Raw genomic sequence first — 72089 nt, 5'->3', positions numbered from 1 at the left:
TCACACCCTTTCCAGCATTTGTTATTTGTGGACTTATTAATGATGGCCATTCTGACTGGTGTGAAGGGGTACCTCATAGTAGTTTTGATTTGCGTTTCTCTAATAATCAGGGATGTTGAGCATTTTTTTCATGTGCTTGTTGGCCATCTGATTATCTTCTTTGGAGAAATGTCCATTCAGGTCTTTTGCCCATTTTTCAAAATAGCTTTTTTGCTGTTGAGTTGTATAAGTCGTTTGTGTATTTTAGAGATTAAGCCCTTGTCAGTTGCATCATTTGAAACTATTTTCTCCCACTCTGTAAGTTGTCTTTTTGGTTTCTTTATGGTTTCCTTTGCTGTGCAGAAGCTTGTCAGTTTCGCTAGGTCCCATTGGTTTATTTTTGCTTTTATTTCTGTTGTCCTGGGAGACTGACCTGAGAAAACATTGGTAAGGTTGATGTCAGAGAATGTTTTACCTATGTTCTCTTCTAGGAGTTTGATGGAGTCTTGTCTTCCATTTAAGTCTTTCATCCACTTTGAGGGGTTTTTTTTGTGCGTGGTGTGAGGGTGTGTTCCAGTTTCATTGATTTGCATGTGGCTGGCCCGTTTACCCAGCATCACATGCTGAAAAGACTGTCTTTTTCCCACTTTATGTTCTTGCCTCCTTTGTCAAAGATTAATTGACGGTAGGTGTCTGGGTATACTTCTGGGTTCTCTATTCTGTTCCATTGGTCTGTCTGTCTGTTTTGGTACCAGTACCCACTGTCTTGATGACCGTGGCTTTGTAATATTGGCTGACGTCTGGGAGAGTGATGCCTCCTGCTTGGTTTTTGTTCCTCAGGATTGCTTTGGCAGTTTTGGGTCTTTTATGGTTCCATATAAATCTTTGGATTGTTTGTTCTAGTTCTGTGAAAAATGTCATGAGTAACTTGATAGGGATTGCATGGAATCTATAGATTGCTTTGGGTAGTATGGCCATTTTTACAATACTAATTTTTCCAACCCAGGAACATGGACTATCTTGACAAGGTGCCCAGAGCATTTGGCAGTGGCAGCAGCAGTGTGTGTGAGTTCCCAGGGGAGTGAGAGCAGCAACAGGTAATGTTTGGTTGCAATGCCCTCCTCTGAGGTGATTGGAGCCACAAGTGTTGCCTGTTCAGGGACCCCTGGTGGTAGCAGGCCAGGGCCACCTCTAGAGTCAGTGATAACTACAGTGGTTTGCCCCCATTACCTGCAGATCACGCAAGAAGCACCCTGTCTCACTTAGCCCACACAGGAGGTGCTACACAGGCTGCTCCTAGTTGCAGGATCCTGGGAAGTGACAGAGATCAAGTGGGTGGGCACTGCCCAGAGCGTTCAGCAGTGGCAGCACCTGGGCCGGTGTGCTTCCAGGGGTGTGAGAGCAACAACAGGTGGTGTTAGATCATAATACCCTCCTCTGTGGTGCCCTTGAGGTAATGGGAGCCGCAGGTGGTGCCTGTTCATGGACTCCTACTGTTGCCGAGCCACGTCCACCTCTTGGAGTCAGTGATAACGGAGGTGATTTACTCCCTCCACCTGTAGACCATCCTGCCTAGCCCCCAGAGGAGGTGCTGCACCAGCTGCTCCTCATTGCAGGTTCCTGGGAAGGGACAGTGATCAAGCGTCTGGGCACTGCCCAGAGCATTTAGCAGTGGCAACAGCTGGGCGGGTTGCTCCCAGGGGAGCGAGAGCAACAACCGGTGGTGTTCCGTCGCTGTGTCCTTTGTGGTGCCCTCTGAGGTGGTTGGGGCTGCAGGTGGTTCTTGTTCAGGGATCCCCGGTGCCGGTGGGCCACACTCACCTCTGTAGTCAGTGATAACTGTAGTGGTTTGCCCCTGCCACCTGCAGACCATGCAGGAAGCACCCTGTCCCACTTAGCCCACACAGGAGGTGCTGCACCAACTGCTCCTAGTTGTAGGGTCTTGGGAAGGGGACAGTGATGAAGCATCTGGGCGCCACCCAGAGTGTTTGGCAGTGGCAGCTGCAGGGCAGGTGTGTTCCCAGGAGTGTGAGAGCAACAACATGTGGGGCTTGGTTGCAGTGCCCTCTTTTTTATTTTTTGCCAACCCCTGCTGGTGACTGGGACCATCGGTGGAGCCCACTCACAGGCCCCCAGGAATGCAAGCCACACCTCCAGGAAGACCACCGCAGTCTGTCCCTGCCGCCTCTAGATCACCTAAGAGGGACCAGGTCACTCAGCTCTCTGCTGCCCCCCAGCCCACCCAAGAAGTGCCCAGTCTCCTGCAGCCCGAGCAAAAGGCTTCTCGCCACCCGTGGCCTGCGTCAGAGCCGCCCCGCCCTCTGAGAGGCCCTGCGCTGCGTGCGCATGCGCAGGCAGATTCCTATGGCGTCCGCCCCTCCTCCTCTCGCCGCCTCCAACCGGGGCGCCTTGCTTCTCCCGGGGGCCCAGACTTTCTCCCGGTTCCCCCGCTGTTGCACTTTTCTCAGTGACATTGAGGTTCCTCCCTCTCGGCTGATCTCGCCAATGGTTAGGCGGCTTCCCAGGAGGTGGGTTCCTTTTCTCCTTCACAGCTGCCTCTCGGAAATGCTAGTCCCGGCCTGATTCCTTTTCTTTGTCTCTCTCTCTCTTTTTTCTTTTGTTCTACCCAGTTATGTCAGGAGTTTCTTGCCCACTTTGGAGGTTTACCTTCTTCTGCCAGCATTCAGTAGATGTTCTGTGCGAGTCGTTTTACACGGAGATGTGTTTTTTAGGGGAACGCGAGCGGGGCCTCTTCCTCCTCCGCCATCTTGATCTGCCTCCCCGAGTTTTCCGATTCTAGATGAACTTACTCTGTGTGTGCGAATGAGGGTGGAGACTTGTGTATAGAAGAAAGTATCTTATAGAACAGGGGTTCTCAAGGTGGACCAGAGGTATCAGCATTATCACTTGGAAGCTTGCTAGAAGGTAATTTTTTTTTTTTTTTTTAAATGGCCATCCCAGGCTAGGAGTGGAGTCAGAGCTGCAGCTGCTGGCCTGCACCACAGCTCCAGCAACTCTGGATCCAAGCAGTGTCTGTGACCTACACCACAGCTCACAGCAATGCGGGATCCTTTAACCCACTGAGCGAGCCCAGGGATTGAACCCGCATCCTCATGGATACTACTCAGGCTTATTACCGCTGAGCCACAGCAGGAACTCCTAGCATGTAAATTCTTAGATCCTACTCATTCCCTACTGGATCAGAAATGCTGCTACCTACCTCCCACCATTACATAGATACAGATAAAGATATATTTTCAGTAGCCAAGATATGAAAGCAAATTAAATTTCTGTTGACAGATGAATGGACAGTGAAAATATGGCATACAATCCACTGCAACATTATTCAGCCTCTAAAAAGAAGGATGTTCTATCACATTCAAGAACACGGATGGAACTTGAAGCCATGAAAGTGAGGTAAGCCAGTCCCTGCATGAAGTATTCAAAGCAGTCAAGCCATTGCTTAATGGGTATAGTTTCCACTCTGCAAGATGAAAAAGTTGTGTAGATCTGATGACAAAACTGTGCTGATAGTTAACCGTACTTGATGGTACACGCAAAGGCGTGGTCCGAAGTGTTTGATCTCATGGTCCATTCAGGTTTTTGTGTTTTTTTTTTTTTCCCTTTTACCACCATTTTTAATGGAGAAATGGAAGAGAATTAGTAATGCCGTTTTCAGCAGAGCAGTTACTTCTGAGGAGTGAGGTAGGACTTGCAATCAAGCTGGGCAGAGAACCGAAGTTGTCTTGCCGTCTAAACAGGGAGGTGGAACACGGAGGTTCCGTTTATTTGTATTATTTGCACTTCACACATGTTCCAGCCACTCGTTTGCATATAGGACATATTTCACTAAAAAACACATTTAAGATTTCAATGATATATGATATACAAAGAATTCAGTAGAGTCCCTAGAATGCACTAAGCTATATGGTAGGCATTCAACAACCACTTGCTATTAATTTTTATTTCTTTGTATTTCTATATATGATACATAGAGTTTACACATAGCTTATACTATATGGTAATAGATATGTTATATATAAACTAATATATATTATATGTTATACGTGTATATTATGCATAATATAGTATAAACCACGTGTAGGTATATAATATGTGCGTATGTTTAAATATGTATATATCTAAAGTAACATATATAAAGTAGGTTCCTACTGTATAGGACTCTTTTTAATTGTATAGAACTTTATATCCTGCCTTTGTTTACTTCACAATCAAGAGCACGTGAAAAGGAAAATTTAATATTCTTACAAAACATGATGTTGAGTGGCCACAGAGTGCTCACTTCTGCAGATATGGGGCACGCAGTAATTCCCCCTTGTTGGATATGTCCTTCACCAAAACCACTGCAATGCACTGCAATTATCTGACTATTATTAGACTATGACAGCCTCAAGGGGAGAGACCGTGGGTCCAAGCCCCAGGGCACAGCCAGAAGCTCATGATGTGCAGACCGTGGGCACAGACAACTTCCTTCTGCTCCCCCTGCACCCACCAGACACAGACTTGAGAGTTTCATTTCTTTGAAGAATTGGAATAGGGCGTCTTTCCCACATTGGGGCTGGGTTGTTCCCTCTGACAGTTGGACCACAATGGAAAGAATGCTAAGGTATTTTGAGACCAGAAATAGAAAAAGAACAGTAATTGCCTACTCTGGCAGCTTACACGCAGAATGAAAAGACCCAGTTGTGCAGGTTTCTTGGAACAAATAACATTTGCCTTCAGTAACTGTCTAAACGCTCAATACCTTTCTGCAAAGGTTATTATTACTCTTGTGTATTTATCTAAGACTCAGAATTAGTAGGAGGCTTTTTTATATCTACCAATTAATAGAGGGATGATATCATGGGTTTTGTCTACCTTTTAAAAATAACATAAGCTGAAAGTAACTCTTCCATTTCGGAAGAAATTCTGGTCTGCTTCCCAGATGGTTAGATAATAAACTCTTGCTTATGGGGCGCATGATTTAGCCACTTGGTGGATTTTCTAAATTGCATTTTTAAGGCTGTCTGTTGGAGGGACTATTTGGGTTTAATTGACCAATTATGATAAAATTTATAGAATGTTCTAGCTGGGAAGAGCCCTTGTTTGATACAAGGGGTTGGAAGCCAGGGACACACAGCCAGCTTGTCAGAGTGGGTGGATTGGGAGGGAAGCTGAACTTCTGGCTCAGGACTTCTGTGACTAGTATTGGTGCTCAGCTAGTCATGGTTAAGGAGCCACGATAGTCACCCCCAGGTCTTAGAGGCAGGCCACTGTCATACTGAGACTCTTTAATTGCAAGTGACACATAATCACCTAAAGAAAGAAAAGGGGCTGCAGTTGTGAGAACACCACAGCCGTTCTCCCCAGCGCCCCCCCTTCCTTTCTGTGCCCAGTTGTCCCCACTGGCAGCCCTGCTGAGGTCTCTTCTTATAGCCGCTGCTGTGGCCACCACATAAATGGTAGCCTGATGGGCACAGCCCCGAGGCAGCCCAATCCTGAGACCAGGGAAGGGCTCTTGCCGAAGCCCATAGCCCTACAGTATCTTTCATTGGATCCCTTCTGAGCTTGGGTGCAGGTTGACTCTAAGAGAATTGATATGGGTATCACTGTGTCCTCCATGCGTCATAGACATGCAGGTGTCCCCCCAGTACCACAGAATGTGACCTGATTTGGAAATAAGGTCTTGACGGAAGCTGTGAAGTTTAAACGGGGTCATTGGTGTGGATTGTCATCCAGTATGACTGGTGTCCTTACAAAAGGGGGATATTTGGACACAGAGAAAGGCACACATAAGTGGAGATGATGTGAAGACAGAGAGGGTGTCTTCCATAAGCTAGGGAACTTCTGAGGCTGCAGAAGCAGGGAGAGAGTCCCGGACCAGCTCTCCCTCCCAGCCCTCAGAAGGAATCAATCCTGCCGACACCTTGATTTTAGGCTTCCAGCCTCCAGGACTCTGAGGCCATAAATATCTGTTGTTTGAGCCACTATGTGGTACTTCGTTATAGCATTCCCCGCCCCTCAGGAGACTGATAACAGAGCATCCTTCTACCCCACTGCTTCCCACTGTCAAACTTGTCCTACCAACAGTCCTTTTTGACCCCTCCTTCACACTTCAGAGTGTTTACAGAAAGACTCTATTTGGCCTGGTTCTTTTTCTCAGATCAGATGAGACAGTAACTTGGCTACTCTTAAGTTAGGGCCTCACGCATGGTTCCATTAGCTGTGATCCAAAACAGATTGTGTCTCTGCAGCTGAGGGCAAGTTTGGGGCAATGCCTATGACTCTGGAGGAGGGTGTCGTCTTTAAGCAGTAGATTGACACATCTTGTACCATTGCAAGGAAAACCACACAGGAAGGGATGTGTCAGTGATTTGCAAAGCCACACCAGAGGGCAGAGAACATCCAAACCAAAAGAGTAAGAAAAAGCGCTGAAATTAAATATGAGGGCAGAACAACAACAAAAATGTCGTCTAACCAATGACAGTAAAACATTTGACGAAAAAAATAGATTTCTACAGAGGGAAGGTATCAAGAAAAGTCTAGTAAAACAAGAGCAATGAGCAAAATGTGACAAAGCATATTCAGTTATGTTTAAAGAAGAGAGGCAATGAATAGTCCCATCACACATGAAAGGAAGCCAAGAACAAGTCATCCATGGGTTGTGTGTAGGATTCTTCAAAGCTGCCTCCCAGCGACTCTGGTTCTGATTTTATACTTGCCAAGCAGCCTCCTGGTTAGTAAACAAACCAACCTATCAGTCTTATGGGAAGAGGATGCCCTAGAAAATGGACATGAAAATTCTGGACATTCCCTTACCAGGGAACAGACTGTAATTCAGACTTATACATCAGTCTCTTGTGAGTTTAGTCCACATGAATCACATATCCTGAGACTTACATATCCCACCATGACCTGAAACAACTAGGCAGCAGAACCAAAGCTAAGAACTAGACTCTAAACAGCAGTAACCCCAGCAAACACTATTGTAGGTCAGACCCTTCTGATTATGTTCTGACACTCATGTCCCCATCTTGTAGGGCTGCCCGGAATCTAAGAGAATATTAGAACTGGAAGCAGACCCATTTAGGAGAAAGAGAACTATACTTGGGACTCAGGCAGATATGGCTGAAGTTTTTTTTTGCTTTTGTTTTTGTCTTTTTAATAGCTAGTTTACAGTGTTCTATCAATTTTCTAGTATATGGCATGGTGACCCAGTTACGCATGCATGTACAGATTCTTTTTTCTCACATTATCATGCTCTGTCATAGGTGACTAGATATAGTTCCCAGTGCTACACAGCAGGATCTCATTGCTTATCCATTCCAAAGGCAATAGTCTGCATCTGTTAACCCCAAGTTCCCAGTCCATCCTGCTCCCTCCCCCTCCTCCTTGGAAACCACAAATCTATTCTCCAAGTCCATGATTTTCTTTTCGGTGGAAAGGTTCATTTGTGCTATATATTAGATTCCATGTATAAGGGATATCATATGGTATTTGTCTTTCTCTTTCTGACTTACTTCACTTAGTTTGACCCTAGTTCCATCCATGTTGCTGCAAATGGCATTATGTCATTCTTTTTTATGACTGAGTAGTATTCCATTGTGTATATATACCAAATATATGCCTAATCCAATCATCTGTCAATGGACATTTAGGTTGTTTCCATGTCTTGGCTATTGTGATACAATGAACATGTGGATTCATGTGTCTTTTTCAAGGAAAGTTTTGTCCAGATAGATGTGCAAGAGTGGAATTGCTGGGTCTACATATAGTTTTCTAAGGTACTTCCATACTGTTTTCTTTTTCATTTCTTTCTTTCTTTCTTTCTTTTTTTGGCTTTTCAGGGCCGCACCTGCGCCACATGGAGGTTCCCAGGCTAGGGGTCCAATCGGAGCTGTAGCCGCTGGCCTAGGCCACAGCCACAGCAACGCTGCATCCACACCCATGACCTACACCACAGCTCACGGCAATGCGGGATCCTTAACCCCACTGAGTGAGGCCAGGGATCGAACCCGCCACCGCATGGTTCCTAGTTGGATTCGTTTCCACTGTGCCATGACAGGAACTCCATCCATACTGTTTTCCATAGTGGTTGTACCAATTTACATTCCCACGAACAGTGCAGGAGGGTTCTCTTTTCTCCACACCCCCTCCAGCATTTGTTGTTTGTGGACTTACTATGGCCATTCTGACTGGTGTGAAGGGGTACCTCATAGTAGTTTTGATTTGCGTTTCTCTAATAATCAGGGATGTTGAGCATTTTTTTCATGTGCTTGTTGGCCATCTGTATATCTTTGGAGAAATGTCCATTCAGGTCTTTTGCCCATTTTTCAAAATGGCTTTTTTGCTGTTGAGTTGTAAGTTGTCTGCGTATTTTAGAGATTAAGCCCTTGTCAGTTGCATCATTTGAAACTATCTTCTCCCACTCTGTAAATTGTCTTTTTGGCTTCTTATATAAGTTTCCTTTGCTGTGCAGAAGCTTGTCAGTTTCGCTAGGTCCCATTGGTTTATTTTTGCTTTTATTTCTGTTGTCCTGGGAGACTGACCTGAGAAAACATTGGTAAGGTTGATGTCAGAGAATGTTTTACCTATGTTCTCTTCTAGGAGTTTGATGGAGTCTTGTCTTCCATTTAAGGGTTTAAGCCATTTTGAGTTTATTTTTGTGGATGGTGTGAGGGTGTGTTCCAGTTTCATTGATTTGCATGTGGCTGGCCCGTTTACCCAGCATCACATGCTGAAAAGACTGTCTTTTTCCCACTTTATGTTCTTGCCTCCTTTGTCAAAGATTAATTGACGGTAGGTGTCTGGGTATATTTCTGGGTTCTCTATTCTGTTCCATTGGTCTGTCTGTCTGTCTGTTTTGGTACCAGTACCACACTGTCTTGATGACCGTGGCTTTGTAATATTGGCTGACGTCTGGGAGAGTGATGCCTCCTGCTTGGTTTTTGTTCCTCAGGATTGCTTTGGCAGTTTTGGGTCTTTTATGGTTCCATATAAATCTTTGGATTGTTTGTTCTAGTTCTGTGAAAAATGTCATGGGTAACTTGATAGGGATTGCATGGAATCTATAGATTGCTTTGGGTAGTATGGCCATTTTTACAATACTAATTTCTTCAACTCTGGAGCATGGACTATCTTTCCATTTCTTTACATCTTCTTTAATTTCCTTGATTAATGTTTTATAGTTCTCAGCATATGTCTTTCACCTCCTTGGTCAGGTGTATTCCCAGATATTTGATTTGGGTGCAATTTTAAAAGGTATCGTATTTTTGTATTCCTATTCTAACATATTGTTATTACGCAGAAATGCAACTGATTTCTCAATGTTAACCTTATATCCTGCTACTTTGCTGAATTTGTTGATCAGATCAAGTAGTTTTTGGGTTGAGTCCTTAGGGTTTTCTATATATTAGTATCATGTCATCTGCATATAGTGACAGTTTTACCCCTTCTCTTCCAATTTGGGTACTTTTTATTTCTTTTGTTTGTCTGATTGCTGTGACTAGGACTTCCAGTACTATGTTGAATAACAGTGGTGAGAGTGGGCATCCTTGTCTTGTTCCAGATTTTAGTGGGAAGGCTTTCAGCTTTTCTCCATTGAATATTATATGGCTATTGGTTTGTCATAAATGGCTTTTACTATGTTAAGGTATGTTCCCTCTGTAGCCACTTTGGTAAGAGTTTTTATCATGAATGGATGTTGGACTTTGTCAAATGCTTTTTCTGCGTCTATTGAGATGATCATGTGGTTTTTGAGTTTTCTTTTGTTAATGTGTATGATGTTGATTGAAGTTGCATATGTCAAACCATCCTTGTGAATCTGGGATGTACCCCACCTGGTCATGGTGTATGATCTTTCTTACATGTTGTTGGATTTGGTTGGCTAAAATTTTGTTGAGAATTTTTGCTTCTGTATTCATCAAAGATATTGGCTTATAGTTTTATTTTTTGGTGGTCTTTGTCTAGTTTTGGAATTAGGGTGATGGTGGTGTCATCAAATGTCTTTGGGAGTGTTCCTTCTTCTTCAACATTTTGAAATAGTTTAAGGAGGATGCGTATAAATTCCTCTTTGTATGTTTGGTAGAATTTGCCTGTGAAGCGGTCTAGTCCTGGACTTTTATTTGTAGGGAGTGTTTTTATGACATATTCAATTTTATTTCTAGTGATTGGTCTGTTCATTTGATCTATTTCTTCTTGATTCAGTTTTGGCAGGCTGAGAGTCTCTAGAAAGTTGTCCATTTCTTTCTAGGTTGTCAAATTTGTTGGCATATAATTGTTCCTAGTATTCTTTTATGGTTTTTTGTATTTCTGTAGTATCCATTGTGACTTCTCCTTTTTTATTTCTTATTTTGTTTATTTGGGTTTTTTCTCTCTTAGTGAGTCTGGCCAGAGGTTTGTCAATTTTGTTTATCTTTTCAAAGAACCAGCTCTTGGTTTTATTGATTTTTTTTTCTATTGTTTTTTGAATCTCTATTTTATTGATTTCCTCTCTGATCTTTATGATTTCCTTCTTTCTGCTGACTTGAGGTTTTGTTTGTTCTTCTTTTTCTAATTCACTTAGGTGGTGGGTTGTTGTTGATTTGAGATTTTTCTTTATTGAGGAAAGCCCGTATTGCTATGAACTTCCCTCTAAGCACTGCTTTTGTGGCATCCCATAAATTTTGAGGGGTTGTGTCTTCATTATCATTTATCTTGAGGTATTTTTTAATTTCCTTCTTGATCTCCTCATTGACGCATTGGTTATTTAGTAGCATGTTGTTTAGTCTCCGTTTAGTCAGTTCTCATTTCTTTTCCTGTGGTTGATTTCCAGTTTCATGCCATTGTGGTCAGAGAAGATACCTTGAGAATGTTCCATGTGCACTTGAGAAGAATGTATATTCTGATTTTTTGGGATATAATATCCTAAAAATGTCGATTAAGTCTAACTTTTCTATTGTGTCCTTTAGGACCTCTGTTATCTTACTGATTTTCTGTCTGTAGGATCTGTCCATTGATGTGAGTGGGGTGTTAAAGTCTCCTACTATGATTGTATTCCCATCATTTCTCCTTTTATGTCTGTTAGTATTTGTTGGAGGTATCTGGGTGCTCCTATATTAGGGGCATATATATTGACAATTGTAATATCTTCTTCTTGAATGTATCATTTAACCATTAAATAGTGTCCTTTGTCTTTCTTTATGGCCTAATTTTAAAGTCTATTTTGTCTGATATGAGTATTGCAATTCCTGCTTTCCTGTTTTGCCCATTGGCGTGAAGTATCTTTTCCCATCCCCTCACTTTCAACCTCTATGTGTCATTTACCCTAAGGTGAGTTTCTTGTGGACAGGAGATTGAAGGTTTTTGCTTTTTTATCCAATCTGCCACTCTGTGTCTTTTGATTGGAGCATTCAGTCCATTGACATTTAAGGTGATTATTGATAGATACGTATTTATTGCCATTTTAAACTTTGTTTTCCAGTTGATTCTGTGTTTCTCTTATCTTCCTTTCTTTTTTTGGTTGGATAATTTCCATTTATTTTATGATTGAGTACTTTTCAGTTTTTGTGAATGTAATGTTTGGTTTTGATTTGTGGTTGCCCCGTTTTTTAAGTATGTTAACCCCTTCCTGTATCTGCTAGCTTTAGCCTGATAGTCATATAGGCTCAAACACATCATTAAAATTAAAAAAGATCTATATTTTCTTACTTTCCTTCCCCACATTGTATGATTTTGAAGTCTTTTTTTTTTTTTTTTAACATCTTCATGTTTAGATCTCTATGCTGGCTTATTTAAGGGACTGCTTTCCAATTGTGGTTTCCTCCATCCTATTTCTTCTTACTTTTTTTTTTTTAATTTATAGCAGCCCTTTCAATATTTCTTTTATAATGGGTTTACTCTTGCTATACTCCTTTAGATTTTGTTTGTTGGAGAAATTCTTTATTTCCCCTTCTAGTTTAGGTGATATTCTTGCTGGACAGACTATTCTAGGTTGCACATTTTTTTCCTTCAGCTCTTTAAATACATCTTGCCACTCCCTTCTGGCCTGTAGTGTTTCTGTAGAGAAATCAGCTGATAGCCTTATGGGGGTTCCCTTATAATTAACGCTTTGCTTTTCTCTTGCTGCCTTTAAAATCCTGTCTTTGTCTTTAACTTTTACCATTTTTATTATAATATGTCTTTTTGTGGTACTATTTTGGTTCAACTTGTTTGGGGCTCTCTCTTATTCCTGTGTCTTGTCTTTTTTTTTTTTTTTGGTCTTTTCTAGGGCTGCACCCATGACATATGGAGGTTCCCAGGCTAGGGGTCTAATCGGAGCTGTAGCTGGCCTACGCCAGAGCCACACTAACACGGGATCCGAGTAGTGTCTGCAACCTACACCATAGCTCACAGCAACGCCAGATCCTTAACCCACTGAGCAAGGCCAGGGATCGAAGCTACAACCTCATCATTCCTAGTCGGATCTGTTAAACACTGAGCCGTGACGGGAACCCCCTTCTTCCTATATCTTGATATCAGTTTCCTTTATATTTGGAATGTTTTTAGACATAATTTCTTCAAATATATTTTCAATCCTCTTTTCTTTGTATTCTCTTTCTGGAATTCCTATCATACATAGATTGGCCCGCATTATATCATCCCATAGATCTCATATTGCTTTCGTGTTTGCTCCTTTGGTTTTCTGTCTGCTGTCCTGATTGGGTGATTTCCATTATCCCATCTTCCACGTCACTGATTCATTCCTCTGCATCATTCATTCTGCTCTTTAGTGCCTTTAGCTCAGTTCGTGTCTCTGCCAAGGAATTTTCTAATTTTTCTTGGCTCCTCCTATATTTTCTAGTTCCTTCCTAAAGGAATCTGAGACCAAAAAAAAAATACCATGAGGTTGTGGGTTCTCTCCCTGACTTTGGTCAGTGGGTTGAGGATCTGGCGTTGCCATGAGCTGTGGTATAGGTCACAGATATGGCTCGGACCTGGCATTGCTGTGGCTCTGGCAAAGGCCAGTAGCAACAGCTCTGATTAGACCCCTAGCCTGGGAACCTACATGTGCTGTGGGTGTGGCCCTAAAAGGACAAAAGACAAAAAAAAAAAGAAAAAAAAAAGAAAAAAGAAATCTGCATTACTGTTCATATCCTCTCTTAATTCCTTGATATTCAGCCTTAATTCCTTCAGTGTTTTCACTGTCTCCCTTTTGAACTCAATGTCTGTCAGACTGCAGAGGTCTGTTTCATTGTTGACTGCTTTAGGTGAATTCTCCTGTTCCTTTAACTGGGATTGGTTTCTGAGCTTCTTCGTCTTGCTTATGTTTTTTTCTGTGAGTTTAGGGAGGCCAAACTATAGTCTTGTAAGGCTACTTCTATGCAAGAGCACCCCTTTGTAATTTTTGGGGGGGGGGCCGTTGCTATTTATTTTTGCTGTGGGAATTTGAATATTTGCTGTCTCTTTCTTTGGTGTGAGCAGGCTGTTATCCCCAGGATGCTCAGTGTGTCTTCAGGGAGAAGGAGGCAGTGGGTAGGGCCAGCAGTCAGTGCCTGGTCGTTGGGCTCTCAACAGCAGCAAGAACCTGCAGGAAGGTGGTACAGGCTACTCCTAGTTGCAGGGCCCTGGGAAGTGGTCATGAGCTCTAGGCAGATCTACAAGGTGCCCAGAGCATTTGGCAGCAGCAGGATGCTTGAGATCCCAGGAGAATGAGAGCAACAACAGCTAGTGTTCAATTGCACTGCCCTCCTCTGAGGCAATTGGAACCACAGGTGGTGCCTGTGGAGGGTCGCCTAGTGGTAGCGGGCCACGCCTACCTCTGGAGTCCGTCATAACTGCAGTGGTTTGCCCCCGCCACCTGTAGACCATGTATGAAGCACCCCGTCTTACTTAGCCCACATAGGAGGTGCTGCACAGGCTGCTCCGAGTTGTAGGATCTTGAAAAGTGACAGAGATCAGGCATGTGGGTACTGCCCAGAGCATTCAGCCGTGGCAGCAGCAGGGTCAGTGTGTTCCCAAGGGTGTGAGAGCGCCAACAGGTGGTGTTCAGTCACAACACCCTCCTCTGTGGTGCCCTTAAGGTGACTGGGGCTGCAAGTGGTGCCTGTTCATGGACCTCTGGTGGTGGCGAGCCACTCCCACCTCTGGAGCCAGGCATAACTACAGTGGTTTGCTCCCGCCTTCTGTAGACCATGCAAGAAGCACCTCATCCTGCTTAGCCCCCAGAGGAGGTGCTGCACCAGCTGCTCCTCATTGCAGGTTCCTGGGAAGGGACAGTGATCAAGCATCTGGGCACTGCCCAGAGCATTTAGCAGTGGCAACAGCTGCGCGGGTTGCTCCCAGGGGAGCGAGAGCAACAACCGGTGGTGTTCCGTCGCTGTGTCCTCCTTTGTGGTGCCTTCTGAGGTGGTTGGGGCCGCAGGTGGTTCTTGTTCAGGGATCCCCGGTGGCGGTGGGCCACACCTACCTCTAGAGTCAGATAATCCCGCCACTTGCAGACCATGCAAGAAGCACCCTATCCCACTTAGCCCCGGCAGGAGGTGCTGTACCAGCTGCTCCTAGTTGTAGGGTCTTGGGAAGGGACAGTGACCAAGTGTCTGGGCATCGCCCAGAGTGTTTGGCAGTGGCAGCTGCAGGGTGGGTGTGTTCCCAGGGGAGTGAGAACAATAGCATATGGTGCTTGGTTGCAGTGCCTCTTTTTTTTTTTTTTTTTTTTTGCCAACCCCTGAAGTGACTGGAGCTGCAGATGGACCCACCCATAGGCCCCCAGTGGTGGCAGGCCATGCCTCCCTCTGGCCTCTGAGAGGACTGCCATGGTCTGTCCCTGCCGCCTGTAGATCATGCAAGAGGCACCACGTCGCACTTAGCTCCCTGATGCCCTTGGTGCCTGGCCACCGGCAGTGTGCACGAGAAGTGCCCAGTCTCTTCTAAACAAGCAAGAGGCTTCTTGCCATCTGCAGCCTGTGCCAGAGCCACTGCGCCCTCGGGCACGCACACCCTCGGTGCTAGGAGTTTCCTATGGCACCCGCCCCTCCCCCTCTCCCCCCCAGGACCCCTTCCCTTGCTGCGGGCCTGGACCTTCTCTTGGGGTCCCTCTGCCGTGGCATACTGTTCCCCCGCCCGTGGTGCACTGCTCCTTAGCCCATCAGGCTGTCCCCACACAGCCAGCCCCAGGACTGACCTCCGTCCACAGCCTGAGTCTCAGCGCCCAGCCCGAGCGTCTCAGGCTGTGTGTCGGGGCCGGTGGTTCAGATGGTCTGTGCGGCTCTCACTCTACTCTGCCCTCCTCTGTCCAGCTGCTGCGCTTTTCTCTGTGACTTTGAGGTCCGTCTGTCTCGGCTGATCTCCCCGATGGTTAGGTGGCTTCCCAGGAGGTGGGTTCCTTTTCTCCTTCACAGCTGCCTCTCGGGAATGCCAGTCCTGTCCTGATTCCTTTTCTCTCTCTCTCTCTCTCTCTTTTTGTTCTCTCCAGTTATGTCAAGAGTTTCTTGCCCTTTTTGGAGGTTTAAGTTCTTCTGCCAGCATTCAGTAGATGTTCTGTGCAAGTTGTTTTACATGGAAATGTGGTTTTTTTAATGTGTTTGTGGGAGAAGGTGAGTGCGGCCTCTTGCTCCTCCGTCATCTTGCTCCACCTCCCGGCTTAAGTCTGTCTTGCCACTTACTTCACGTGTAATTCTGAGCAAGTTGCTTAAGCTCTGGGGCCTCCATTGCCGCAACTTTATTTTTTATTCTTTTATTTTATCTTTTTAATTGTTTTGCTTGTTAGGGCCACACCCGCGGCATATGGAAGTTCTCAGGCTGGGGTCGTATCAGAGCTGCAGCTGCTGGCCTACACCACAGCCACAGCAATGCGGGATCCAAGCTGCATCTGCCACCTACACCACAGCTCATGGCAACACCAGATCCTTAACCCACTGAGCAAGGCCAGGGATCAGGCCCGCGTCCTCATGGATACTAGTCGGGTTTGTAACCGATGAGCCACAACAGGAACTCTCATTGTCTCAACTTTAAAATGGGAGTGTGAAGAGCTACGTCACAGGGTCAGGAGGAAGAAGGCATCGTGCACAGAGCACAGCAGAGACTATGCGAGTAACAGATGACAGCGTCCGGCCCAGCTTGTGGACAGTCCTGGGACAGGAGGAATTTACTGCGTACTCTCCTCACTTAGCTCCTGTCACCGGTAGCTGATAGTTGTTCAGGGAATGAGAATTAATTTTTACATTATCCCAAGCAAAACATAATTAGGAAGTCAAATCTGTTGCTGTAGCAGCCGTGACAGTTAAAAAAAAAAAAAAAAAAAAAGGAATGTGCTTCCTAGATAATGGTGTATTTAGCAGCCCGGAATGGCCATGGGTCACGTCCCTCACACAGACGGCTAAATTGATGGGGATCTCATGGCACAAAGCAAAGAGCCCTGGACGTGGAATTTTAAAACCTTCCTTTTGTCCCTCCTCTGTCGTCTTGTGGGAAACCTTGGGTATATGGTCTCTTTCTGTGTGCTTCTGTCTCTTCATGTCAGTGTGGCTGCTCCATCTGCAGATGTGCTTTTCCTAGGAGTCAGGAAAGCTGAATGTCAACCACTCCAGGGAAGCCTTCCAGGATGCTCTGATCATGAGCTTCACAGCATGACTTACATTTATGGCTAAATAGGCACTTGAGAAATTTTTGCTTCCCGTGTCTCACCCCTACAAGACGGGTACATAGTAGATGCTCAGAAGTAAACAAATGACTGCATGGATAGCTGGATGGAGGGAGGGACAGACATCTCACTGTCTGGGCAGTCCCCACCCTAACTCTGCCTTTTTTTTTTTTTTTTTTTTTGGCTGCACCAAAAGCATGCAGAAGTTCAGAGGTCAGGGATCAAATTGGAGCCACACTATGCCCTGAGCCACTGCAGTGACAGTGCCATGCCAGCTCTTTAACCTATTAAGCCACCAGGGAGCTCTTCTAACTCTGCTTTTTTAAAGACAAGGTTTTACTCGGAAGTATCATGCCCTTGACAGTGAATGAACGGGAGATACAGAAGCTACAGTACTGTCCAAGGAAATGTCCCAGGACCCTTCTTCCCTCCTTGTCAGTTCTTTTCTGCTCCCTTCCTTTCACCAGTTGATTTCCTCATGGCAGGCTCTCAGAGAGTCCATCACAGACTGGCAGATAGTCCCCTGCCCACCGTGACTGATGTCCCTATGCTGTCGCTCTTTCCTTTTAACCCTAGCAGTGCAGAAGGAATTGGACCAGGACCTCCTCCCCCTGCCAAGACCCATATCTGAGATATTGGCTCTTTCAGACTAAACTCCTAGCCTCTAGCCATTTGACCAGTACCCAAAACTACCTTCCCAGGCCCCAGTCCCCACCTCTGAGCGCACACAGCACAGACTCAGCACCTTCCTGCTTGTCTGCAGGTCCAGCTCGAAGTGTGTGACATCACGGACGGCCCCTGACATTTTCACAGAGGCAGGAGCACTTGCCTGGCATATAACAGGCATTTGGTTCTTCCTTATTGAATGAATGAATGAATGAATGAATGCATGCCTCCAGGTGAAGAAGGGGGAAGGAGTGATAGTTATTTTAGCTGGGGAGACGACGGCCAGCAGAGCCTGCTGTCCCCAAGTGCTTTCAATATCTAGAGGACTGAAGATAATTAAATGGAAACCATCTATTCGACTGTTCACCATGACAACTGCCCTTGATTGATGAGCCCTGAGGAATAGCCTGGAAAGATTTCAATCTATCTAAGAGGATCACTACCAACCAGGGATTTTTCTGGGCTGATTTTTCTAAGATCTGCAGATAATGTTGTCAGTAAGTTTGACGGAATGACAATTTTCAATTCATCCCGCTAGTACTTCAGAGTTTTATCTGGCAGCCCGCACGCTGGCTAAATGGCATTTTAGTGTGAATGCAAAGGCATGGCAATCCTGTGTATCTCCTTCTCATCTGCCTTAAGGACATCTCTTTAAAGGAACAAAGAATAAGAAAGCCTCCACTCCCCCCATGATAATATTTGTGATTGAGAATGGATTAATGGCACAGAGGAGTTATGAAAAATACAGTAACACCTTTGAAGAACAGGCATCTTAGGAAACATTTGTTGCATGCCATCCACATACTGTATTTTATTCAGTTGGTGTACTGGCCGTGCTTGGTCACAAGATGGATAAAGACAGAAGGACTTCATGTCCTAACTCTGAGCATAGCTTAACCTCTGAGCACATCTCCATGGGCCGGGGTCTCTGGGAATTATTGCTCTTCTTCATCTTTCTCAAGTTCAGGGTTCAAACCCTGGAAGTCCCTCTTGGATGCAGCTCCAGGAACCAGCCCACAGTTTATTTCCGGAGGATGCCTGACTTTTAAGCAGAGCCAGGCACTTGTAATTGAGCCATTTGTATTTACTCTCCTACAGTCCTAGAACATTCAGGGCAAATGGAGAGAGCCCAGGGTCTTAAGAATCCTACCAGTAAGAGCCTCCATCTCTGGGTGGTGAAGTATGCCTGTGCCCATGTGGAAAATGAGGACCTCGGGGTACACCAGACTTTTCACCAGGACCCAGCATCTTGACACGTCTGCCTTGACATCCCTGCCCTCTATCCTGACCCCAGCCCCCAGTGCCATCCCAGGGGCCTCACTCTTCCAGGGCTGGCATTTCCCAGATAATCTCAAGAGTAATTTCATTGTACTAGTCCATATGCCAGATGATGTCAAGTCCAAACTCCAAACTGCATATGTGGTTGAACTCTTCTCAGCCCCGGTGCACTTGCCTCAGGATGAAAAAGCAGGAGAAGCCAAGACAGGATGGCAGCAGGGGAATTCCTCTCCATTCCCATCAAGTGCCACTGTCCTCCTGCCCAGACACCAGGAGAGAGATGGGCAGGACCCATTAGGCTGCTGTACTGCCTGTTGGTCTCCTCTGCTCAGAAGGAGATGGTTACTGCATCCCTCAGTGCCCTGGCTGGCCACCCTCCTAATGCCACTCCCTCCGTAGTGTCACACCCCCTGTAGCAGCACTCCCCTTTCTCCAGCTTCTTTCTGCTGAGATTCTGCCTCCCAGGGGCTCCCACTGTTCCAGGGAAAACATACATCTCTGCCCTGAATCAGAGCAGGTGTGTCTGCCCCACCCCGTATGATCACTTCCATTTACTGCCTGCCAACTGAGAAACTGCACTCCCGCACACCGAGAATGCTTCTCGCTAAGCCTCTCTCCATAAACATCCCACCCTTCCCCGTGGAACTGGGGGCAGGATCCACGGGCAGCAACCTCTCCCAGGTCCCCCCCATGAGATCCCCATGAGTGCCCTGGGCTAAGAGACCCAGGAACTGTTTTCGGCCACCTTTGGAATTCTAGATCATTCCCAAATGGTCCAGAACCTCACTGGGAATATAAAGTGTTGGTTGCCTCTTGTTTCATTTTCTGCCTTTTCGGGCTTTAGCCAAAACTTAGGCACAAAACAGTCCCATTTTAAAATCCTATGACGCACAGAAACAATAATTTACGAAAGTACTTATGAAAATTACAAATGTGCACTAATTTACACAAATATAAAAAAGCGCTGAAGCACTTTTCTACTAAACTACTGACACTGAACACAGCAATTCCCATGGTCTGTAATCCGGGGTGTATACCCCAAAGAAACACATATTCCCCCAAAACACCCAAAAGAAGTTTACCCTGGCAAGATTCATTGTAGTTCTCAAACTGGAATCTACTTCAAAGAGCAAAAACAGGTGTTCCTGTCATGATGCAGTGGAAATGAATCTGATTAGGAACCATGAGATTTCCGGTTTGATCCTTGGTCTCGCTCGGTGGGTTAAGGATCCAGCGTTGCCAAGAGTTGTGTAGGTTGCAGATGTGGCTCAGACCTGGTGTGGCTGTGGCTGTGGCATAAGCCGGCAGCTGTAGCTCCTGGCCTGGGAACCTCCATACGCCGCAGGTGCAGCCCCCCCAAAAAAAGACCAAAAAAAAAGCAAGAACAATGGTAGAAGAGAAAACATACGGTGGTTTACTTGTCCATGGGAGTACCATAAGGCAAAGAAGACGGTTAAACCACAGCCACACACAAAACGATTGGCGCTGACAAGTGCAATGCAGGGCAAAAAGAAGGCTAAGTGTCCATTGACAGATTCATGGGTTAAGAAATATACAATAAAAAAAAAAGGAGTTCCCAGTGTGCTCAGTGGTTAACGAATCCGACTAGGAACCATGAGGATGCGGGTTCGGTCCCTGGCCTCACTCAGTGGGTTAAGGATCTGGCGTTGCTGTGAGCTATGGTGTAGGTTGCAGACTCGGCTTGGATCCTGCGTTGCTGTGGTTCTGGTGCAGGCCGGCGGCTACAGCTCCGATTAGACCCTTAGCCTGGGAACTTCCATATGCTGCAGGTGCGGCCCCAGAAAAGACCAAAAAAAAAAAAAAAAAAGAACTGTAGGATAGAATGCTCCTCAGCCACAAAAAGGAATGAAATGATGCCATTTGCAGCAGTGTGGATGGACCTAGAGATTATTACACCAGGTGAAGTCAGAGAGAGAAAGACAAACACCATATGATGTCACTAATATGTGGAATCTTTAAAAATAATACAAATGAACTTATTTACAAAACGGAAATAGACCCACAGACATAGAAAACAAACTTATGGTACCTATGCGGAAGGGGCATGGAGGAATAAGTTAGGAGTTTGGGATTAACAGATACATACTACTATACATAAAATAGGAAAACCACAGTACTGGATAGCATAGAAAACTATATTCAATATCTTGTAATAACCTATTTGGAAAAGAATCTGAAAAAGAATATACATACATGTGCATGTGTAACTGATTCACTTTGCTGTACACCTGAAACTAACCCAACACTGTAAATCAACTATACTTCATTTTTTTAAAAGGCTGGGAAGGGGACATCCAGTGTGTAGTTCCATCTATAAAAAGCTCAACAAACAGACAAAACTAATGTATGGTATTGGGAACCAGAGCAAAAGTAGTGATGGAGAGAAGTTACCTGGGGACCGCTAGGATGCTGGTGAGGTTCTGTTTTGATCTGGGAGCATGGTGTGTTTGCTTTATGAGACCACATCACAGTGCACAAGAGTGATGGGTACCCTTCTCCCTCCCCATGTGACACCTGAATAAACAAATTGCTTAAGAGGACAAGTCAGCTCCAGGCAGAATGTATTCCTAGCCGCTGTGAGACTTAAGAAACGAATGACCATAACCAAGCTGAGCCAGAGGGTGGAAGCCCAGCCAGGGCCTTTGATGAGGAGACTCTGTGCCCCGTCCCACACCTCTTCTGACCCTGCTTCCTGCAGAGCGGCCCCGCCGCCCCACTTCTCACATCTTGATTTCTCCTGCTCCTTCTCATCACAGCATGTGTGCGTCTTCTTGCATCTCCTTAAATGGCAATAGCCTTCATTCTTTGGCAGGGTGATAACAAGGAAGGCACATGGCATATTTTTTTTTAAGACTGTATTTTTTTTAGAGCAGTTTCAGGTTCATAGCAAAATTGAGGGGAAGGTACAGTCATTTCCCATACACCCCCTTGTTTCCACCCATGAACAGCCTCCCCCATGTCAACATCTCCCATCAGAGGGGTACCTTTGTGACAATCGGTGGACCTACCTTGACAAATTGTAAACACCCAAAATCCGTAGTTTACATTAGAGTTGCTTTTCAGAGTTGTAGGTTCTGTGATTTAGAAAAATGTCTAATAACGTGTATCTGCCATTATGGCATCACATAGGGTCTATTCACTGGTCTAAAAATTCTCTGTACTCTGCCTGTTCACCCCTAAGTCTCTGCAAATGCCTGGCAACCACTGATCTTTTTACTGATTCCATTGTTTTGCCATTTCTAGAATGTCATTTAGCTGGAATTATATAGCGTGTAGCTTTTTCAGACTGGCTTCTTAGCAGCGTGTATTTAAGGTCCCCCCCCCCCCCCCCCGCCCTTGCCTCTTGATGGCTTGCTGGACGGCTCGTTTCTTTTTAGCACTGAATTACAGTCCATTGTCAGGATGGACCACAGTGTATCCATCCCTTCCCCTACTGAAGGACACCTTGGTTGCCTCCAAGTTTTGGCAATGACAAATAAAACTTGCGCTCTGTGTGCAAGTTTTGGTGTGGGAAGCATGGGATTTTAAAGACAGAAGATCTCACTTGGAGGCCCTGGTTTCTCCATGTGCTGGCTTGACTTCTTGAGCAGGTTGTAGAATTTTTCTACGCCTTGGTTTCTTTCTCTGTAAAACGGAGACACGGTGCACACTGCGTGGGAGATGAAGTGGGTAAAGGGCTCAGAAAGCATTCTCTGCAGTGTAAGTGACTAGGCCTTCACTGTGACAAGGCTTCACTTTTAGATGGGGAGTTGGACCGGAGCTCAGAGTCACCTGGCAAGTGGACAGAGGCCTCTGGCCACTCATCAGTGTCGCCTGTCCCTGCAGTGGCACACCGTGTGAACGCCACTGCCAGCTGGTCTTGCTCATCTCTGGGCATCATCTCGGGCTTCTCAGTCCCTCGCTTCTACCCTCCAAGAGAGATGGAGCAACATGGGGAAACGGATTGCCATTGCTTGCCGCTCTTGACAGGAAGAAAGGCACGGCTGCTCTCTCCTGCAGCCCGTGCACTTTTTTTCAGCTGATGATTAATAGAGTTCACTCTAGGCACAGTCAAGCCCATGGAACAGTAGATAAATAACAGGCAGAGTTTAAGAAGATGCATGTTCTTCGAGTTAATAATTTTAACAGCCGGAGAAACACTCTGGTTCTCATGGTAACGGGGACCTGTGATTTGGTCTCTAATTTGAAAGCCTCAGACTAATGTGTACAGATAGCTACCCTACAGAAACGTCTTTCTTTCCCTTAATTGGAGCATTCTTAATGAAGCAATGATATGATGCAATTTGGAGAAACAATGTCAAATAGACTAATTTGCTCTAAATATGTCAATGAAATGCATCCTTGCAAGCATTCTCTAAGATGATGTGGAGCGTTTATTGTACTTGCTTCAGAGCTTTAATATAAACCTGTATTCCTTGCAAAACAATTTCCTAAGACTACATGTGTCATGTGCTCCTGAATGCCCAGTTTCATTCAGGTGACCATAGTCCTTTGATAAGGATTTAGAAAGTTCCTTTGCTACAGTTAACTTAATGTCTGAGATGGCATTTCAGGGAGAGTGGACAGAAAACATCACCCTTTTTCTAGATAACAGGGATGCAAAAGTCTCTTCTTGAAAGAGTCTTGCAGATTCCCTAGATATAAACTAAGCCAAGCAAGTAGAACCTTAAGAGTTAGAAATGGAAGGAGGCTAATTTTTGGAGGTCAGTGGGCTACTCAGCCCTCTGACTCCCTGGCCAGCTGCCTCCTGCTTAATGGGTTTCTGGATGGTAAGGAAATGTGGGGTGCCCTCCTGCATTTGCACCTGTCACTTCCCTCCACAAATGCACGGCACGCCAACCACTTCCCTCCCTGGGGTGATCCGACTGCCCTTTGATCACACCGAAAACATCTTCCTCTGTTGTCTCTTTGCTCCTCTTTTCAGGCGTTTGAAAGCGTGACAACGCCTTCACTGAGCTTGTTACCTGGCTCACAGCTGTGGGAAGCTGCCTTCAATCACGCACACCTCCCCACACTGCACTGTCTTCATTTCCCTGACGGCAACGTGCCCGTGTGCCTTTGGTGTATGCTGTGGTCACAGTCAAGGCCAAGTTTCTGGGCATGGGTTCTGCATGATAGCAAAGGCTGTGAAGGTGGAGATTGCCCTGGAAACTTGACAGTTGTTGCTCTGTTGAAATTTTCTTTTTCCTTGTGAATCTCTTGTGTGGTACCACTGATGGCATGCTGGAAAAGTGAGGTTCTGGGAACTCTTGGAAAACAAATTCCGACCCCTGCAACACACACACACAAAACCTCCCAAGCTGTAAGTCAACTGAACCATGCGTACAAGACTTTACAAAGGATGTGAAATCATGAACAGGGAACAGAGCAGAGTCACAGGAAGCTGAAAGCTTGGCTTATGACAGTTTGCATCCCGAGCCTCCAGGGTCCTCCATATCCTTGAAAAATCTTAGAAAATCCCAGGTCCCCCCCACTTCTTAGAAAGTCCCAGGAAGAAGATAAGGCCCAGATATTCCTACCCTCCCACCTTTCTCTCCTCTCTTCTCTTGGGTCCTCGCCACCCCGTCTGGAGGGGGAACTCCCTGTGCACCTGCCAGTCCCATCTCCTCATAGCCAAAGTTTAACTTCAGGCCAGGAGGGCTGCTGTCCCAAGCCTTCCCCAGCCGGTGCCCAGCCTCATGTCTTCCCAGGCTGTGCAAACAGCTTACAAACACCTGTGGAGAGTTACTTTAAAAAAAAAAAAAAAAGGTAAAAGTCCAAATTGGCAATTAAAAGGCAAAATCATAACCCATTGAAAAGCTAAAATCACCATGGTTTGGGGTCTTCTATTATATCACTTTAGCCATAAGAATATATTCACAACATCTTGGTGTGACTATTCAAGAGAAACTAGGCTTAAACAGTTGGATGAGAAATGACTTTCTTTCTGCCATAGGCTTATACCATGTATACCTATATTGGGGTACCATCCATAATTTGGGGGCTAGAAAAACAATGTCCCTATGTGTGTGACCATTGGTCATGTGACTATGCAAATTTCTCATTCAAGTTGATCTTTTTTTTTTTTTGTCTTTCTGCCATTTCTTGGGCCGCTCCCGCGGCACATGGAGGTTCCCAGAATAGGGGTCTAATCGGAGCTGTAGCTGCCAGCCTATGCCAGAGCCACGGCAGCGTGGGATCTGAGCTGCATCTGCAACCTACACCACAGCTCACGGCAACGCCGGATCATCAACCCACTGAGCAAGGGCAGGGATTGAACCCGCAACCTCATGGTTCCTAGTCGGATTCGTTAACCACTGCGCCACGACGGGAACTCCCGATCTTTTAAAATAATAATAAAGGGAGTTCCCATTGTGGCTCAGTGGATTAAGAATGTGACTAGTATCCATGAGGATGTGAGTTCAATCCCTGGCCTTACTCAGTAGGTTAAGGATCCGGCATTGCCACAAGCTTCAGCATAGGTGGCAGAAGTGGCTCAGATCCCACATTTCTGTGGCTGTAGGTAGGTGTCAGCTGCAGCTCCAATTTGACCACTAGCCTGGGAACTTCCATGTGCCACAGGTGCGGCCCTAAAAAAAGAAAAAAGTAATATTAGTAGGATTTACTTACCATCCATCACCATACAAAGAAGGAAGGGAGGAAGGAATGAAATATAGTCAATTGTCATAAACCCTCCAAGCATTTTCCAGCTGTGGGTAGAGACCCCCAGCTCTGCGCAGGCGCATGCTTTGTTGTCTCAAGGTAGACGCCTCCCTGCTCTGTTTTCTAGGCTAAAACAACGAACCCCACTGGAGTCGCCAAAACACTTGGCCCATCAGGCTGCTCGTTCCTGTCACGCACTTGCTCTTTGACGGTTCTGTCAAATCTTTTGTAGATGTAATTGGTTATAGTTTCCATGTCCTCAGAGCTGCTAAGCTAGCAGTTTAATTTATCCTAATTCAGAACCTAATTGTCTTGCACTGCTGGCTAATTAAATGTTCAAAGAAGTGATAAATTAGGCAGGTTGATCATTACAGCACAAGTAATTAGCCAGTTGATCTGAAGCCAGCCAGGTTTTCAGGACAAGGCTTGGAAGGGGCGCCATGCGAGCAGTCAGACCAGCCTGTCACACTGATTTGTGCTAAGGGGGATCAGCTGTAAGGTTTTGGGCTCGGCAGGCCAACCATGGGGAGGTGACTTGCCTTTCGAGACTACACATTTGCCCAAGTCTTGGGTTGGGTGACCTGCAAATTAAGCCACATTAGCCCCCAGTGGGTCCCCAGGGACATGTCAGCAGCCATTCGGGGGTGGCCTGGAACAGAACAGAGATCTGCTCAAGCGGGTAGGCACAGACCTGAGGCAGGTGGGGTTGACTGAAAATTAGAAGCAGATTTCCAGACAAGAGCTGGGTCATATGCTTGAAGGAAAACCCAGCAAACGTGGCCCGAGGTTTCGGGTTCACGCAAATGTTTGCTGAAAACAGCGTGACTAGAGCTGAATGGCAATGAACGCCAGACTGAGGCAGGCCAAAATCTCCCAGGCTGGGCTGGGCGGTGGTCAAGGCAAAACAGATGTGAAAAGGCAGAAACGACCTTTAGGATGTTCCCACTGGGACCTGTTGTGACGAACATTGGCTGTCATCGGCTGTGTGGTAGAGGGGTGAGCGACCTGGTGTCCTCCATGGCAGATGCAGGATGGATTATCTTGACCTTAAAAAAGCAAAGCCTTTGTAGAGGTCTGAGGAGTAAGCAGGGATGGTTCTAGTTTTTCTGGCATTGGCATAGGCGTCTCCTGTGAAACAAGTCAAGTTTGAAAAACAAGTTCTATCTCACAGACACACACATGAGGCTGGACGTCCCAGCAGGCTCTGCCTGGCTCCTACGTGCTGAGTTCCTTCCTCTACTCAGCCTGGGCATCTCCAGAGTAGCTGTTCCTCACAGCGCCCCCTGCTGTAAGCTGAGGATCCCCTCACTCCTGAAACTACTGTCTACTTAAAGCGTGGATGCCACAGATTGCCCTGCTAGCTTGGAGCAGTGCCGTCCACTGGAAGTGAAAGGGGAGCCACAGCATGTGTGATAGAAAGTTTTCTAGTAGCCTCATTAACAAAAAACTTGAAAAGGGGGAAATTAGCTTTAATGATATATGTTTTGAACCCAGTATATCTAAAATACTATCATTTCCAGTAAATTTGTAACCAGATTTTCAAAAATCATTAAGATACACACATTCCTTATGTCTTTTGATTTTTAGGGACTCACCCGAGGCCTATGGAAGTTCCCAAGCTAGAGGTCAAATCGGAGCTATAGCTGCCAGCCTACGCCACGGCAATGCAGGATCAAACCCACATCCTCATGGATACTAGTGAGGTTCATTTCTGCTGCTCCACAATGGGAACTCCACATTATGTAATCCGAAGTCTCCAAAATCCAGGGTGTATTTTGTATTAACAGGACATGTCAGTATGGACTAGTCCCATTTCTAGGATTCAGTGGTCACTGCTGCTGGTGGCTCCCATATTGGACAGTGCAGCTCTGGAGCAATGGGAAGCTTATTTCACAGGGTATGTCAGAGCACATAATCTCCCCCATTTCCTGCTCAAATATGTACAAATCCAATCCCTGAAACCTGTGAATCTCTTCCATGTTCCATTACATGGCAGAGGGAAGTTAAGGAAGTAGATGGAATTAAGGTTGCTAATCAGCCGGCCTTGAGATGGGGAGATTTTCCTGAATTACCCAAGGAGGCCCCACGTAGTCCCAAGGGCCCTTAGATATAGAAGAGGGAGGCAGAAGAGTCAGTAGCAGAGTGATGAGATGCGAAGAAGACTCTGCTGGCCATGGGTGAGTTTAAAGACGGGAGGAAGAGGCCACAAGCCAATGGACAGCTTCTAGAAGCTGGAAAAGGCAAGAACACAGACACTTCTTCTCTCCAGCCTCCACCAGGAACACAGCCCTACCCACCCTTGATCTTAACCCCATGAGATCCATTCTGGACTTCTGACCTCCAGAAATGAAGACAATCCATGTGTGTTAACTTAATTCACTCAGTGTGTGACAGTTTGTTCTAGGAGCCATAAATAACCCATAGGGGTCCAAGAGCAAATACCTTAATCTTGGACAGCAGACGTCTCTTCCTAAGAGCTGTAGGACTGTGGTCTGCTCTCTGTGTTCAGTTTTCTGGTTAAGTCAGAATTGGGCTTCCTGTGGTGGTTCTTTAAACAGGATCATACTAAAATAATAATAATAATAATGGCAATCCCAGCTCACGTTGCTTCCAGTCATCTTTCCATCTCCGTTCTCGGCCACCTCCAGGAACACAACTTATCTCTGCTGGTCCCCTTCCAGGGTCCATTATGCCACAGTCTGGAAGTTGTGTCTGAGAACACATAGATTACACATCATCTTTTTCTCTCTCTTTTTAGGGCCACAGCCACAGCATATGGAAGTTCCCAGGCTAGGGGTCCAGTCGGAGCTGCAGCTGCTGGCCTTCACCATAGCCATAGACACAGCCACACAGGATGTGAGCCACGTCTGCAACATACACCACAGTGCACGCCAGTGCCGGATCCTTAACCCACTGAACAAGGCCAGGGATCGAACCCACATCCTCATGAATACCAGGTGGGTTTGTAACACGCCTGAGCCACAATGGGAACTCCCAAATCATCTTTTCACATATAAAGATACAGAGAAACTTTTGGTTACCACAGTGTAGCTTAGGAAGGATCTTGTTTTTAAATAGAAGGAATATTTTGATAAGCATACCGTGGGTAAAAGTTGGACCCCTGCAAAAGGGCAAGGGGTGCAGCCTGGCTCTCAGACTTCAGGAAAAGAGGTAAAATTGTTCCAACATGAGACCAGGAGAGATTGGGCTTTGCTCTTGCTGCAAAGAGCCAGAAAACTGTTAAAATCCTGTGTCGTACAGGATGAGACTTTTCCTCATGAGTACAAGTATTCAGCAAACTTACTAACCCCACAGAAGATTGGGTGGGAGTAGGTTTGTGAGTTTAAAAAAAAAAAAGTAAAACAGTTAAAGAGGGTGAATTCAACATGGGCTGGTACAGTTTGAAGCAGAGACTGCTCACAAGGATGCTGCTCCACACGGCAGGAAGACCTCAACTACCAGTGCTAGAAGGATCCAGCGGGTGTAGCCTGGTGGGTGTGTCGGTCACCGGTGGCTCCCCATCGCAGGTGGCTCCAAGATGCACTCAGGGTGGCCTAGTGTCAGTGGCAGAACTGAAGTGATGCCACCCAGTTTCTCCAGCAGCCATAAGTCCCCTTCCAACCTCCCCGTGGGTCCTCTGCACTCACATCTCCCCACCTCTGCTCCTGTCTCCCCGACCCAGCATGCCCTTTTCCTCCCTCCCAGCTCTCCTCGTCACTCAGTTCCTTGCAGACCCACCCAGCCTCCAGAAAACATGTCTCTAAAGAATTCCCTTCAGTGCAACACCTCCTTTTATATTCATGAGCAGGTCAGAGTTAGCAAAACACCATATTGGGCTCCTTTCTAACTAATTGCCGGGCTGGCTGCAGAAGCATCACCTGGTGAGCTTACTAAATATAAAGATGCCAGGACCGCACCCCAGGATACTCTGAGCAGAGAATCTATATTTCTCTGAGCAGAGAATCTATATTTGTAATAAGCTCCCAGGCAGCTCCGGTGCCAGCCAGCTTCGGAAGCCTCTCCTTTCCCAGGGACGAACACACAAGGCAAGGCTCCCTGCGTTTGTTCTAAAGATGAGGGTACCCACAGCTTCAGCTCAGCGCCCCTCAAACAGAGGTCCCTTCAAAGTCCCAAGCGATTCCACAGCTGGGGTCTTCAGTCACACCCCACCAGCAGGTGGTGGCTCCCCCCCTGCCCCCGTCCCCCGCCTTCCCAGATAAGCCTCCCTTTGACTGGCACGGGAGCTTGGTGGTTCAAAGATCACGCACAGAGGATCAGAGAACCTCACAACCAAGCCGTCAGTTCTTTCATCGTCACCTCCTTGGAGATCATTTGATTGGCAGGTCTGCTCCGGGCCACAGTCCCCCATGGAAAGGTATTTATGATTTCTGGCTTCTAACACCATGAGGCAGTGGACCATGGAGCAGCCTTCCGAGCAGGATGATCTGACTTCTAAGCCTTATGACAAGCTGGGTGTTAGAGCTGTTCAGGTGGCCCTGACCTCACAGCCCCCATGGGGGCGCATTGCAGCTGCCATGGCCCCTCCTCCAGCAATGTGGACTGGGCAAGGCTGACAAATCACATATCCTTGAGGCCACGCTCCCCTCCTGGTGGGTTCCCCAGGACTCCAAGAGGCACACAGCCCCACCCTGGAAAGTTCCACGCACCTCTGCAGGCCAGAGCAGGACTCTGCGATGCTGCTGGGCCCACTAGGCCCACAGCCCATGCTGGGACAGGCAGATGGCTCAGGGGCCTGGGGGTCCACTTCTGCAGCCCTTCACCACGCCACGTCCTGGCTGGGAACTACCTGCAGAGGACGCTGATGATCTCCAGAGCACCCAGAAAATGACGACCGGGATGAAAAACATTTTCATCTAGAAATTAAGCCAAATGAAAAACATTTGAGGTCTTGCTTGTTCTCCTTCATTTTTAAAAAATCGACGTATAGCTGACTTACAATGTTGTGTTAGTTTCTGAGGTCCAGCAGTGGGATTCTGTTTGGTAAATAGATAATATGTATTATATGTAAATGTCTATATATATTCTTGTTCATATTCTTGTCCATTATAGGCTATAACATGATATTGAATAGAGTTCCCTGTGCTCTACAGTAGGACCTTGTTGTTTATTTCATATGTAGTAGTTTGTATCTGCTAATCCCAAACTCCTCATTTATCCCTCCCTCTCCTTTCCCCTTGGGCAACCCTGACCCTTCAGTTTTTAGCAAAGGTCAAAGTAGCAAAGGGGCCTGGGGAAGGTCTGAGGCAGAGACAGCAGTCTGGGCATATTTGCTTCCTGGAGCTGCAGTAACCAGGAACCAAAGAGCACAAATTTATTCTCTCAGCATTCTAGAGGCTCGAAGCTCAAAATCAAAGTGTTAGCAGCGCCATGCTCCCTCCGAAGGCGCTAGAAGAAGATCCATCCTCAGATGTCCCTCAGCTGGTGGCTGCCTCACTCCAGTCTCTGCCTCCATCTGATAGGTCACTCTTTCTGTGTCTCTCTCATCAGACATGTTCTCCTTCCGTGAAGACACCAGGCGTTGGATGTGGGGCCCACCCTGCTCCAGTATGGCCTCATCTTAACTCATTGCATCGGCCTCATTTCTAAGTGAGGTCACATGCTGAGCTACTGGGGGTTAAGACATCAGTATATCTTTTAGGGGACATAATTCAAGCAAGAACACTGAGCCCTGATAGATTTGTTCAGACATCTGAGGCGTTGTCATGAAAGAGGGGTTAAGACTTACTCAGCGCAGCTCCAGAGGGAAATCGAGAGCTTGTGGGCGCAGTGGAGAGAGTCGGTCCTGGCTGATCCAGAAGGTGAACCCTAGGGATAGCTGTGCCACCACGGAAGGGGCAGCATTGCTTTTTCTATGGTTCATATGCATGAGCCCTTTTAATTTTTGCAACAGCCTGTGATGTACATATTATTATTTTCCACTTTTTACTTATAAGGCAATGGAAGCCCAGAGAGGTTGAGTAATTTGCCCAGGATTACATAGCTGTTGAGTGGTCGAACCGAGTTTTGAACCCACTGTCTATGACTTCCCGGTCTGTGTCCTAACCTCTAGGCCACACTGTCTCTCACTAGCAGGCTTCACACGATACCAGGGACGTGACCACATGACGCAGGCTGCTCTAGAAGTGGGAGGTAGGGTGTCCGTTTAGCCATTCGAATAATAGGTGTCAGAGCCTGTGCTGGATCAATACAATACTGACCAAGACTTACTTGGTTTCTGTCCCCAAGTGTGTCAACATACTTGTTTGAGCAACTACATCATGCCAGACGTTGTCCTAAGCAAAGAGACTGAACTTTATTGCTCTATCAAGTCCTGGAACATGTTTAGTTTAATATTTCAATTGATGTCCACATATATTCCTGCTCCTCAAGAGATTATGCGATGTGTGTGTGTGCGTGTGTGTGAGAGAGAGAGAGGGTTTTTTCTTTCTCCTTCAATGCCAGATGCTCTGGGGGGTCTTTCTCCCAGTGCCAGATCCCCAGGCATGGGGACTTGATGTGGGGCTCAGCACTCTCACGCCTGTAGGTGAGTCTCTGTCATACAGCACCTTTCCAGCCCGTGGGCTTCCCACCAGGGAGGTATGAGGTTGCTGATATCAGGTAATCGCCCCTCCCACCTCTTGAGATGGCCTCCTCTTTGTCTTCTGGAGTAGGATATCTTTTTGAAAGTTTCCAGTCCATTTGGTTGAAGGTTGTTCAGCATTTGGTTGTAATTTTGTTGTTTTTATGAGAGAAAGTGAGCTCCAGTCCTTCTATTCTGCCGTCTTAATCCCTAGATCACATTATGAAAAGATGTCCAGAAAAGGTTGTGTCTTTTTACCTCCGGCCTGATGGGTTTGCGTTTCTTAATGTCATCATGCCCCACCTAAGGACAGGGACATGAGAGGGCCAGAGTCCACCTGCTTGAGGGCTGACATTGCCACACCAGGGTCGCCACTCTCTCTAGACTCAGAGAAGACAGCTGCAAGGCAAGAAGAGGGGAGGAGAAAAATGTGGCCAGCTCAGTTACTCAGGCCACAGTGAAGTCACCAAGCAATGCCCCCTGGCTGTCCATCCTCCCTATGAGCGCACTCCTTTCCTGAGTGTTCTGTTCACCCCTAAGTGAAGGGAGGAAAAAACGAGAGACAGGTTGGGCAGAGGGAACTCCAGAGAGGACATGCAGAAGCTCTGCAGAAAGGAGTTCCCGCTGTGGCTCAGCAAAAATGAGCCTGACTAGTAACCATGAGGATATGGGTTCAGTCCCTGGCCTTGCTCAATGGGTTAAGGATCCGGTATTGCCATGAGCTGTGCTGTGGGTCACAGACAGGACTCGGATCCTGCATTGCTGTGGCTGTGGTGTAGGCTGGCACTGCATCTCCAATTCGACCCCTAGCCTGGGAACCTCCATATGCTGCAAGTGCAGCCCTAAAATGCAAAAAAAAAAAAAAAAAGAAAGAAAGAAAAAAAAAGAAGCTCTGTGGAAGTTCATACAGCAGACAACACACCTGAAATTGGCAGGCAGCTGCCCCAATGCCCTGCCCCAGCCCCCGCGTAGAACCACCCTCCATCATTCCTAAGCCTGTGGCAATCCAAGATAAAAACCAGTGCAGTGTGTTTAGTGTGGGCCCTCCTAAAATATAAGAAAAAGGGAGGACAGACACTTAATGAGAAAAAGGCAGGTGAAGAATAATTATAGGAATAATTCAGAAAATAATTCAGGAAATGAGGAATTTTCAGAGTCTATTAGAAATCGTGGAGAATCTATACTCTCTGGGAAGGGGTGTGGCTCTTCCAGCCCTGAGCTGACTGGGCAGCCCTGCACATGCACCAACACAGTAGACTTCTATGTGGTTCCATAAAGAACCCCTTGAGGGTCTCCATGGCCCAGCCAGCCCTCATGCCTGGAATTCCATCCCTGGGGGTGTTCTTCAATAAAGGTCAATGTCATCTCATGATTTACTAAATATTTTATACCTGTTATCTCCCAGGAGACTCAAAAACATTTGATGGACGGTCACATCAAATCTTGCATTTTACAGATGAAGAAACAGCATGACTCAGTCATCACCCAGTGTCTGTAGGTGGTAGCAAGTGGATGTTGCTATGTGACAAATAACTCTCAACCTTAGCTGCATAAAACAATGATGATCAATCTATTATTCTTTCTCATGGTTCTGGTGATGGTCTGGGCCCAGCTGAGTGGTTCTCACCCAGAGCCTCCCCAGGATGGCAGTAAAACTGTGGCCAGGCTGGGTCATCTGAAGGCTGCCTCACTCACATCAGATGCCTAAGCTTGGGAAGATCTGGAGCTGGGAAAAGACAGGGTTCCTCATCTCTGTGTCTCTCTGTCTCTGTCTCATTGCTTTACATGGTCTCTCCCCCATGGAGGCTTCGGAGTAGCTCTGCCTCTCACAGAATAGCTCAGGACTTCAAAGCAAGGGGCCAGAGAAAACAGAGCAAAAGATGCCTGACCCTGACCTTCTAACTCAGCCTTTGTTTTTTGTTTTTGTAGTTTAAGGCTGTGCCCATAGCATATGGAAGTTCCCAGGCCAGGGGTCAAATTGGAGCTACAGCTGCCAGCCTACACCACAGCCACAACAACTTGGGATCCAAGCCATGTCTGTGACCTACACCACAGCTCACAGCAACGCCAGATCCTTAACCCCCTGAGCGATGCCGGGGATTGAACCCAAGTCCTCATGGATCCTTTTCGGGTTCATTACCACTGAGCCGCAATGGGAACGCCCCTCATTTTCTTTTTAATTGCGCTAATAATTTCACTCCTGTCCTCTGGGTTGAGCCACACCAGCTATAACCTGACCATGTGTACCTGAGTGGAGATTGATTGGTACCATAATAGGAAGAACCACAGAATTAGCACAGGAGGGGCAGGTTCCTGCTCTGCTGTCTACTTGCTGTGTGTCTCTGAGCAAGCCACCCAGCTTCTCTGAACTGCTTTTATCTTACATAAAATGGGGGACCTGCCTTCCTTGAGGTCAGTATGTTAAATGAACATGTCAGAAAAGAGTCCCTAACTGTGGGGCCGGCATGCAGGAAGTGATCCGTAAAAGCAGTCTGAATCTGATCTTAATTAATTTTATGCTAACTCTGACCCCTCTGTCTTGCGATCTTCTTTGGTCACCCCTCATGCATTTGGACTGACAGCTACAGAGAACAAACTGGTGGTTACCCCTGGGGAGACGGAAGGGGGAGGGGCAGGAGAGGGGTAGAGGATTAAGGAGATAGCTAATCTTAGGTGCAAAATAAGCTACAAGGATATATTGTACCACACAGGGAAGACAGTCAGTATTTTATAACTATAAATGGAGCGTAACTTTTAAAAATTGTGACTCACGATAGTGTACATCAACTGTGCTTCAATTTTTTTTTTTAAATGCTTTGATTGTGGAGGTGATCATTCTCATTTGCAATATTTGCAAGGTAGGTACTTAAAAGTGCAGATGAGAAATGGCAACTCACTGCCCCAGAGCAGTAACCCTTTCTCAACACTCCGTGTTTCCCGTCCATGCTCACGCATGCATGCGTCGGTGTGCCTGTGTCCAGATGTGCAGGCATGCCTGTACGGGGGGGGGGTATGGGCATGTGGTCCGGATGTATCCTCATTTGCCTGCTGCTTTGTGTTTCTGTCATGCGCCCTCATTGTGACCCTCTTCCTATGTCACTAAGTAGTCATTAAAAACCTGATTTTTTTTTTAATGTATGCCCAGGCCTCAGTTGAACCGACTGTTCTCCTATGGTTGAACATGTCATTTCCCTCTTATTTTCTCTCCTAGTTTATTAATAATACAGAAATGTGAGTAGGCTTATTCATACATCTTGGTCCACTCACCTGATTATTTTCTCAAGACGGATTCCTCCATGTTAAATCACTGTGTCAAGGACATAAACAATTTAAAAGACCATTATGTGTATGGCCAGAAAGCTTTATAGAATTGGTATCAATTTATATTCCCATCCGGTGTTTGGAGAATTCCAGTCTCACCATACATGGCCCTGCATTATTATCTATAACGTAATGATTCATCCATTTGATAAGCAAAAGAACTATCTTTTGTGTTGCTATAATTCTTTTCTTTTGAAATTAATGTCTTGAAGTAATCGTGGATTCACATGTAGTTTTAAGAAGTAGCACCAAGCAACCCCAAGTACCCTTTTTTCCCATGCTAGCCAATGATAACATCTTACAAAACTATAATGTAAGTTATATCAAGACTGCTGTTGGAGTTCCCATTGTGGCCTAGTGGAAATGAACCTGACTAGCATCCATGAGGACACAGGTTCCATCCTTGTCCTCGCTTAGTGGGTTAAGGATCCAGCGTTGCTGTGAGCTGTGGTGTAAGTCGAAGACATGGCTTGGATCTCACATGGCTGTGGCTGTGATGTAGGCTGGCAGCCATAGCTTTTATTTAACTTCTAGCCTGGGAACCTCCATATGCAGCAGGTATGGCCCTAAAAAGACAGGGAAAAAAAAAAAAAAAAAGAAGTGCTGTTGATAAAGTCAAGATACAGAACAGGATTCTCTAGAGATTTAGCCAAGTTGTTAGCTGTACTGAGAGGCCGTTCATCTTTATTGCTGAGTGGTAATCCATGGGATGGATGTACCATAGATTGTGTCAGTATCCACCCACTGAATGACATCTGGGTTGTTTCTAGTTTGGATTGTTTGAATACAGCTGGTGTGAACACTTGTGTACAGGTTTTTGTGTGAACGTCAATTTCCATTTCTCTGGGATAAATGCCCAGTAGTACAATTGCTAGGTCACGCATTAGTTGTGTTTATAGTTTTTGAAGAAAGCAGCTTAACTCTTCTCCAAAGTGGCTGGACCATTGCTTTAATTTTTCATCCTTTTGCTTATTCATTAGGTTGGACAATTGTGATACCTTTTTTTTTTTTTTAAATTGTGTATATAATATCTGTCCTTTTTACATTTCTCCTTGGAGATTATGTATTTCTTAGTTTTGACATTTGAAGAATGTTATGTAAATAGAAGCATGCAGCACATAAACTTTTAAGTATGTGCTGCATGATTTTTTCCCCTAAGTGCAATGCCCTTGTGCCCCATCCAGGTTTCTTTGTGGTGACAATTCCTTTTTTATTGCTGCGTAGTATTCCGTTGTGCCAGTGTGTGTTTATTCATTCACTCCCTGAAGGACACTGGGATGGTTCCCAGTTTGGGGCTATTACAAATAAAGCTGCTATGAGCATGCATGTGAAGGTTTTTGTGTGAGCCTAAGTTTTTATTTTTTATTTCTGTGTGATTAATGCCCAAGGGTGTCATTGCTGGGCTGTATGGTAAGTGTACATTTAGTTTCATTTAAAAACTGCCAAAAATTTTCCAAAGTGGCTGTGCCATCTTGTTAACCACCAGCAATCTATGAGCAATCCAGGGTCTCTACAGCCTCCCCAGCATTTGCTATGATTATTTTTTATCTTAGCTCTTCTAGTGAGTGTGTAGCGATCTTTAGTTGTTCAAACTGTCTCTTTGTTTTTCCAGATAAACTTTAAAATTATGATCCAAAAGTTCCCCCATGAAAAACCCATTTTATTTTTCTTGGATTTTGTTTAAATATGCCTTAAGAACCATTTACATTTTAAAAATACATAGTCTTCTTGGAGTTCCTGTTGTGGCGCAGCAGAAACGAATCCAACCAGGAACCATGAGGTTGCGGGTTCGATCCCTGGCCTTGCTCAGTGGGTTAAGGACCCGGCATTGCCGTGAGCTGTGGTGTAGTTTGCAGACATGGCTCAGATCCCAAGTTGCTGTGGCTGTGGTGTAGGCCAGCAGCTGTAGCTCTGATTTGACCCCCAGCCTGGGAACCTCCCTATGCCACAGGTGCAGCCCCCACCCACCAAAAAAAAGATAAAAATAAATAGTCTTCTAATCAAGGAATATCTTCTCTCTCTCCATTCTTTCGTTCATGTTTTTCTGAGTAAGGTTTTATATTTCCCTGTGTAGAGGCCTTTTGTTTATTATATTTATTACTATATTTTTCTTTGTTCTATTCTGTCTTGTTTCATTTTTGCAACTTTCCTGAATACAATTTTTCTCCCTATATCTTTAAGCATATTGATAGAATGTGGTAAATATATCTACTTTTTGTTTGTCTTTTATTCAGTCACTTGACTGAACTCTATTATTATTATTATTTGTCTTTTTAGGGTCACGCCCACAACATATGGGGTCAAATTGGAGCTGAAGCCTCTAGCCTACACCATAGCCACAGCAATGTTAGGTCCAAGCCTTGTCTGCAACCTACACCACAGCTCACGGCAACACCAGATCCTTAACCCACTAAATGAGGCCAGGGATTGAACCTGCGTCCTCATGGATGCTAGTCAGATTCGTTTCCGCTGAGCCACGATGGGAACTCCTGAACTCTATTGTTAATTGTAATAGGTTTATAGGTTGTCTATATACACAAATCCATGTAATGAAATAAAATGATCTAATGGTCAATATTTATTAAGCATTTGGAATGGGTCAGCTAGGGATTGCACTTTACAAGCATTGTTTCACTTAAATCCATCTGTCATCTTAAAGGCTCATTGGCTAGGAGTTCCCGTTGTGGCGCAGCAGAAATGAATCCAACTAGGAACTATGAGGTTGCGGGTTTGATCAGCAGGTTAAGGATCCAGCGTTGCTGTGAGCTGCTGAGCTGCGGTGTTGGTCGTGGACTCGGCTCCTATCCTGCGTTGCTATGGCTGTGGCCTAGGCTGGCAGCTGTAGCTCCAATTTGACCCCTAGCCTGGAAACCTCCATATGCCAGTGGTGAGGCCCTAAAAAAGCAATTAAAAAAAAAAAAAAAAAAGGCTCATCGGCTAGATGTGCCTCTTGAATTGATTGGGCCAGGAGTTGGCATCTGCTCTTAATTGTAATCCTAGGCTATTGCAGCATGCGAGCACATACACACTGGGCAAGTAGTCAGACTGAGAGCCCCCTCCGAATAACCACGCCCTAGATGAGAAGGTCACATGAATATGTGCAGGAAAGGAAGGCAAAATAAAGCTCCACTGGAATGGAGAAGTAGGGGGGAAGCTAGGGTTTTGCTGGGCAAACATAAAGGACAGGGTTTTATATAGACAACCTGTGACGCTCCATCCTCACCTTTGCAGACACAACAGACCAATTAGGGAGAGCAGGTAAATTCTAGTCCAAACCTCCCCCAAGCCTCCTTGCCCAGAAGGGAACGTTCCGATTTCCTGAGTTGAGCATTTGAACACTTCTTGAGTTGAAACGCGAGTTTGTTTATTTACAGTCTTTCTTGTTTAAAAATGTAAGTATGCACAAGTGCACATTTAAACTCTCACTTCTGCTTTAACCACATTCCATCCAAGTTGATAGGCATTGTTGCACTGCCATGAATTTTTAAATGGCCTGTAATTATGGTACTGATTTCCTCTTTGACTCAAAAACTTATTACAGTTTTTGTTTTAATTTCCAAGGAAGTGGGTATTTTAAGCATTTATAATCATCACTGTTATTATTTGCTTTGTGATCAGAAATATGAACCCTACAATTTCTGCTTTTCGAAATTTATTAGTTTTCCTCAAGGCCTGGTATATGGCCAATTCTTTCATAGATGCTTAGTAAGTAGGTGGAATTGAAAAGGTTTATAGAAACATAGAGATGTGGTACAAATAGAAAGATGGATATAGATACCAGTTCACCCAATGTAATTATTTTGCTCTCTTAATGTTTAATCATTGAAACACATTGATGCTTAAGAAATTGTATTTTCTTTCATACTAAACATTTTATGGTAATTTTTTCATATTTCTAATGGTTGCCTTTTTTAAATTACTCAATGAATTTTAATACATTTAGTTGTACAACAATCATCACAGCCAATTTTGTAGCATTTCCATCCCAAACCCTCAGCATATCCCCCCACCCCTAACCTGTCTCATTTGGAAGCCATAAGTTTTTCAAAGTCTGTGAGTCAGTATCTGTTCTGCAAAGAAGTTCATTGTGTCCTTTTTTTAGATTCCACATGTCAGTGATAGCATATGATGTTGGTATCTCACTGTCTGACTTAGCATGACAATTTCTAGGTCCATCCATGTTGCTGCAAATACTGTTATTTCTTTCCTTTTAATGGCTGAGTAATATCCATTGTCTATATGGTACCACATCTTGATCCACTCCTCTGTCAGTGGACAGTGAGGTTGTTTCCATGTCTTGGCTGTTGTATATAGTGCTTCAACGAACATTGGAATACATGTGTCTCTTCGAGTTATGGTTTTCTCTGGATAGATGCCCAGGAGTGGGATTGCTGGATCAAATGGTAATTCTACTTTTAGTTTTCTGAGGACTCTCTATACTGTTTTCTACAGTGGTTGCACCAGTTTACATTCCCATCAACAGTGTACTAGGGTTCCCTTTTCTCCACACCCTCTCCAGCACTTACTGTTTGTAGACTTTTCGATGATGGCCATTCTGGCTGGTGTAAGGTGGTACCTCATCGTGGTTTTGATTTGCATTTCTCTAATAATGAGTGATGTTGAACATCTTTTCATGTGTTTTTTTGGCCATCTGTATGTCTTCTTAGGAGAATTGTCTGTTTAGATCTTCTGCCCCATTTTTTGATGGGGTTGTTTGTTTGTTTGTTTGTTTTGGTATGGAGCTGCAGAAGGTGTTTATAAATTTTGGAGATTAATCCCTTGTTAGTTGATCATTTGCAAAGATTTTCTCCCATTCTGTGGGTTGTCTTTTCATTTTGTTTAGGGTCTCCTTTGCTGTGCAGAAACTTCTAAGTTTAATTAAGTCCCATTTGTTTACTTTGTTTTTATTGTCCTTACTCTAGGAGGTGGATCTGAGAAGATGTTGCTGTCATTTATGTCCGAGAGTGTTTGGCCTATGTTTTCCTCTAAGAGTTTTATAGTATCTGGTCTTATCTAGGTTTTTAATCCATTTTGAGTTTATTTTTGTGTATGGTGTTAAGTGTTCTAATTTCATTCTTTTACATGTGGCTGTCCAGTTTTCCCAACACCACTTATTGAACGCGTTGTCTTTTTTCCATTGTATGTTCTTGCCTCCTTTGTCATAGATTAGTTGACTGTAGGTGCGTGGGTTTAATTCTGGGCTTTCTATCCTGTTCCACTGATCTATATTTCTGTCTTTGTGCCAGTACAATACCGTTTTGATGACCGTGGCTTTGTAGTATAGTCTGAAGTCCAGGAGCCTGATTCCTCCAGCTCCATTTTTCTTTTTCAGGATGTCTTTGGCTATTCTGGGTCTTTTGTGCTTCCAAACAAACTTTAAAATATTTTGTTCTAATTCTGTGAAAAATGTCCTTGGTAATTTGATAGGGATTGCATTGAATCTGTAGATTGTCTTGGGTAGTATAGTCATTTTGATAATATTGACTCTTCCAATCCAAGAGCATGGTATGTCTCTCCATCTATTTGTGTCATCTTTGATTTCATCAGTGTCTTACAGTTCTCAGAGTACAGGTCTTTTGACTCTTTTTTTTTTTTCTCTTTTTGTCTTTTTTTGTTGTTGTTGTTGTTGTTGCTATTTCTTGGGCCGCTCCCGCGGCACATGGAGGTTCCACCGGCCTACGCCAGAGCCACAGCAACGCGGGATCCAAGCCGTGTCTGCAACCTACACCACAGCTCACGGCAACGCCGGATCGTTAACCCACTGAGCAAGGGCAGGGACCGAACCCGCAACCTCATGGTTCCTAGTCGGATTCGTTAACCACTGCGCCACGATGGGAACTCCAGGTCTTTTGACTCTTTAGGTAGGTTTACTCCTAGGTGTTTAATTCTTTTGGATGCAATGGTAAATGGGATTGCTTCCCTAATTTCTCTTTCTGATCTTTCATTGTTAGTATATAGAAATGCCATTGATTTCTGTGTATTAATTTTGTATCCTGAGACTTTGCCAAATTCATGGATGGGCTCTAACAGTTTTCTGGTAGAGTCTTTAGTATTTTCTAGGTATAGTATCATGTAATCTGCAAATAGTGATAGTTTTACTTCCTCCTTTCCAATTTGGATTCCTTTTATCTCTTTTACTTCTCTAATTGCTGTGGCTAGGACTTCCAAAACTATGTTGAAGAGTAGTGGTGAGAGCGGACATCCTTGTCTTGTTCCTGATCTCAGCGGGAATTTTTTCATTGAGAATGATGTTAGCTGTGGGTTTCTCATATATGGCCTTTATTATGTTGAGGTAGGTTCCCTCTATGCCCACTTCCTGAAGGGTTTTTATCAGAAATGTGTGTTGGATTTTGTCAAAGGCTTTTCTGCACTAATGTTTGTCTTTTTTATACATTTTGATGCTATTGAATTTTATACCTAGTACCAAAATAAGATGTCCCTTTATATTATTTAATGTATTTGGCCTTAATGCTACTGTCTCCTTTACCTTGAGTTCTGATGTTTCAGTTTGCATTCCTCATTCTTATTTTTTTGTGTTTGCATCTGCTCCATAATGCCCAATATATCTTTGCCCACCCTTTAAAAGATGGGATAGACAAGCAGTATGGTGATAAAAAGTGGTCTTACCATCTACAGATGTCAGAAAACCCCATTCTAACTTGGAGAACAGACTTGTGGATGCCAAGGGGGAGAGAATGGGATGGACTGGGAATCTGGGGTTAATAGATGCAAACTATTACCTTTGGAATGGATAAGCGATGAGATCCTGTTGTATAGCACTGGGAACTATATCCAGTCACTTATGATGGAGCATGATGGAAGATAAGGTAAGAAAAAGAATGTATATATATGTGTGTGACTGGGTTGCTTTGCTGTATAGTAGAAAATTGATGGAAAAAATAAAAAATCATTTAAAAAAAAGAAAAGAAAACCCCATTCTAGTACATTCCCTTGTCTTTCAGCAGGTCCATGCCTATTGGCAAAGATATAACTGAAATAGCCTTTAATACTTTATGAAAAACAAGAAATGCTATTCACACTTGCCTCTTTTTTTGGCCTCACCCACAGCATGCAAGAGTTCCTGGGCCAGAGACCAAACCCGTGCTACAGCAGTGGCTCAAGCCACTGCAGTGACAACACTGGATGCTTAACCTGCTCAGCCACACAGGAACTCCTCACGCCTTTTCTCAAGGTTTAATCCACTGTGGTAGAGACAGTCTTTCTTTAGTTCACAGATATCATTAGTCCCTTGCTTCTGGTTAGTAAATGTCAGCTGGGTGTCCAAGAGAAAAGAAGACAGTGCCAGATAAAGAGAGGTTGCCTCATCCTGTTTGCTTCTAAGGCTTTCTCGTCCTCTGAATGAGGCTACACAGATCCTTGACTTAGCTGGACACGTGTGTTGGACCCTGAAGGAGAAATCAAGGCAAGGCTTGGAGTTACTTTACTGCCACAGACTTAGGGTCTAGCCAATCAAATCTAAACAAACTGCAGGGTGGCAGTAATTTACACATGAGAAGGGGAAAAAGTTAGCAGTTCTAGAAATGTAACTATGGCAACGAATTAAGAAAGTGAGCTACAATTTGTCATTTCTTAAAATCATGCATATTACATTATCCTAATAATTTATGTAGTAATTACTTAATAAGCCCAAATGTGAGGATAAGTAATCATGTGAGCCTGAGGCTGAGGTGTGTGTGTGTGTGTGTGTGTGGTTTCAGCATGGATGGACTTAACTTTCTCATTCACCCTTGTTCGCTTCTATGCATCATGGATTCAGCAAAGTGCATGACCACTGGTCGCAGGAATGTCAGGGTGGCCGAATCAGAAATTCTCTCTACAGAGACAGTCACAGAAGCTCAGTGCTACGTCTTTAGTGTGTAGAGCAAAGCACCTGATAACAGGTGGAATGTTTTGGTTTAGGAGTCATATTTTAGAGTATGGTTGGTTCCGATCTGTAATGGTTCCTATTGGAACCATTGGTTGGTTCCTGTCTACCACTAGGTGGCTACAGATTTGTCCACTTGTGTATCTGTTGTTTGGCGTGTGGACGGCCAGGGTCTTTGATGCAAGTAACCATTGACCATTAGGAAGGGAACATCTGGAGACTAATTGTTGATTCCCTGGAGATTGAGGGTCCTACAGAACCCAGCCTTTTTTTCTTTTAATTAAAGTATGGTTGATTTACAGTGTTTCATCAAGTTCTCTTGTACAGCAAATTTACCCAATGACACACATGTCCCTGAGCTGTGAAGTGGGGTCTCCTTACCCATCCATTCCCAATGTAACAGTTTGCATCCAAAAAAAAAAAGAAAACCCCAAAATGCCTATCCATCCCACTCCCTCCCCTTTTCTCCTTGGAAATCCCAAGTCTGCTCTCCTTGGCCATGTTCTGTTTCTGTTGTTTGTTTATTTGTTTTTTAGTTAGGATCATCTGTTCCATATTTTAGATTCCACAAATAAGTGATATCATATGGTATTACTCATTTTCTTTCTGGCTTGCTTCTCTTAGTTTGAGACAGATGAATGGATTAAGAAGATATGGTATGCATATACAATGGAATATTACTCAGCCATAAAAAAGACAAACTAATGCCATTGCAGCAACATGGGTGGAACTAGAGACTGTCCTACTAAGAGAGTTAAGTTTTATTTGGGGCCAAATGAAGACTTAATCCCAGGAGCCAACATCTCAAGTAACCATGAGAAAACTGCTCAGAGGAGGTGAGGGAGGAGGTAGCATATACAGAAGTTTTGCAACAAAGGGCAGGTAATAGGAACAAAAAATGACTGTTAGTAACAGAAAAGCACATATCTCAAGTTAAGGGATTTAGCACTTTTCTTTGGGAAGATGCAGAGGTCTGGGCTCAAGGAAATCATTTCTTTGATATGCACCTCAGCTCTCTGGGGCCAGCATCCTGTGTTTTCAGAGCCTGAGTTTCCTCAGGGCTCCCTGTTAGGAGTGGCTGCAGTTAGGAGTGGCTGTTAGATGGCAGATCATCTTTGTTAACTTCCTGAACTCCCTTGGGGCTCACTGGCAGCCTTGCACACATTTTACAGAAGTTTGTTGCTGGTCTCGTGAGGGTTACTCCTAGTCACGGGAAACGGATGTCACCAGGAAGGATTTTAATGCATTTGCAGATATGAGGAGATGCAAAAATTGGGCTCATAAAATCTTCTCCTAAAAAATACCTAATTATCTGAAGACCTGTTCTATCAGTTTTTCCAGAGCATGGAGTGCCTCACTCCTGATCAGAACCCAGACTTGATCAGGACCCAGGATAGCTGAGAGCACCTGACATCGGGTCTCTGCCAAGGGGATCATTCGTTCAAGCAATTTAGAGAAACTCACTCTTCCAACTTATCCTCCTAAAGTCAGCTCACAATCTGGTCCTTCAGGTCCTTGTAAAAAGGGTATTTCTCTTGGCCAGTCTAGGCTTGCTGATAAAAATAAGCAGAAAACAAAAGCCAAATAGTTACTCCACAGCCTGTTCTACTCACAGAATGGATGGCACATCCAACCCTTGCAAATTCTTCTCTGCCATTTCCTCCCAGCTCTCACGTTTGCCCCCCACTTCCAGTCTCTTATTTTCCACTTCAGGTCAACACTGCTTGTTGAGCACTTACCACGCACCAGGCACTGTGTGGGATGCTAGGAAATCATAGTGACTCAGGCCTGTCTCATCCTCCATCCTATTAGAGTTTACAGTCATTAGGAGCACCACTGCCTCATGAGGGTGCCACTCAAGAGGATTTTCCTCCTGTCTGTTTCCTAAGACTTAATTCCTTTACCATTTCTGCTGCTGGACCCTCCATTGCCCCCCAGGTATGGTTGTCCCCAGTGATATGGAGGCCCTGCTCCTCTGTTTTGGTTTGTCTATTTTGCTACAATTACATTGCATAAAATTGCTTTCAGAGGGCAGGGAACTCATTGTACAAACAGACTTGAATTTGCAGCCAGCGTCTTAGTAAAATAAACAACCATAAGCATTTTTAGAGGAGGATAAATTAAATCTCATCTTTAAAGGCACATAGGGGAGTTTATTATTTGAAGCAGTCGCATGTTAAATCTTTTGTGAAATAAATCATCTTTTTTTTCCTGCTCATCTAGATCATTCATATATTATTTTAAAATTCTGTTTATGTACACACACACACGTGTGTATGTGCGTGTGCATGCTTGTGTGTATCTGGTTTTCCTTAATGTGGGGGCATCTGTAAAGTGCTATGGGTGATTAGCTTCTATGTAAGGTTTTTTTTTTTTCTTCTACTGATGATGGCAAGAGGGCAAGGAAAATGATTAACAGGTTAGAAGCAGACTATGAGGAAAGACTAAAGGAATTATGGATATTTGCCTGGAGCCAGAAGGCTGATATGTAGTTAATTACAGTCTTCAAGTTAATGAAGCAATATTTTATGGGTGATAGCAACTGTGCTTTTTTTTTTTTTTTTTTCCCCAAGAACAAGAAGACCTTAAGTTGCAATAAGACAGCTTGGGTTTTAAAGAAGAGATTTTGAATGCAGAAGTTTGGGGGATGGAGCAGATCAGCAGGTAGGAAGATGGTGGGATTACTCTCTGAGTTTGTAGTAGTGATCACCCCTTCCTGTGAGGCTCCATAATACATCAGCTATCGGTCCAGCCTCATGGCCTGAACCAAACACAAAGTATATGACAACCTCCTAGGCTTTTGCCCCCTGGCCTATGAGTCAAATTTCCTCCTTCCTCCCATCTGTTTATCTAAACTCTTCTCATCCTTCAATTCCCTAGATTATTGTAAAGTTTTCCTTCTCTACTCCAGAGCTCTCTCCCTCACCCCTTGGCTTGTATATTAGAGTGCTTTAGGCAGGATAAGCCAATCCTGGCTACAGTAACAAACAAACCTCCACATCTCAGGGGCTTGAAAGATGAAGATTCATTTTTCCTTTTCTCCCAAAGTTTGCTGAGGAGTGTCAATTCTCCAGTGGAGAAAGATTCTGTTCTCCAATGGAGTCTTCTTCAAGCAATGACTCAGGAACTCTGGCCCTTTCCTTTTGTGGCCCCATATCTCATGACTTTTAAGAGATACGTGGCAGGAGAAGAGTCTGATGGAGACTCACATGCTCTCCTCCAAGCTGACTACCAAGCCCACTCTCCTCCTACACAGAAGTTCCCCAGCTGTGAGTGCCCCAGTTCCCGGGCTAGAGCTCTAGTTGAAGGCCTCATTACCACTGACCTGCTCTTTCTCAATAGCTTCCTTACCGCCCTCCTAACCCTCCGTCTTTCCTCGACTCTGCCTCCCCGGTGCTGCAGATTGATCTTCCTTCACGAACAGTTGTGAACACACCCTTGACCCATTGGGTTGCCAGGACTTGCCACGCCTCACTCCTTTCTCTCATGGGATAAAATTTCACCCAGAAACTCCTCAGTCCTTCAGCTGCATTGGATTCTACCATCCATTGGTCCAGGTAGTTCAGAATATCGGGGGGCTCCCACTGAAACTCCTGTTCCATGTTTGCAGTCTGGCATCTTATACACACGTGTAAGGTTCCACCCACATGGCTGTGTATAGAAATGGTCCCATAATTCAACCCCCCGAGCAAATGCTGCCTCTGCTGAGAAGGGGCCTCGGATGCACCAGCCTTTCCTCTCATTCCCGTGATGCAGCCTTTGGCCTTCTGTTATGGTATTTCCCACATGTTGTCTTACAGCACAGCTTGGTTTTTAGTCTCATGGCTATACTGGAAACCTCTTGAAGCTCCAGGAAAACTTAGACCTTTCCTGAGCCCTTATTCTGCACCAGGCACGCTCCCCTTGTCATCTGTTTCATCCTCACTCTGACGGGTAAGCGTTGTTATTCTCCTTTCACAGATGAGCAAGACAGGAGCATGACCCCAAATGCCTTGCTCGTCACACAATCTCAATACATAGCTGAGGAATTAATTAAATTGTGGTTTAAAGACTTTGGACTGTTCGTGCAGTTGCGGCTTCGCAAAGTCTCCCCAAGGCGGCAAATAGAAAAACGTGTGGTGTTAGATTTTTTTTAACCAACATTCATTAGCAATGCTTTATTATATCCCCATTGAAGAGCCATCCTTAACCCTGTTCTCAAATATATCTCTATGGTTTTGAAGTGGAAAAGCTCTTAAAGAAAGGTTAACACAGGAAGCAGGAAACACTAGCAGAGAAGCAATTGGCGCAGAGTCTGTACCGCCCTCCTCCTAGGGACTCTGTGCCTCTCCCCTCCTGGGGAAGGAGGAGACAAGTCCAGGGGCAACTCTGGCTCTTCTCTAGAAGAGCCCTAGTCTGAACATGGGTGTGCCTGACGTGGGATGAGGGCACAGTGAGAATCCACTGCCCTCTGGAGCTTGAGAACATAGCTGGCTTCGAGAAACAGGAAAATATCTTTCAACTCAACCACACGTTTCTTGCTTCCTTTGCAGAGAGTAAGAGGAGGCAGTGCCGCTGGGAGATGAGGGGACGGATGCCCTGGGGACACGCCTTAGCCTTCTGCCTCTGAGGGACCCTGCAGAACTTTTATCTTTTTTTAGGGCCACACTTGCGGCATATGGAAGTTCCCAGGCTATGGGTTGAATTGGAGCTGCGGCTGCCGGCTACGACACAGCCACACCACCACCAGATTCAAGCTGCATCTGCGACCTACGCTGCAGCTGGCAGCAATGCTGGATCCTTAGCTACTGCGCAAGGCCAGGGATCAAACCCACATCCTCATGGACACTATGTTGGGTTCTTAACCTACGGAGCCACAACAGAAACTCCCCTGCACAATTTTCACTCATGCCGACAGTACCAAATGGTTCCCTTGAGTCACGGCTGGAAAAAGAAAATAAAATATAAATCCATTTTTGCAACCCTTACTTTTTCTGAGAGTATCCAATTTGGGGGTCTAAATAAGTTCATGATAAATGAGGTCATTTTTCCTTCTTTTAATAAATATGAATTGATCATCCCAAAACTGTCCATCAGGGATGTCGCAGTGAATACACTGTATAAAATCAGACCTGACTCAACACTTGTGTTGAGGTAGAAGGATTATCTCCGGGGAAGAGGAGCTGGGTGAGGACCTGGGCCCACGCTTAAGGGGCACGGAGTGTCCTTGGGGATCTGTACCCTCCTCTTTTTTGAAAATCATTAAGATCCAGTTTGAAATGTCTTACCGTGAACAATACCCTAGGTGCCGACAAAGATGTCAGTAGGCAGTTTTCCTGAGTGACGTCCACACTGTTTGAGCCCGGTCCTGCACCCCATCCATGACCAGTGTTGGCAGCTGGAAACCCAGATGGTGTCTGCTCTGCTGTTAGCTCTGCTGACCTCTCAGACTAACGTTAGGATGGGATCCAAGTCCTGGCCCCTGAATAGATGGAATCATTAGTCAAAGTAGCCAAGGATAAGAAAGCCTAGGGCAAAAGAGACCCATGCTTAAAAGAGGCAAAAATACAGAAAACTAAATCAGTTTTCAAGTTCAAGGACATAGGTGATGCGATGGAGAAAGTCAGGAAGTAAGATGCTGTGTGCCTAAGGCACAGGTAAGGCTGGTGATAAAGCCAAGACGGCCAGAGAAACTGTCCGAGTGGACAGGGATGGAGTGCCAGAAGCTTTTTGCTGAAATGCCTCGATGGACGGTGTCAGGCGGCATCGTGGGGTAAAGGTGGACAAAGATACATGTAGGTGTGACCTAGGGTGGGTAAAGAGGAAGTGACGGCTGGAGGAAGAACACCAGAGTGTTGCAGTGGGAATGGACTCTGGCATCACCTTGGAATGGAAAAGCGTTTCACATCATTCCATTCTGGAAAAAAAAAAAAATCAGCATTTAATACTGCTTCAGAGAATTTGTATTTCTTCAGGTAACAAATCCTTTGAAGGTGCACTGAAGTTACACCCGAATGTACTGTATTTGCATCCCATTTATTAATTCCCATGGGTTGTTCCTCCTAATCTCTACATCACAGCACAAATCCTTTTCACGCTCCATTTCCTGCACACTGCAACCTCCTATTTTGTAGATAATGTTCTTTTTTTCCATTATGATTACAAACGACCAGGAATAAATACACAAGCCTCAACCAGCCCTGTGTAATAACCTGCCTACCACCACATCGTGGGTTCCTGATGCCTTTTTGTTTATTCTTTTTCTCTACCTAAGATGCTTACATGTCAAAGAGTCTGACAACCGTAGAAGCTCTTTAGAAGTTCAAGAATGGATGAAGATATGGGATATGACCTCTTGAGGGAGATCTGGTTTGTTATATGCTTCCACTTGTTTCTCTCAAACTATCTGGGTGGGGTTTTTTATTTTTTATTTTGTTTTTTCAGGTTTGTTGTACCAAAGGTTTTTCTTCCCCCACTTTTTATTAAAGTATAACATTGTAGTAGAGTGGATTTTTTCAGATATTTGCCACAACAATATAGTTGGTCCCAAATTCTGTTGCAGAATGTTGCCATTCCCCCCCTGGAAGTGGCATATATTTCTCCTCACCTGGAAATTGGACGAGCCTGTGTGGCTGACGTGATGAACAAAATGCAGGGTGAGTGACCCTGCTCCTCAAGGACTCGGTGATAAAAGGCGGTGTGGCTTCTACCTGACTCTGTGCTCATGCTGGGAACCCAGCCACCATGTAGGGGGCCCCATGGGATAGTCCCAGGTGAGGTTTCACCTGACCACCACCATCCATTTCAAGACATAGGGATGAGTGAGGCCTCAGATGTTCCTGGTGTCCAACCTTCCAGCTGCCTCAGCTGACACCAAATGGGGCTGAGACCAGTTACCCCCACCAAGCCCTGCCTGGACTGTAGACTCATGAAAAAAATGAATATTGTTGCTTGAAGCCTACCCAGGGTTGGAATGAATTGTTACACAGCGCTGAATAACTGGAACAGATGTACACAGAAAATGCACATGTCATCAGTATACAGGCTGATGAATTTTCACAATCAAAACACTCATCAGGTTATGAATCAGAACTATCTTCCCCAAAGCCCTTCTCACTCCTGGTCACTGATTTCCAAAGATGACCGTTCTCCTAAAAGCCTGGATGACTTCTGCCTAATTTAGTACTGGTCAACGTTTTATCTTGGCTTTTGTGACCCCCGCTAGCAGCAAAGACCCAGAATAGAAAGGGGGAACCCAGGAGCAAGGAACCCAGCTACAGGGAGGGTTCCTAGGTAGACGAGGACCGCTGGGTGTCACAGACTGAACTGTGTTCCTCCCAAACTCACATGTTGAAGCCTTACCCCCAGAGTGACTGTATTGGGAGGTCGGGCTTCAGAGGAGGTAGCTAAGATTAAATCAGGTCCTGAGGGTGGGGCCCTAAGGCCACAGTCCTGGTGCCCTTAGACGAAGAGGAAGAGAAACCAGAACACACACTCCAAGACAGGAAGGTCCATGTGAGGACACGGAGAAGGTGGCCATCCACAAGCCAGGGAGAGAGAGCGCCCCAGAAACCCAACCGCCTGGCACCTTCATCTTGGACTTCTCGCTTTCAGAACTGGGATAAAATAAATTTCTGGTGTTTGAGCCACCTAGCCTGTGGTATTCCATCATGGCAGACTGAGCAGGCTGATAACACCGAACAGTCAGTGGAGCTGAACTCCATTACACTGGAGAGCTTGAGTGAAGACAGAAAAATTAAGACAGACGCGTCCTCAAAGCTGGAAGGTGTAGAGGAAGGCTATGGTATAGAGTTTCATTTCCCTGCCCGGACCATGCGACTTTAGGGCATGGTTGATTCACAGCCACTGATGATGGAGGGGGACCCAGGTTCTTGGCTGCAAGAGTTGACCACACTCCTCTGACCACAGCTGAGTGGAAGAGGGGTGGGCAGCGGATCCAAATTGAGGGAGTTTGAATTGACTCACTCTGTCTCTTCAGCACAGGACCTATAAGCAAACTAAACAATAGGAGACACTGGACCTCCTCAGCCAGGTAATCTCAGAAGTAGTAGCTGACCTGACTGGATCATATGCATGACGACAAATAAGCCTAAAAACATAAGCCAAAAAGAGCAGGGGAGTGAGGCAGATACACAAACATAAGCCAAAAAGAGCAGGGGAGTGAGGCAGGCCCATCTCAAAGCCTGAAAGCAGAGGCTGCGAGACAAAGTCTGTGGATCCTTCCTGCAAGGAGCACGGTGAGAGTCCTCCCTCTCCCTCCCTCACCCCTCTCTCTCCCAAACGGCCATACCTGCAGCATGTGGAAGTTGCTGGGTCAGGGACTGAATCCAAGACGTAACTGTGACCTACTCTGCAGCTGCAGCAATCCTGGATCCTTCTCCCCACTGCTGCAGGCCAGGGATGGACCCCAAGCCTCCAAAGTGACCTGAGCCGCTGCAGTCAGATTCTTAACCCACTGCGCTACAGCAGGAACTCCTCCTGTCTGTCCTTTTCATGGATTCCTTTGTACTTGGGCCATTTTAAGTCATGCCAAAGGTGGGTAGTCAGGTGCACAGGACACTGGGCCCACACTGACAGAAACAGTTGCACACTCCAACTGCTTTGGACCTAAACTCTTAACATGCCCACTGCCATGTTAGTACTGGTTCTGTACGTGGGAAGGATCGAGGCTGAAAGCTAAAAGCTGATTTCCTTCAGGGATGGGCTGATGTAGATGGGGACCAGCATACAGGACAAGACCTCCACCGCCTGCGTAATAGAGTCGAGTAGCCAGTGGCTCTCAGCACTTTATATGTATCATTTAGCATTGTGGAAAGGCTTTGATATTATTCGTACTATTCTGTCCTCTCATGATTTATTCATGGGCCTCTTTGCCTGGTTGATTGAGAACCTCTGAAAAACAAGCAGTGCGCCCTACGCAGCTCTATAGTCCATTAGGTTCAAGCTCAAGGACAGTGCACAGAAAGTGCTCAGTGTCTGCAGAATGAATGAATAATTGAGAGAAAGAGATCTGACTTCCCACCCTATTCTGTAACTCTCTTACCTATGTCACCTTAGGCAAATTAATTAACTTCTCTGGACTTTGGGTTTTTTTCCTGATAAAGTAATGACACTGAGCTATCAAGCCTTTTAGGTCCCTTCTAGCGCTAAGTCTCAATATAGTCTATTTATATTCTGGCAAAGCTAGGAACTACTTGCAGAAGAGAAACTAAAACCCCAGCAGCCATCATCTCCAAGGCGCATCTCAGTGAAGCTGTTCCCTGTCCACCTGTTTATTGTGGGTATCAGTGTGCTCCTGTTTCAGAGCATTTGATCTTGATCCTCTGCCCATCTGAGGCTGCCCTGTGTCCCTTGTCTTGTGGAGCAGGCTGACATCTGAGCTCCAGTTCACATTTGTTCCTGCTCTTCGCCCTCTTGGGAGGCTGTATGAGCCTCTTCTAATGCCATCAAAGGTCTTCAGTGCCTACCTTTCAGCATATGGTGTGTCATCTTCTAGACGCTGCTAACCATGAGCATTGCTCAGGGACCTCCCAGTGCTGGTGAAGGACACACGAGCAATGAACTGAAATTCCTCCCGCTTAACTGGTCTCAAAATAGAACTTTCAAATCATAAGGCCATCTGCCCTTTTGGTGAAGGCAGTCCTGAATATAATTTCTTCACTTCCCCGTCCCCAGCACCAAAGACGGGCAGATAGAGTGAGAAGAGTACTAAGAGCAAAGGAACCTAGTCTAGCCCAGTTCTGCCACTTAAGTCAAGGTTAATACACTCAACATTGTTTCTTCTAGATCCTTCATGTAGATTTTCTTAGCTTACTTTACAGAGACTATGCCTAAACTTGCCAGAAAATGCCTCAACTGGGTAGACTCATTTTAGCATCAGTCTTCTATGAGAAGCTGTGTGGATAAATGTAATAAGACTCCATACCTTCCAGCCAGTGATTGTTCACCTCTAAACACCAGTCTCTGGAACAGCTGTTCTAATGACATATCCTACAGGCTCTTAAATGGCATTTTAAAGGGGGTGGGAGGTGGCCACCGTGGCCAGGAAGGGGTTCCTACTGGTGGTTAATGCTTAGAGGCTAAGATATAAGACGTGTAATTTGTGGGGCTGTCTTGTCCCAAGAAAAAAATGCCCCCCCCCCATTCTAACAGCACCCCCACTGATTCACAGAGGAAGGACAAGAACTACAGAGGACACTCAGCCTGATTTTAGTCAAATGCTCAAGCGACAATTCAAAGAAGCCTTTAACCCTCCCAGCACCAGGAAGGGATACAACACAGTTTGGGGCTGAGACATTGTATCCATAGGAAGGACCCGTTTCCATGGCATCCCTAGAAATCTGCTAGGTGAAAAGTCTCGGGTCTGCACTTTGGTTATCTCTCTGTCTCTTCCCATCAGAGAAGAAACTGCTCTTCTCTGCCACTGGGAAGTCCACTGACATTCCTCATACTGTTTACCAAAAATAGAGTGTACACGACTGAGGGTTTTGGGTTTTTTTTTTTTTTTTAAGAAAAAGAGGCCACAGCTTTCATCAGATATTCCAAGTTAACCCTCCAACATCAAGAACTACTATGTTACCTGTAATTTAATACAAAGTAGTCAGTTAATTATCCTTCTATGGGATCTTCCTTGCTCACATTCTCACCCAAACCTTCCCCCCTCCTTTATTTTGCTTTGAAAAATGACTCCTCCTAATGCTATTTCTCTCCACCCCCTGATGTTCTGAAATCATCTGGTTTCAGCTTTTCTTTCTTTATGTACCTCCCTCCTCCTCCCAGGCACATCTATTTGCCCAGCCATGTGGGCTGTGCCTGTCAATAACCGCACTTAGAGTTCAGAGTAATGATCTCAGCCCTCCTTGCCCATCTGTTATTTCCATACACCTGACATCTTCATAGTAGCTTTTCGAGGAGTAACAAGCTCCTCCTTTTACAAACCATCCTTCTCTCTCTCAAACACTTAACGTTGAAATTGTTTGGGCTGCTCTTTATGGAGTTCCTGAAGCATCTTGATGGAAGCCATCACTCTGACTCTTTGTAATAATCACAGCTCAATTTTCTAGCCCGAGACTGATTTCTGCCGGGGCTTTGGTCAAGACCATATATCTATGGGCCTCCCTGTCGTTTCCTCCCTTAGATTCCAGCTCTGGTTGGAGCAGTTGATTTCCCTCATTAGCAATGTCACTTCCACCATCTCACACACTACGTCACCCTCACAGGAGCGCTGGGCTGCCCTTCCAAGAGCATCCTCAGCTTCTTGAAAGTGGGAGGAGCTGGGAGGTCATGACATGGGGACACTGGTCTCTGTTCGGTTGAATGTGGAGCCAACACAGCCTTGACACCTGCAGGCACCCCCCTCCCCCGCCCCACCACCGCCCCCAGCAATGCAAACCTAGAGGAGAGGAAGTCCAGGCAGGGCATCTAGGAACAAAGGAAATTCACCTGCATTGCGGGCTTGGGTTCTGGAGAGTCGGCAGTGTAGGGCTGGGTCCTGGAGAGAGTCAGCGACACAGTCAGTCATTGTCATGATCACTTTTAACATGTATTAAGCACATCCTAGATGTCAGATACTGTTTTAAGTACTTTACATGAATCAAGTCATTTAGTCCCCTCCGTGACAATTTTATAAAGTAGATGCTATTTTTCCTCCTATGTTACAGTAAGCTGGGGCAGGGAGCTGAAGTCAGGTATGATTAAGCTGAAATGGGTACCCCAGGGGCCCTGAGCAAGGGAGTGGGGGCTGGCAAATGAATTTTCAGACCTCGACAACACTAAAAGTTGTAAAGACATGGGGCTCAAAGGGTGAAGCCAGATGCCTGGCATGACTAAAGGCTAAAAAGATTTAAACCTCTGGAATGAATGGAAAGATAAGAGCCAGGTAGTGGCTTGGGCTCCAAGCAAACAGATTTGAGCCCCGACTAGTTTCCAAAAGAGGACAGATGAGGCTGAGACCTAGCCAGGGGCCTGGAGCTGTCTAGTGGTGGCAGTAGGGGGGAAGGACAGGGAGGCTGAAGTTCATTGAGCCTGTGGGTGGCCAGTCCCAAGCCCAGGAGGGACAGGCACAGACTGGGGAGCCACAGAAGCCCAAGATGCCACCACAGACCTCAGGACCACTCTGCCTGTTTGGGAAGCCATGGCCTTTGGGATCCTAAGCAGTCTACCTGGGCCCAGCTCTGATGAGAGATGTGTTGTGAGTCAGTCACTGCCTCTGCCTTTGTTGCTGCAGAGCAAGGAGAAGGGTGGTAGTCCCTGGGCCACAGGTCTCTGGAGCCCTGGCTGTCTTACCAACTCTGTCCACGTGCTTTGCAAAGGCCAGTTCCTCCTACAGACCCACTGTGATTATGGTCCCAGGCCTTGCCTTCAGTGGCTGGACCACAAATTCCCGTAGCTGCTGGGGTCTAAGATGAGTCCTATCCTGGGGGCTGGTGCCTCTTCCTGGGGGAACCTTAGGTACTAAGAAGCCTTAAAGGGTGAAGGAATGACACTAATATCTTTTTTAAAAAATTATTATTATTATAGAGTAGGGCTTCTATGGTGACCTGGGTACAACCTAGGGGTAGGACATTTTTTTTTTCTTCCCAGTTCTCTGTTGTTAGGTACCAACCATCCCAACATTTTGTGGCCAAAACAGTAACAACATTTGTTTTGCTCATGAATCGACTATGTGTGCAGGAGCTTGGCTGGGATTGCGTATTTATGCTCCAGTTGGCGTCCTCGTGGAGTGGCTGCAAGACTAAGGGTTGGGATCATCGGAAAGCTTGCTCACTCATCTGCTGATGGCTGATGGCTGATGATGGTGTCGGCCGGGACCTTAGCTCAGCTGCGGGCTGAACACCAATCAGTGGCCTCGAGATGAAGGCCTCCTCAGAAACATGGTGGCTTGGTTTCAACTATAAATGTCCCGAGAGGAAGAGAGAGTTTTTTGTTTTTTTGGTTTTTTTTCTCTTTTCTAGGGCCGCACTGGTGGCATATGGAGGTTCCCAGGCTAGGGGTCTAATTGGAGTTACCGCTACCAGTCTACACCACGGCCACAGCCACGCAGGATCCAAGCCATGTCTGCAGCCTACACCGTAGCTCACGGCAACGCTGGATCCTTAACCCACTGAGCAAGGCCAGGGATTGAACCCGCAACCTCATGGTTTCTAGTCGGATTCATTAACCACTGCACCACGACAGGAACTCCCTGTACTGAGTTTTTGAATTGAGCTTGGTGGCGGGGGCAGGGGGAAGTGTCACACAGTGCCAGCTCTGCTACACTTTCTGAACTAGATGTATTTATATGGCCTGTGTTCAGGGGGAGGGAAGTCAGAGGCTTAGTAAAGACCTTGCAAACATCATTGAAAACCACCACAAGCATTGGCTATAGAATCTTGGTGAGCACTTCCTCCTCTGATCTGACTCAGGCTGCACACTTCGCACTGTCTCTTCCCACACTTCAAAATAGCACCAGAGTAGGGAGTTCCCATCATGGCTCAAGGTAACAAACCCAACTAGTATCCATGAGGATGCAGGTTTGATCCCTGGCCTCACTCAGTGGGTTAAGGATCTGGCGTTGATGTGAGCTGTGGTGTAGGTCGCAGACGCTGCAGATCTGCAAAGTGCAGATCCCACCTATTAACCAGACTCCTCCCCGCTCACACACACACCATCCTTATAGCTAAGTTTCTCTTAGCAGTTTTCCACCCACTGTTTATTTCACCTGCCTGTCCCCAGCTGCCCCCGTTGTATTTGGCATTGAGTCCAAATCTCTTTCCCCTGCTGCAGTAGTCTTGAATAAAGTCTCCCTTGCTGATTGAACTCTGCCTGGTACAACTTTTCTTTGATGCACCCCAAAGAACCGGGCAGAACGGTGGCCAGTCGCTCTCCTCCAACAACTCACCAGCACACGAGAGTGCCTGACTTGAGCGGACACTGCAGTGTGGCTCTAGATACAGGATGGCATCTCAGCTAAAAGCACCAGCCCAGGACACCTACAATTGGGCGTCGGATTTGCTCATTGCTATGGTTTGAATGTTGTGTTCCCTCAAAACTCATGTGTTGAAATTGTAACTCCCAGTGTGAAGGAGGGAAGTAACTGGGTCATGAGGGCTGACCCCTCATAAATGAGATTAGTCCCTTTTAGAAGAGCCCTTGGAGCTTCCCTGACTCTTCTGCAGATGAGAAGATGGCCATCTATGAACCAGGAAGTGGGTCCTCACCAGTCACCAAATCTGCCAGCACCTTGGTCTTGGACTTCCCAGCCTCCAGAACGGTGAGAAAGAAATTTCTGTTGTTTATAAGGCACCCAGCCTGTGGTATTTTGTTAAGGCAACCTGAACAGACTAAGAAACACCTCTTTCTATTACAGCCTGTATGGTATTTTGGTGTGTTGCTTGTCTTTCCAGGTTCCTGTTTTCTCACCTATAAGATAGGGGTCATAATAGTATCCCCATGGGGGTTTTATAAGGGAAAATGAGTTAATACTTGTAAGCAGTTTAGAATATTATTTTGCATGTACCAGAGCTATTATTTAAAATCCATCATCTCTTAGTACTGGCCTTTCCCAAAATTCTGTGATGGGAGATGGGGGAAGGGGTAGATCGTATATCTCTGTGCTATCCTATTGTTGTAATGATTGGGCAGAGAGACGGGAGGGAGGAAGGAAGGAAGGAAAGGAGGGAGGAAGGGAGGGAGGGAGGAGAGGAGAACGAAACACACAGTCTGACCCTCAATCCTCAGCCACCTTATAGAGACAAATCACTTTCCACCTGCCCTTTTGACCAGAGAGGAAGTTGGTCCCATCTGAATGGAAGTTCCAGCCCTTAACTGAATTTGGTGAGCGTCTGAATGATCGTGCCCGGTCTTACTCTCTCATAAATCAAAGCCTGGAAATAATTCTAACTGTGCATAAACAGAAAATATGAAAATTAATGCTTGCAGGAACCTTATTTAATTTTGCTGTAAACCGATTTCCGTGACATTTATGCTGTTTGTTTTGTGCAGTTGTGTGCGGGGTTTTTTTCTTCGCCCCCCCCCCCCCCGTTACATTTTGTTTTCTGTTTTCTTTTTCCTTTGGCTCTGTTTCAGAGAGGCTAGTTATCTGCACATTCATCTCTAAAATGACCTTCCTTTCTTGAAATGCATGTCCTTCTGTTTGTAATAAAAGGTCGTAAACTTGTCGGGCCCATCAAAGCCATTACTATGGCAATCCACTGCAAGACTGTGATTATTAACCTCTGGATAAACAGGCAGGCAGGGAAGATGGATGGAGAGGGATGAGGCTTGTGTTTATACACATTTATCTTTGGTAATTAGCCATCTGGGGGAAACTGCAAATACAGGCAACAGAAATTGATTTATCTTCAAATAATAAGTTTTGCTTTACAACAAGGTCTAAAAGTGGATCCTCTCAAGTGCTAATTTTGCATGTCACTTGCATGCTTTAAGGATGAAAGTAGTAATTACCAGGCCTTTCATATGCAAAAGTAAGGTGGGAAGGAGCTGGCTGGCTTCATCCGGTAGAGAAAAAGATGTGTTTCCCAGAGGTGGCCCAGTTTGCAGAGGCCTTCTCAGGTCCTAAAGGCTGTATCTTCCTGGAGGTCCAGGGCCATCCATGAGGAATCAGCTGCAGACGTACGGTCTAGACAGGGAGCATCCATGGTCCCATGAAGACCCCTGTGGGCTTGGACGGACCTTTCTCCATGGATGCCAGGCTTCACTGCCCGGAGAGAAGCCACCCCACCTGCACAGCCAAGTGAAGCAGGGCTCTTTGGCAGACTCACGTGGGAAAGGAGGGATCGAGGTACCGTGTCTCATTTCCATCCCTGACTCCATACCAAAGGGATTCCTTGCTACGTTTGCACCCTGGCCAAAGGCCCTTCTGTTCCAGGAGGTTACAACCCAAATCAATGAGGAATCTGGCCAATGATTTTACTTCTCCTTCCCAGTTAACCCTCAGGGAGGCGCCTGCTTTTAATTAGCTGTAGTTCAAAACCATCCATCCAGGCTCGCACGTGGCACCCTCTGAATTTATTCAAACACAAAGGAAAACAGGGTGGAACACTCCGGAGAGGCCCCGTCGACATCCATCTGCTGCAGCTGCACGTTCTCCCATTAAACCGTTCTCATAAATAGCACTGGATCCCTGCAGTCTTTTGCCAAATGCTTTTTGAGCTGTTTTTATTAATAACAAATTGGAATTTGTTGCCTTCTGAAATAGGCCCTGCGTGTGCCCACCTGTGAACACCTTTGGCAAGCAGTGGAGCTCCCCACACTGAATATCTGTCCACATGCAACGTGTAATGCAGGGCCCAGTCCCCAAACGCCCACCTTGTGGAGGCCTTCCATGACCAGAGGAGCAAACCCAAATGGGAGCACAGCTCATGGTCAAAGGCAGGTCTCTACACCGGGGAGTCAGGTCAGATCCCACCACTGCCACTTGGTTTTATGTTGCTTAGGGAAAATAGAGATGTTGACAGTCCCTATGCTGTAGGGCTGGTGTGGGTGGTACAGCTAGATTATAAGCAGGACTGCTTTACCCATTGCCACGTGTAAAGAGTTTCTAACTCCTATGCGGTCAGTGGGAATGTAAACTGGTGCAGCCACTATGGAGAACAGCATGGAGGCTCCTTGAAAAACTAAATATAGAGTTACCATATGATCCTGCAATCCCACTATTGAGTTTACATCCAGAAAAGGCAAAAACTCTAATTTGAAAAGATATATGCACCCCAGTGTTCACTGTAGCACTATTTACAGTAGCTGAGGCATGGAAGCAACCTAACTGTCCATCCACAGATGAATGGATAAAGAAAATGTGGCATATACATACAATGGAATATTACCCATGAAAAAGAATGAAATAATGCTATTTGCACAGCAGTGTGAGTGACCCTAGAGATTATCATACAAAGTGAAGTCAGACACAGAAAGACAAATATCACATGATATCATGTATGTAGCATCTTAAAAAAGGATATAAATGAACTTATTTACAACATAGAAATAGAATCACAGGCATGGGAAACAAATTTGTGGTTCCCAAAGGGTCAAGACAGGGGAGGGAGGGATAAAACAGGAGTTTGGAATGAACAGATTCCCTGTGTGAACTATATTTCAGACACGGCTCTGAGTTGGAGCCCTCACAGGCTTATAACCACCTGCTCTTAGATGTGAGGAACCATTTCCACACTGTGATGTCCCTTCTCTCCCTCCTGGTTGGGGCTGCCTCACCGTCTCCATGTAGGACACGCTCCAAGCAACAGCCACACAGGAGCTCCTGCTCAGCACCCCCGACCTGCAGAGCCGATCTGACCACTCTTTACTGCTCTGAGGGCCCAGGTGCTCGACCCCATGGCTGTCGTGGAGTTTTCCTTCCTTATGTTAATCCTGATTAAAGAGCCCCGAAGAGATGTGAAAGGCAGGTTTTCATATCTATAGGAATGCTTTTTATGACATTTTGGATGTTCTTGAGGACATTTTTACCTCTGAACAACTGTTGTCCTAAAACAACACATTGCCTTTGATGAGTACCAGGCTAAATGTTTTATTTGTTTTGTTAGGTTGGAGAAGTGGGAACATAGAGGATGTAGGTAAATAGGTAGGTGGATAAGATGGATGGATAGAAAGATAGATGATAAAGAGACTGAGCCTGTGCTGCCTGCAGTATGGAGACAATCGCTGACACTGAGAAGACGTTCCTCCCCTCGTGGCTTTGCTATCCTGTGACCGTACCTCCAGCTTAGCCTCAGGAAGAGCTGTTTGCCGAAAGCCGGGAACGCGCTGTGAATGGCAGAGGCCAGTGCAGGCGGGGTCTTTGCATCCACTTCCGGAACAGGCACATAAGCATTGCTGTCACGCTCATCCCACGCTCCAAGTGACGCACGTGGTAATAAACACCTTCAGCCCCATCGCACATCCAGCCATCCAGCTGGGGTCTATCACGTACATCGGTCAGGGCCCAGTCAGAGGAAAGGGCCCCTCTAGTCCTTTGAACCAAGAGAATTGAACATGAGGGGTTCACTATTCCACCAAAACGGCAAGGAGAGTATTAGAGAGCATGGGAATGCAACTAAATGAATGTTGTCACCACCTCAGGCTGGGAATTATTCAAACCTGAGAACCCCGAGAAAGGATGCTAGGCAGCCCATGCTGGCATCGTGTTGGGGTGGAGAGACGGGCTGATGAAGCTAGTTTCAGAAGTGCCAGGAAAACTGCAAACTGGATTCAGCTGCTGCCTCAGAAAGGGGGTGCTGCTGCCTGGGATAAGATGTACTCCTGGGGTAACCCTCACAGAAACAGGAAGAGAGGAAGCCAAGGATCGCACATGTGAACCGGCTCCTCCCGCCCTGCCCCTCCAGTCTCACATTCTTCCCCACAGCCCCCCCGAGCTCCCGATGGGCACAACTTAGCAGGGAGCCAGCTGTGGAGCAGAAGGGTGGCTCGCAGCCTCGCACCCCACACATCACAGGGCAAATTGGATGGAGGATATGGAGCTGAGAGACAGCACCTTAGCAATCGGCACACCTGGAGAGGGGTGGTTCCCAGCACTGGTGGCTGTTACACAGAGGGGCTCCTCAAAGTTCCTCGGGATGAGAAAACCAACACGTGTGGGCATGTCATCTACCAACAGGGAACACCAATGGTGAAAACCAAAGACGCTGAACTTTGCCATGTCAAATAGATGAGCGGAAAAGGAGAAGAAAAGAGATAAAGACCAAAGGAGGCAGGGCTGGATGTGGACAGGAGCAAAATGCAAAAATGCAAGACCATGGCCGTGAATTGATGGGGAGGCTCCCTGCTCCTGGTGAAGAGGCAGCTTCACTGACTTAAAGCAGGAGATCAGAACAGACACATTCCACTAAGGCCTGGGACCCTATCCAATCTGCCTCCAGCTCTTTCCTCTGTCAGTGAAGACCTTACCCGAACCATGAGTTCTTTTTAGCAGTAATATTCTTCAATTCCATTTCTTTGTCCTTTAGCACCTGTGCTAGAAAGGAACTGGCAGGTCTCCATATTCCTCTGAAGTTTCTCCCCTCCAGGAATATTCAGTGACTATTCCAGAATATTTAATGAAACGTCTCTATGGACAGATGCAGAGACCAGGAGGGAACTCCCTCAGCAATGCTGGGGCATGATATCAAGAGGTAGAAAGAAAATAAGGAAATGAAGTAGATTCCTTTATGTGACAGTTTGGAGGCACTCAGAGATTATAGGGCTTTTGAAGAAAAACTACTTGATCTTTCAGGGAAGGAGGCAATCGGGGGGTACAAAAAGAGGCATTCACATTGCTTCATTTAACTATTTTTCCACAAATCCAATACAGCAGCATCTGCAGACTACTTCCAACATGTTAGGCAGGCAAGGGAGTCAAGGAAGCTTCAGGCACAATTTCTGACCTGAAGGACATTATTAGCTAGCTCATTGGCTCACTTAGCAGATGTTCGCTGAACACCCGCTCTACTTAGGAGCTGACTGAGGTTCGAGGACAAAGTGGCAAGCAGGACCGACAGCAATCTGTTCTCCTGGAGCTTATGACTAGTAAGAAAGACATGGGGAACATACCCCAAGTAGATACACACACAAACAAAATAATCAATAATGGGAAATTTTGATAAGGGATAATAATAAAAAAAAAAACTTAAGGAAAAATACTACGGTAGGGTGAGGGTAGAGGGCTGCTTTAGATAAAGCCAACAGGGAAGGTCTGGAGACCTGACAGTCGGAAGGTAGGGGGAGAGGGGAGGGGAAGAGAGTTCCAGGCAGAATGAGCATCATACACAACAACCCTGAGGGTAGAAAAATCTGGCCTGTCTGAGGACCCAGAGGAGGCTGGTATATGCAGGGCATCATGGGCAATAGAAGAGAGAGATGGAGTGAAGCTGGAGAGGAGAGCCAGGCTCAGATCAATCTGCTCTGCTTTGTATCTTGAGATTATCCTCAGGCTGCTGGAGGAGACCAGATGGTAGAGGCAGGCAGATCTGCAAGGAGACTGGGCCCTCAGTGGGGTTTCAGTGGCTTGGATTGCAGTGGAGATGGAGAGAAATGGATGAATTGGTATATTTTGAAACAATTGGACTTGCCCATTGAGCAGCATGGGAAAGAGAGAAATCAAAGTAAATTCCAGGTTTCTTGGTGGACAAACTTCCTGAAGAAACTGCGCCTATGTAAGTCAATTATCGAGAAATGGATTTGGATCCAAGACAAACCAGATTTGCAGGTAGATGATGGATCATTGATTCCCACATGCCGAGTGACTCTAATAAGTGCTATGTTACAAAACGCTGAGGTTTCCAAGGATGTTTCAACCAATCCAATCAAAGCTAAGAATATTTTTAATATATTTAAATGGTTGAAAAAATCCTCAGCCAGTACCAGACAGCTGACATTTTATCAGAATTCAGCTGGGAGTTCCCGTTGTGGCTCAGTGGCTAATGAACCCGACTAGGAACCATGAGGTTGCGGGTTCGATCCCTGCTCTTGCTCAGTGGGTTAAGGATCCAGTGTTGCTGTGAGCTGTGGTGTAGGTTGCAGACAAGGCTCGGATCCTGAGTTGCTGTTGCTGTGGCTGTGGCGTAGGCCGATGGCTACAACTCCGATTTGACCCCTAGCCTGGGAACCTCCATATGCCACAGGAGCAGCCCAAGAAATGGCAAAAAAAAAAAAAAAAAAAAAAGAATTCAGCCACGTACCAGATGCATGACTTTGAGCAAGTGTTTTAAAATCCTGAGTTTCACTTCCTCACCTAAGAAATGTGGGTGAAAAACGTTCCACAATGTTGCTGAAGGTAACAGTGATGACATTTTTTTTATTACTCAAATGAATTTATCACATCTGTAGTTGTATGATGATCATCACAATCCAGTTTCACAGGATTTCCGTCCCATATCCCCCCACTCCTCCGGACACCATGAGTATTTCAGTGTCTGTGAGTCAGCATCTGTTCTGCAAAGAAGTTGAGTCTGATCTTTTTTCAGAGTGTGATGACATTTTTGATGCACTGAGACTCCGCCTTCTCCTTGAAGGAGCTTTGACGAGGTCAGTACATGCTCCCAGTCAGGCAAACCTTGAAGTCCAACCACAAGACCCGCTTGGCCATTGACTGAGCTGATCGATCCAGCCACTTACAAACCCGATAGCTTCTTAAAGCTTTTAGAGTGTATTCACTCTACAAGGCACTTGCTAATGTAGAGAGGGGGAGTCAGCCGGCTTGGACAGCCGTGCCAGATACGGCACATAGGTCCATGAGGACATTTTCTCTTTGTCATTTGCCGTTGGATGATGGGCTAAAAATTTAGTGAGATCCAGCTTTTCTTCATATTTACCACCCCAAGCATCCCCAAGCCTTTGGCCTAACAAAAGATAAAGTGTCACAAGCTTCCTTTGAAAAGCTGCTGTCAGAAAAACCTATACTGACTTGGCCAGACACAACACTTATCTGGAATACATGAAGTATGTATTTTCTTGGGGAAATCCAGCAGGGTTTACAGTAGAGAAGGGCTTAACCAAAATTACCTATCCAATAAGTGGCAAGACTAAGCTTTAAACGGTACCTGACTCTGATAGCTGTGAATGGTTCTCTAATTTTAAAAACTTTTTTATTTATAATTTTTGCGTTATCTAAATGCTTCCTTTCAAATAACCTTTAGACTAAATCTAAGGTGTGCCTTGGTTTCCTCCTCACTAACTTTTAACTTTTCTACATTTATCTAAAACATAACCTAAAACACAGCCCCTGAGGAGCACATTCGCCTTAAAATTCCTTGCCTTGCCTCATCTGGGATTCAGAAGTTCTCTTTCTCTTCTTTGGGCTGTTTTGACATCAAAATGCCTCCAGCTACTTACTTCTGAGAAGCTGGCTAAAGGGGCTTCTCCTCAGTGTCTCTATTCACATGGAAAGAATTGCCGACAGAAAGTAGCAGTATGACCTTTTCCTGTCCAATTTCTTGTTCTTGTTTCTGGTTGGTTGATTGGTTTTTAACCCATTACATGCTATGGAGAATAAGGGAGATGTTAGCTGTACAAAGTGCGTGTAGTTGAGATCATAAGCCCCACACGTGACATGTCTGAGCCCACACCTGCTTCTTCACAACCAGGCAATGGTTATATCACGCCTAGAAGAAAGCACTTCTTATTCCAGGCAAACTCCAAACTTGGCCTCCATTCTCCCAACCAGCTCTCCTCTGCTCACCATCCTGGGTCCTGGCCTTTGCAACTGGGCCCCCGTAGTTTTAAGGACCTGTGTAGCCTTCCTTTTCTGACTCACAGCCCACTAGATGCTCAGTTCCTCACCACATCCTGATGTGAGAGTCCCTGAAGATTCAGGTGAGAGTGATCCCTGGTCCTGAGGAACCCATGGACCTCCCCAGGGCCTGGGTGGATTTGGCCAGGGCTGGTCATGACCAGCAAGGGCTTCCTGCAAAGCTCAGATAGGAGGGAGGAGATCCCAGTGCAGGTCAGAAGTGGGGAGAGTACCGTTCTTGTCATTCAAGAAAGAGGAGCCCCAATAAGAAAGCTTGACGCGCAGTCCTAGACTTGGGAGCTGAGAACAAGATGTTCCGGGGTCAGCTAGAGATGTTAGTTAGGCAGAGGAAAGGACCAGATAGTGACAAAGGCCAGTGTCAAGAAGACAGGTCTCTGGATGACCCAGAGAAGTAAATGACGCAGCATAAGCTCTGACCGTGAGTTCTGCCAGGTCATCCCCGCATCCTTTACTTGGTGGAAGTAGCCTCCTACAGGTGAAGGCACACCTGTTTTCTCCTTAATTGTGGGGAGATAAATTCCACCTCACTCTTTCAGATCTTCAGCTAGATGCCACTTGCTTAATGTAATTTCTAAACAGCACTTAATTATCTAACAAGCAGATGCTGATAATTTTCTGTAGCTATGTTTAGCAGCCTGTTCCATTTACAATATGCTTCTGTTGGAACACTCTTCAGAAACCCTTTCCCCAAGAAGCTGATGTCTTCAATGTACTGGGTGTCTCTGATTCTAAATCCTTTGTCCTATGAGCTCGGTCTTAATTTGTGCTGCTGTAGCAAATACCATAGACTGGGTGACTTCTCACAGTGCTGGAGGCTGTGATCAAGGTGCTGGCAGATTTGGTGTCTTGATCAACAGCCTATTCTTGGTTTGTGGATGGCTGCCTCCAAGCTGTATCTTTACACGATGGAGAGACAGAAAGAGAGAGAACAACTCTCTCATGTCTCTTTTTATGAGGGTCTGAGTTCCATTCCCAAATTCTCCATCCTCAAGGTATAATCAGCTCCCCAGATCCCACCTCTTAATACGTCACATTGGACGTTAGCGTTTCAACATACGAATTTGGAGGGGACACAAATATTGAGTCCATAGCAAACACCTTCCTACTCATCGGTACATGCCCAGACCTATACATCAGGCCCCATATGCTGGTTCAAAAAGACACTTGTGCAGGGCAGGATATTTCGATCCCAAATAAAAGAACGTATCTTTGGCCAGAGACTTGGTTTCAAGCACATTGTTCAAATCCATTTTTAAAGCCCATTACTTTGTTTTCTAATAAAGTTTTAAGACTCTAATTTCCTTTCCTGCACAGTATTAAGGAGGACCACCTAATGAGTCAGGGCCTTCAGACAGAACCTGCGAGTCCTCGGCTCCCTCACCTGCAATGTGTCCCGTGAGCCTTCCTCAAGGTGACTGAGGAAATCCGTATTCCGGGTGTCTGTGAAGAGCAGGGACCAGCTTTCCTTAACAGCACAGAGATGCTGTTTCACCTGGGTGGTGTGTCCAGAATGGCCTACTTAGAGCCAGCGTGAGGGCCGAACCCTCTTACTATGAGCCTCCCTTAGTTTCCTAATCTGTACAATGGGAATATTTGCCTTGTGAGGTGGCTTTTCAGATTAGAAACGCTATGAGTTCTCGGCACACCAAAAATGTGCAACAAATGAAGCGAAGATCATCGGATGAAGAACCAATGTCTTTAAGCAAGAAAACTCTATGCAATTAAAATGCCATCATCACGACAAGCATCCTAGAAGGGGCGAACCATAAGAAGTCATTGTCCCAGAGAACAGTTTAACTTCGATATTCTGATACACACCTCAGGTCGGGGAAAGGACCCCTCTTAGTTTTGCCTATCGGCCTTTTCCAGTCTCCAGTGGGGGCCCTTCTCCTGTTTCCCCACCACCCCTAGAGCGTCTCATGCCGGTGTTCTGGGAACTGGCTTGAAAAGAGTGTAATAAAATAATTCTTTCAGACAAGTTTAGAGAGAAGTTTTCCCAGAAGACAGGATCCTGGCTTTGAGTCACATAAAGTGTGTGCTTTGTCAATAACACCGAGAGCAAAGGCATGAATGAATTTTATTTCATTGGACAAGCAGCTCGGAATACAGATAAGGCCAGGCAAGCAGCTAAACTCTTAAATAAATGTTTTAGCACTATCTAGAAGGGAAGACTGCAATTGATTCCAATCTTTTCTGACAGAAAATCAGTTCTTTTAAAACTCCTGGGGCAGCAAATGGTAACAAAAAGATCCTGTTTCTAATAAAAGCCGTAAAGGCCTGCAAAATAAAACATGTCACCGGAAGCTGCAGGCTGCAATTAACATGCATGGAATTTCCCAAGGTGCCTCCCTCCTCTGTCCTGTCTCAGAAAAAAAGAAAAGAAAAAAACCAAAACAACACGTTTACTATGATTTGTAATTTTATAAAACAATATTTTATAATGGCACACAACATCTTTCAATATTGCCAAGGACCCAGGAAGAGAGATTTAAATTCCAAACAAGGCCAAGTTGAATTGAAATGACAGTATTAATGGCCCAGCTGTGACTGCTACTGAGTTTGTTTAGATGTGAAGGCATTTTATTTTATTTGAAGAACTTAACTCTCGCTAAGATCTTGGTACTCCATGCCTTCTGGCACCTCTGTTCTCAAGCTCAAGTGGGAAGGCCTGGGAATACCCACCTCTGGTATAGCCAATTCTGTATGTCTGAATGCTGCCTGAGAAGCTGCATTTCTTACAAGTTTCTAGATGGTGCTGAGGCTGCTGGTCCAGGAGCCTCTTTTGAGAATCACACACTAGCAAAGAACCACAGGCTAATTTCACCAAAAAAATAAATAAATAAAAAATAAGAATTTACACCAGAAAGGATCATGGAACAGGCAGGATAAAATTCACTGCATTATTAGCGTCTCCACTGAATGGTGCTTTTTCTTCTCTAGGATAGAGTTTAGCCAGCTTGTCAAATGGCTTACAATTCCAGTTATTAGTTTTCAAATCATCTCTCAACCTGCTCCCTGTGCCTGTTCATCCCCTGAGCACACCAAGGGCTCTGATGTGCTTTCACCATGCCTAAGCTTTGCCCAAGCACCCTCAGTGGCTGGGCATCCCTGTAAAATAAGATGACCGTGATGCTGAAGGCTGTCCTCCATGGGGCCCCATCACCTGGCCTGGTTCACGCCCCTTCCCTCCTCATTCCGCTTGCTGTTGGCCTGCCCTTTGCCAGACCGCAGTTCAGCATGTCACTGAGCAGGTGCTTAACCGCTCCAGGCCTGAGTATCGGAGTTAAGCAATGACAAGGCAAAGAACTGAGACTTGAAATACAAACCACACTTTTCCACTGCAGATCGCTCTATAACTCGCAGGGCAAAATAAAGTGCTCTCAACCCAAACCAGGATGTTTGTCACAAAGTATTCCCACTTCAACTCTTTGAACACCTGCTGGCTCGGATATCTATGCTCCAGAATTGGGCCAAGGACAAACGGACCAAATAGTAACTCTGTTCCAAAGATGAGATGGCTGCTGGCCCTTCTTAGCACCCTGCTTTGAGAAACCTCACGGTTCTCTATTAAGTGCCAGCTCCCTTGCTGCAGCAAGTGATAAGTCTAGCTTTGTTCACCGCAGGGATATTCCCTTTGGTTTGGGCTGTTGGCCAATGACAGTAGGTAGGGTTCTTTTGGCCAAGATTAAATGAAATAAATCAGAGAGCATGACTGCCACAGTGGAACAGTAATGTGATTGATCCAGAGTGTGTTGACTTGGCTGGTTAGCGATTTAGAGTTTCTTTGGTGGCAAAGGATACCAGAGACAGACACACCACGTGTTCCCAGATGGAGGTACAGTATCCCAAGCCCCGGCATTCCCATGGGAATCTAGACTCGTAGATCCTGCCGCTTGCCCCGACTAAGGATTCCCAGATGGGAAGAACTTCCTATGACATAGGACCCTTTTCCTCCTGGACTCCTTCCCACCTGACCACCTAAGGACAGCAGCTATGTACCTATTGGCCTGACTGTCCGCCACTTGCACAGAAACCCCATTCCATCCCTGGAGAATTATGGTGAGGATGGGTGAAGAAGCAGAGTCAATTTCCCAGACATAGTCTCCCCCAGGCATGCCCCATCTTCAGGCTTATCTGAGATCTAGTCCTCCAATTTATCAACTCCTTAGCACAAGTAGGTGCTCAATAAATATTAGTTACCCCTCCTTTACCTGCCTCCTCATCCTAAAATCCCCCCATCCTTTCAGAAGTACTCAACTGGCATTTCATGAAATGAAACCGCCACTCCCACCCCAAAAGCACCCAGGCGGTACCCAGGCTGACTGAAAGTCCCACCACACACAGAGCAAATGGCTCCCATGCCCCATCTCACTTTCTGGGGGCTTGACATCCTCCATGACTGCTAACCAAACCCCTGGACTCAAGATCCTTATTCGTCACCCATGTTTGCTCCTCATAGGGTGCCTACTGTGAAACTTGTGTCTTGTAGGGACTAGTATTTTGACGATGGACACCTCTGTCAATTTTAGAACCAAAATGCAGTGTCCTCGGGGTTTCTGTTCAGTTGGCCAAAAGCAGTTTTCCTACTTTTACTCTAAAAAGCATCCAATAAAACCAACAAAGGCAGATCTCATAATATCCAAAATTGGGTTGGCATTCCCCTTTTACTCTCAACATCTCAAAATTTCTCAAACACTCACAATTGCATGAGCTTGTCATGCCTTTTTTTTTTTTAACTAGAAATAAACCAGTTGACTCCTCAAGCCTTGAAAATAAATTAACTGTACACTGAAATCCACTGACCCCAATAAATCTCTTTTCTCTAAGGACTGATATTCAGACTGGAGAGAACTGCTAAGAACCCTCAAGGATTCACTTTTGTACAATGTCTGGAAGGTGGCAATAATAGGGGTATTTCGGTTTTTGCCAACTCAGTATTAAGCTCATAAAGAGGTTTTATTTTTTTCAGTGTTCTTCTGTGTCAAGCCAATGGGTCAAATGCCATATTCTGGCGTACTGAAGAAAATTTAAATCATGGCCTTAATTATTGTAACAAGATACAGAGATTAATTTCCTGAAACACCATATGGCTCTAGCTTCACAAAATTTGGAGCCGTGTTCTACAAGAATGAGCTCAACATCCCATCTCAGGAGACGGCAGTTACCAGCAGTGAAATCATGTGGGGTGACTTATTTCTCTGGATCTCTAAAATAGGATAATAATAGGTACCTCACATGGCTCTTAGAGGAACCAAATACCCTGAGAGAGCTGAGTAAACTGCAGAGGGCTTCATAAATGTGAGTTACTCTTCAGTCTGTTCATAGAGACGTCATATGTCAGAGCAGGCCAGGTGCTTGGGAGACCCACTCATCCATAATGCAGTGGTTAAAACACTAGAGGAAATCGAGCCCAGAGTGGCATCTTGGTAGAGAGTCCAAGGGTCAAAAGATCAAGCCTCTTTCCACATTAGACATAGGAAAAGGCTGACTTACCAGAAGCCAAGTATTTAAGCTTTACTAATATTTCTAATCCAGGAACACCATTTGGGGTCGAATCGTGTCCTCCTTAAAAAAAGATATATTGGTGTCCTAAACCTGAGTACCTTCAATGGGACTGACTTTGGAAATCAGGGTCTTTACAGAGATAAGCAAGTTAAGATTGCTGAATAAGTTAAGCAAGAGATCTTTAGGATGAGTCCTCATCCAAAATGACTAGTGTCCTTATAAAAAGGGGGAAATGTAGATACAGCGATAGACACATACCTGCAAAGGACACCATGTGGACATGAAGGCAGAGACTGGCACGATGTTCTCAGGACCAGAAGCTAGGAGAGAAGCACCGAAAACATCTCCTCACAGCTCTCAGAAGGACCCATTCCCGTGGACACTAGGATCTCAGGCTTCTGGCCGCCAAAACTATGAGACCATGATTTCTGTTGTATCGGCCACCCAGTGTGTGGTACGTGGTAACAACAACCCTTGCAAACTAATACAAATATTAATTTAAAAAAAAACATTCTTTAATTCATGAACTTGCAAAGAGTGTTAATTGCATTTGGGGCATTTTCAAAAGGAGGTTTATCTCCAAAGCAATTTTAATACCCTTCTTTCATTTTTATCTTCACAAGACTCTATTAAATAGGTAAATAGGAACTAACACTCCAGAGTGCTAGATACTTTTCATGTTAACTATACTCTGTCTACATACAGACAATATTGGAGGTGACTTAAAGTCAAGGTTTTAATACAAATCAAAGTGAAATAATTCTTAAAAATTCTATATTCACTATATCTTATAATAAGCTAGAATGGAAAAGAACTTGAAAAGAATATTTAGTTATATATATATATATATAAGCACTTTTCTGTACACCTGAAACATTATAAATAAACTATACTTCAATTAAATATTAAAAATTAATTTTAAAAATAAATAATAAAAAATATAAACAACTTCCACAGCTCCATACCAAAACAAAAAACAAACAACCCCATCAGAAAATGGGTAGAAGATCTAAACAGACAATGCTCCAAAGAAGACATACAGATGGCCAAAAAACACATAAAAAGATGTTCAGCATCACTCATTATTAGAGAAATGCAAATCAAAACCACGATGACGTACCACCTTACACCAGCCAGAACAGCCGTCATCAAAAAGTCTACAAACAGTAAGTGCTGGAGAGGGTGTGGAGAAAGGGGAATCCTATTACACTGTTGGTGGGATTGTAAATTGGTGCAACCACTGGGGAAAACAGTGTGGAGATGCCTCAGAAAACTAAACATAGAACTACCATTTGATCCAGCAATCCCACTCCTGGGCATCTAACCAGAGAAAACCACGACTCGCAAAAAACACATGGACTCCGATGTATGCTGC

The sequence above is a fragment of the Phacochoerus africanus genome, chromosome 5 (genome assembly GCF_016906955.1).
Source record: "Phacochoerus africanus isolate WHEZ1 chromosome 5, ROS_Pafr_v1, whole genome shotgun sequence".
Classification (NCBI taxonomy): Eukaryota; Metazoa; Chordata; class Mammalia; order Artiodactyla; family Suidae; genus Phacochoerus; species Phacochoerus africanus.
The sequence above is the reverse complement of the archived record's forward strand: the minus strand, read 5'-3'. Positions refer to the sequence as shown.